Source organism: Alligator mississippiensis, chromosome 2, assembly GCF_030867095.1.
Source record: "Alligator mississippiensis isolate rAllMis1 chromosome 2, rAllMis1, whole genome shotgun sequence".
NCBI lineage: Eukaryota > Metazoa > Chordata > Crocodylia > Alligatoridae > Alligator > Alligator mississippiensis.
The window spans coordinates 217,135,152-217,196,677 of NC_081825.1; the positions used below are offsets into that span (position 1 = coordinate 217,135,152).

The 61,526-nt window shown below is 44.7% G+C and overlaps 1 long non-coding RNA gene across 2 annotated transcripts; it reads left to right on the forward strand.

Moving 5' to 3' along the window:
• Positions 1–330: 330 nt before the first annotated feature.
• LOC106738380 (uncharacterized) lies at positions 331–34,946 on the forward strand. 2 transcript variants are annotated; one of them, XR_002086781.2, is made up of 4 exons: positions 331–420; positions 20,847–20,956; positions 29,559–29,747; positions 30,535–34,946. It is a non-coding gene; the product is annotated as an uncharacterized LOC106738380 (long non-coding RNA). The 2 variants fall into 2 exon arrangements; XR_002086782.2 differs by lacking the exon at positions 331–420 and adding an exon at positions 18,929–19,691.
• Positions 34,947–61,526: the final 26,580 nt, after the last annotated feature.

Consider the following 61,526-nt stretch of genomic DNA (forward strand, 5'->3'; position numbering starts at 1 on the left):
CCTCACTTGGGAATGTCTGATGCATCCTTTAAGTTATTTTTTTTTGTACATAACAAGGTTGTGTCACAGGCATACCAGTCACCTAATTATTATCCTTGACCTTGGGAAAAAAAATCTGAGTGCATTTAATAACAGCCCCAGTGAGCTGAGGCAGCTTTGCAATTACATTGCATAATGTTGTCACGCAAAGGGGGTTACCAGGGAGATAATGGTAAACACCAGCTTCAGTTCTGTCTGAAAAATAATTGGAGTCATCTCCCTTTGTGGCTGGTATAGAGGAGCAAATTGGATGGGTAAATTTCCAGTTACTGTGGACATTAGTAACCACACTGCACTTCACCATTGACCGGATCACTTGCCACCTTTAAATGCAGTGGCTATGAATTGCCTGGCTTTCTCTCAGTACACACAGCTCTGCAGGTAGGCGTCATTTTAATGTGAAGTCTGAAAGCTGGCTGCAGTATAACCTTTATTTCTTCATGCTGTTATTACATCTTCTCGTTATTTACAATGGTCCTCTCTAACTGCTCCATCTGTCAGAGAATTCATCACTTCTGACAACTCTATAGAGAATACAATCCTGGCAGACTTGTGTATATAAAGGACTAAAATTCTCCTTTCCGTTACACCAGTGCAATGCCATTGACTTCACAGGGATTGCAGAGTGTAACCAAGAGGAGATTTAGCTCTTGGCAAGTCCCTGTTAATCTACTTCCTTGCTTTTTGCACTAATTGCCACTTAATAACAACTGTTTCATCTCAAGAGGGCCTCTACAGCTGTTGGTGTCATCTCTCTGCTCTGCCAGGAAATAGAAAAGTTAGTGTATGCCAAAAATGAGTAGAAGAGCTGGGGGGCCTTGAGACTTTCCTGTAGGGGTTACTAGATACTTTCTGATCCACTCATGTGTGCCAATGGATGTTTGCATCTGTCTTCAAGTTCTTATTCATGGAGGGTCTGAGTGGACTTTACACCACCAGAAAATCTGATTAGCATGATGCAGTTATGAAAGAAGCACTTTCAAGGCTGATGCAGGTTATGCAGCTATACCTAGAGGTATTAGACAAACTACAGGCAGCAAGTATTTCATTTCCTGCCCACGTTTAAATCAGACATAGCAACCATGGGGTCTGAACACTGCAGGCTACATTCTGTTCTCATCTTCACCCCCTTCACTCCTAGGGTAACTAAGCAGAATCTGCACCAAAGAGGTCTTGACTAACTTCAGTTTACCATGTACCTCAGGAACATGTGTTCCACCTCAGGTGGAAATAGGCATTGATTTAGCATCCCTTCAGTGCTTCCAGAATCTTTTTCTCATTTTCCCTATTTTAGCTGAGAAGCTTCTGTCTGCCTGCCACTGGTCCTCAGTCTGAGTCTGTGGACAAGTAACAGTCCATGCAAGCCTTTCAGTTGATCTATTGGATTTAATTACCCCAGTGGTGCAGCTGTGGTGTGTAGTGTGTGGAGAGACTTATACGACAGTCTTTCTCTGATGGATTGAAGGAGTCAGGAAAATAATGTGTCACACTATTAAGTACATAATCTCTGCCTTTCCAGCTTGTTCTTGTGACTCCTATCTTCTAGTCTTCTTGCAAGTCCCATGCTTTCTTTCCAAGATGCAGTGTCCCTTCTCTCACTGAGTAATCCAGCCATCATAGCACCAGTTTTGTGGTTGTTACTGATTCCAGTCAGGCACCATAGGCCTTAGCAAACTTTCTGCTGGCCCTGCAATACAGGCCACATGAAACTTCACCCAGCATTGCAGTGGTATTGCACTTTCCCTCTCCATTCCTCAATAGATCTGTTTTGATGACAGCCACATTTGTTGGCACAAATATGTCTTTTATAGCTACTCTGTCCTGGTCCTCTCTACCATCCAATTAGAAGGCTGTCAGTGACAAGGCCATCATTCCTCCTGCAGCTCCTCACAAGGCTGGACACTACTATACTGCTGCAGAAGATTAAAGGACCCTTTCCTTTGTATTACCTGGTAGCTGTGTGCTAGCCAGAATCTAATTCATCTACCCCAAAAATGTGTGAATGAAGCAATTAATAGGTTCCTTAAGAATTCTTTCGTTTCTTAAATTGAGCGTGCATGCCAAAAATACAGAGTTCTCCGATATACATTTCTCTTCTATTTTCCTTTTTTCCATGTCTCAAGACAATAGCTGTTCTTGAGAATTCTACGGTTTTGAGCATCAGGCATCCTACTTTCTTTATAGTGGTCCATTTAAAAATAATGGTGATCCTCTTCTCTGTTCAGTGATTGCTCTTTATACTTCAAGTGCTCTGCAACTGAGAAACAAATGGGTGTGTAATTCTTTCATCTCTAGGTCACTAGTTCAACTCTGCTATAAGCTGGTAGTAACTGAATGTCATTGTGCTGTGAAGGCTGTTCAGCAGCCTATGTGAAATGAGTTGGTGAATGACAATCCTGTACATTAACTTTACCGCCAAGCATAAAGATTACTGGGTAGTACAAAAGAAATGTTGCTTTAATCTTCCACTGCAGTATAGAGGTGCTCAGATTTGTCGGGAACTGCAGGAGGAATGATGGTCTATGTGCCTACATTTCAATGGCATTCTAGGGGTGTTACTAAGAATGGAGTTTGGTCCATTAACTTCCAAACTATGGGCTGCCATTTGACAGTAAACTTGACGGATGGATTATGTAGGGCTGAATTGTGATGTAAATTGTCAATGATTTCTAGATAACCTCCAATAAAGTGAAAGTAGCTATGGACAAACTAGTTGCAAAAATTAAAATTCACTTACTGTCAAATCTGGCACTTAGCTAAACTGGCATGCATCAGGAGTCACTCCACTGAAAATAACAAAAGTGTGAAGCTAGTGGATTTGATCTGGATTTACACCAATGCCACTGAAAATAGTATTTGAGCCATAAAGATCTGAAGATAAACACTCTCTGGAATTCGTGATCACACTGTGAGAATGAAATAGAAGACCTGGGCACTCTTTGAAACAGATAGAAATGTGTCAGTATTAGATCTCTCACTCTTTTTTAATCAAATCTTTGCACTGTAATCAACTCTGTGTCTAACTCTCTATCTGTATGGAACAGAGTGAACCTAAAAAATAAAATGATTTAACACATTGTTTCCTTCCTCATTTCTTCCCTGATTGAGTTCATTTCACAATTTCTCCTGCTTCTACAGCTGTGTTACTCTGCATCCAGGAAGTGTTATTAATGCTGCTTCAAAGCAACACCTTGCTTGGCAGAAAGATATTGAATGTTACTGTTTATTAGGGCATCGTTACTTTCAGTTTCTATTTTAGAGCCAGAGATTTCTTCAATGCCTTCCTGTTTTTTGGTTTCCTCTTTGCCTTATCTCTTACTTCTGCCAAGTTGAAACAGGAGTTCTTTACCAGTATACCTATGCTATATCAGAAAAATACCTAGCATGGACACAGCTTAAACCAGTAAAACTCTGCATTTGTTGGCATGGTATATCTCAACCCCACCCCGAGTGAAACACACTATGCTGACAAAAGTATGCTTGTGCTGTGATAAGTGTTGTCTGTGTTAGGATCAGCTATGTTAATCAGGGACAGCCCCTGGTCACACCCCAACCATGCCAGCAAAATTGTGCAGTGTAGATCAATACTTTACACTGGAGCCTTTGCCCAAAATATATGGACACAAGTGAGGCAGACAGTAGTTAAGCATCCACAGCAACAAAGAGCTTTGAGGCAGCAATCTTTTTTCCATTCTAAGTATAGCAGAAATTCAGTTTAAAGTTTATATTCCATAAGAAGAGTTGATTTCTTTTGATCACTTGAAGATAATCCAAAGAGAAGTGCTAGGAGTGGCAAAATAACATCATCTATATTGGTTTGATGAAATGATATAATGCATTTTCTGGGTGTATGTTCAATATGAGATAAATGTAAACAAGGAATTTCATTCCAGAAGAATATTTCTTTCTATTATTAACTCTGGTTCTGAGGATTTTCTAAACATATTCCAAAGCTTTTATACAACAAGAAATACAAGAATTAAATAGCAGGTATTCTGGACAGATGAAGGATATTTCCAAGTGGGTTATTTTCCCTGGTATTTTTTTTCTGACCTTGGTTATTAGCAATTTAACCATTTCCATGCTCATGATAGTTTTGTCATGTTTTCCTACCCACCATATGCAATAAGCAATTAATGGCAGCAATAGTCATTATTTCATCACAGCAAATACATTAACTCAATTCAGAAGCAGGTGATCAGAGGTAAATTTGTCTTCTTTGGAGACATTAAGCAGGACCATTGGGATCTTTTAGATATATTCTGTACTATTCATTTCCTCTGAATTGAGGAGGAAGAACTCTTAGCCAGACTTTACCTATTTTGCTTCACACATCTTCTCTTTGATGTCCTTTACACCCCAGAAAATACCTTTTATCTCTCTGTTCTAATTAACTGACCAATTTACTAAGTATATATTTCAGGGTGGACAGAAATTCCTATTGTCAGAAAAAGGGCATTGCTTTATTTTTCTAATTATTTCTACTTTAAATGGACTTCCTGTCTACCACACCCTCGAAGAAATAAACCCAAATCTGCTATATATAGGTCTCTGTAATAAAGTACTTTGCATTCCACAGCTAATAATAGGTGGTGATTTTCAACTGACAACTTACTTCCTCCCTAGTGTCATTTATGGACAATGTCAAGGAGAAAACTGTCAGGGACAGAAACATGCAGCTGGCCTAGCTTGATTTCCTGTATGGCTGACTTCCTGTAGACCCCCAACTGCAAGCGGCACATTGATAGGCTAGTTTTGTACAGATGGCTTCCTGTGATAGCTCTTCCTGGTCACCACAGTTGGCTGGGTACAGACAAATGTACATAGGCAGTGAACATTTCATATTTATATAACATCTGCACACTTTCCTTTTAAGCGTCAATACAATTATCCACGCTTGGAACTTTCTGTTAAAAAGTCATTAAGTACTACCCACTGAAATATATTCTGTGTAATTCTCTAACCCTATCAGCTGTCAGGTTCAAAGCAGCTTTCAGACAATGAGGCATTACTGTAAGCATTACTGGGGTGGCTAAAACAGGGATAGGTCAGGCCTGCACCCATTCCCTTCAGTGGGAGTTCATCTAGGAGACCAGCATCAGGCCCCACTGCAGGAAAAAACTGTGTGTTATCTCTGAAAAGCTTGACTGTTATATGCACTATTTTGACTTACAATTCTTACCCTAGTTATACACATTAGAGGGGTCCTGACTATGAGCAGTAGATGTGTGTGGAGGTTGCAAAGCAATAGCTCTGAATATTGTGGTTTCTGAGTATTCTGCAAGCTGAATAAATCACCTTTATTGACTCAAAGCCATTTTCCATGGAGCTCCCAGTGACTGCCTCCAACTCTCAGGGTTAGAACTGCAGCTGGATTGCTCCTTTACTTAACATCTAGATAAAGGACAAGCTCATTTTGATGCTGATTTCAATAGCATTGGTGGAGGCAGAAAGTGGGGACAGAGGCTCCCCTTTGTTTGAACTCTGCTTGGACTCAGTATAACTGAGTTGCAAGAAAGTACTTCTAGAGTGTGTCTGCACGTGCATTTGATGCAGCACCAGTTTACTTGTGAGTAAATGGTCCCAGGCACACATGTACACATTTAGGGAAGCAGGAGGAGCTACAGCTGCAGCTGCCAGCAGCCAGCAGCCCTCTTCAAAAGGCAGCCCCGCTCGCTGCTCCCTCTCCAGCCACTTTCCAGGCCAGGAGCAGCATGTACAACAGAGAGACAGTGCACTGCAGCACTTGCCTCACTCCCTGTGCCTCCCCATGCCATGGCTGTTCCAGCTCCTGCCCCTAGCAGCAATGCACAGTGCCCTGTACAGCTAGCCACTACGCTGGTCCTGCTGGCCCACTGTGCCAACTGCTGGCTGGCCTATGGCCATCTTGCCCCTCCCAGCTCCCCCATATGCTGCGACCACCTGCCCAACCTGTATGCGCTGCCCCAGGGCCACTGCTGTGTACCTGCCACCTTGACCCTATCTACCTGGCCAGACCCCAGCAGGGACACCAACTATGGGCTCCAGGATGCCACTGCTGCAGCTGCCGTCACCCTCCTGGGCCTCCAGGCCCACTGCCTCTGGGCCTGTTGGGCTAGCCAGGATTAGTGGTGGTACGTTGTCCAGCACACCTGGGATGATGAGCAGTGGCTGGAGGCATTCTGTATGACCCAGGCCACCTTCCAGGACCTCCTGAAGCAGCTCCAGCCACACCTGGAGCAGCAGGACACCAGCATGCAGCCACCACTCCCCACGAACACCCTGCTGGCCATTGCCCTGCTCAAGCTGGCCATGCCCACCAGCCTGCAGTGTCAGCCACTGCTGGGGATGCCATCCTGGAGGTGTGTGGAGCACTCCAGGACATGCTGCGGGACACCGTGCTCCCTGTACACAATCCCTGGCAGTGGTGGCGGGGACCTGTGCCCTGGAATTGCCACAGTGCATCAGGGCCTTGGATGAGACATCCCCATCACCTGCCCGCCCCATGGAGACCACCCCTATTACAGCCAGAGGGGCTTTCATTCCATGGTGCTCCAAGCGATTGTGGACCACCATGGCACCTGCACGCACATGAGTGCTGGCTGGGCAGGCAGTGCCCACAATGCCCGCATCTTCAGGAACTCTGCCCTGCCAGGCTTGGTGGAAAGTGGGCACTTCACACCAAGGGTGTCGGACCTGCAGCTGGGAGCAACGATGGTCCCACCCCTCCTCATCAGGGACTCCACCTACCTGCTTCTGCCCTGGCTCATGTGGCTCTACACCAGACACCTGGATCACTGCCAGGCCTATTTTAAGTGCTGCCTGGGCCAGAGTGCACCTGCGGCCATCTCAAGGGTTGCTGGCACACCCTCACTGCCCACCTCAAGTTCACTAAGAACAACCTCCCTTGAGTCATTGTCGCATCCTGCATGCTGCATAACATCTGTAAGGCCCTAAGGCCCTGGGGAAGCTCTTCTACAAGGCCTGGGCAGAGGAGGCATGGCAGGTGGAGGATGCCTGGCAGCAGAAGCACCACCTCTGGCAGCAGAAACAGTATAAGCCACCCCCCACCAATGCCCCAGGAGAGCCACGCACCTGCCAGTCAGGGCTAGGGTACCAGGTACAGGAGGTGCTGGCCAACCACCTCCTCCAGCACTTCCCACTCTAGTTCACCTGCACAACCGCCCACAGAGCCCCCTCCCCCCACCCACCCCCAGCACCACACTCACTGAAAACACACCTGAGAAGAATAAGTTTTTATTCCTCTCACATCAAACATACCCCCCTTCCCCCTCCCTCCTCAACAAACAGAGTTCCTCCACCACCCATCCTACCCACCAACAAAAAAATACCTTCTACCCTGTGAAAACTATGTAAAATGTCCTTTTGTGTGCTGTCGCATGGTGGGGGGGCCATGGAGTGAGGGCAGCTAGGGTGCAGAGCCTGGGGACAGGTGGTTAGCACCTTGGCCTTTGGCCATTCCCCTGCCAGTGCACATGCTGTGGTGAGTCAAGCAGGTGGGCGGCTCACCCAGGGGTGATGGCAGCCAGTGCTCCTCCTGTGCAGGTAGCTCCCCCTCCAACAGGTGGTGTCCAGGGGCAGCAGGGCCAGTGTGCAGTCCTGGCCCCACTGCAGGCATCTCCAGCTTTGCGCCTATGTGGAGCTGGGGTGGGCCCAGGTGGGGTGGCTGGGTGGTACTGGACCCAGGGCAGGGACCAGGCCAAGGGCTCCTGGCTGCTGGAAGCAGTGCAGGACCTCCTCCCAGGCCCAGGTGGGGGCCTGCTGCTTGGCAGCAGGTGGCTGCCAGGGGGCAGGCTGGGCTAGGGTCAGGAGCTGGGCAGTGGGCAGCACAAAGGCAACTGCCAGGGCCAGAACAGTGTCTAGCACCCAGTGGTCATTGTCTATGGCCTGCACTTCCCTGCTCAGGACTGTGCTCTGCTCCTGCAGGGTCTCCACCCACTCATACTCCAAGGCCAGAAGCTGGGCCCAGAACTCCCAGTCTGCCCAATTACATGCACCTTTGCAACCCATGTCCTTTGCCTACCACCTGTTCTGGCAGGCCACATCCTCCACTTGCCACCTGTCCTGTTGGGCCATGTTCTCCACCTGCCAGGCCCGAGCATCTGCCAGCTGGTCCTCCGACACTGTGACCAGGCAGTCCAGAAGGAAGGTCCTGTCCAGAGTCCTCCTCTGGCAGAGTCACCATATCCACAGGGCCTCAGCTGTGGGCAGCAACAACCCTGAGGCTGCATCCCAACTGCCAAGTGCAACCTCTCCCCTGCATGCAGCTGCAGGCGCTGTAGAGCCATGAGAAAGAAGCTGTTTATGTGCACTTGCAACTTTTCAAAGATAAAATGCTCTGTACCAGGGGATGTGTGGTGCCCAGCCTCAGATCAGGGGTCAGGCATGCACAGGTACCCAGGCACCATGGTAAGTTGGGCAGACAGGCCTGGGCCCAGGTAGCCCCTGGCTGAGCACCCCCATCCCTGCTTGCTCCCCTAGGGCTGGCAGGCTGCTGGGTCCTAGCCGCAGACAGCCTGCCTCCCCCACCCTGTTCCCAGAGCAGGACAGGCCAGGTTCCTGGCAGCACCTGCTGCCCCAAATCCAAACCCCACTGCCCCCCCACTCCACCTCCTTCTAGAGGCCAGCCACTCTGCTGCTCTGCCTCCCAGCCCATGGTGCCTGAGCTCAGGGGCACAGGGCTCCTGGAGAGCTGCAATGAGGAGCTGCTCATGCTCCTGCCTTCCCTGCAGAGATGTTCTCCAGGGAGTCACCCCAGGGCCAGACCCCCCCCCGCCCCCTACACTGCCGCTGCACCCCAAGCATGCCCCTGCTGTGCGTGCCCCAGGTGGCTCATAAGGAACTGTTTGCCTGGACTGAGGGGTTCTCAACCCACTATGCCCTGCTGCTGCTGATGTCCTGGGTGAACCTGCACACCTGGCATGGGACCCTGAGTTATGACAGTGTGGGGGAGAATGCCCAGACTGCCCTGCAACCTCTGCCCCCTCAACCTGGGTCCAGGGGAGCATGTGCAAGCTGGACAGGGAGGTTGGGCAGGGGCAGGGGCCGGGGCCATGGGCCAGGGTGGGGAGGGCCCTCCTCCCATTGTGGGCCTTATCACATGGCCAGGGCTGGAGTGGCTGGCAGCTCTAAATTGTCATAGCTGTTGGCGATGGTATGCAGTTCTGGGCAGTGTCCTTGGACAGCGGGGTGCAGTGGGCAGGTGTCAGGCCGGGGCTCCCCCCAGGGAGAAGCTGGCACTGCTGGCAGCCAGCAGTTCCATGGCCAGCTGCACCTCATGGCAGAGGCTGGCATAGCAGGCAGTGTCCCAGGCTCCTGGAGCTGCTGGTGGAGGGTACAGCTCAGCAGGATGGGCAGCTGCAGGCCTGAGGGGCCTTCCTCCAGTGACATGTCACCATGGGTGCCAGGCTGGGGTGGGGACTTGGGAAGGCTGCCCATGCTGCTGTACACAGTATGGCTGCAGCCTGGGTCCCAGGGCATGAGGATGTCCATCAGTTGCCACATAAAGGACATGGACTTATGGGCACTCCCTGACTGATGATTGTGGTCAGTGATGGCAACCTATTGTACCCACAAGGTCTTGACCTTTATGTGGCACTGCCAACCAGTTATGCTTGCACTCCCGCATCCAGCCTAACAGGCCCTCGTAGACACAAGTATGGGAGTGCCCATCCCACTAAAACTGGCGCTGCACCTCTGCTTCACCCCACAACACCACGAGGTCACCAGTCTCCTCCTGTAACCACTTGGGACCCTGCGTAGTGGGCACAGGCATGGGCACGGGCGTCAACAGGAAAATCACCATTGGGGATCCTGCACCAGCTCTCTGGACCTCTACCCTGCTGTCCCATGCTGCTGTAACTGGGCATCTACTTGTAGCACCCTGTGCTGAGGCCCAGAATGGGACTGGAAGTCATGCAGCTGAGACAATGCCTTGCAACACCTGAAGCCACAGGTCAGGCTACTGGAGCTATGTTGTGGGCAGCCAGAAGCTGCCTGCAGCTGGGCCTGGGTGCTGGAAGGCCTGTAGCAGCCTGCAGGCCTGGATGGCATGGGCCTGGCAGCCCTGTGGCAGTGTGATGCCAGGCAGCAGTGTTGGGATGCAGGCAGGCTGGGGCAGTTGGCCTGTAGCCTGCCCGGGGGACACAGGTCCTGGAGTGCCCTCAGGCTCCCTGCTTGTGTGCCCCAGGGCTCAAAATGCCTGCAGGCTTTTAAAGGCCTGAGGCAGAGGCTACCATAAAGGCAGGCCAGCCTAGGGCAGGAGAGACTCCCAACCTGGTGCCCTGGGGCTAGCCTCAGGCACCTAGTGACAGGGATGACCTGGGAGCAAATTTGCTCCCAGGTCATGTCTACACATGCATTACTGCACAGTTACTGATCATGAGTAAATTTGATACCTGAATTTGTAGGTATCAAATTTACTTATGATTAGTTTTAATGGCACAGTAAGTGTGCACACATGTAGATGTGCATGCTTACTTCACAGTAAACTACACTACTGCATAAAGCATCTCATATAGATGTGCCCATAAAGACCACTGCTGAAGAGCACTGCTAAACTTACACTAAGGTGCATGGCATTTTGGTCTGCTTTTCCTTGCTTTCTCCTCCTCCCCCATTTTTCTGCAGCACTGCCAACAGATTGTTCTTCCAGTATACCAGGTTGGTGAGGAGGCAATTGCCACAAGAGGTGGTAGAACCAGCTCCACCAACTTTTCACTAATGGAAAGTTTTTCTATGCAGGTAGAGTTTTCCACTGGCTGGCTCTGGCTGTTTTGTGGCCACTTAGAAATGTTCAAATGGCACTAAGTGATCTTAAGGGACCAGCAAAGCTTCCAGGCTGTGTATCAGTGCCTGTAAGAATGCAGATTAAACTATAATCAAATACTTCTCCACATCGACCTGTGGGAAATACATGCTTGGAAATCAAATGTAGGGCCTGACCCTCTGAGGTGAAAAGTATCTTCGGTAAGAGTTGACAATTCTCAGCTCCTCAAAGAATGACACTCTTGGAGCAGTATCCTGTCTTATTTGGCAAGGCAAAAGGCAGGTAAGACTGAGTCCATATTTTGCATGTACTTTCCATTTGAAAAGAATCGCTTGCCTCTCTCACGACTTAATACCACAACATTTGTAATTTTTGTCTGACAATTTCAAAGTTAGCAATAGCAGTAAGTTTGTCATGACTTGGATAAGGAGGAGGCCTTGCTATCATACACTAGCATACACCTAGCATTCATCCCACAACTGGGCGGTACATATTCAGGGCTATAGATTGTACAGAAAGGACAGGTCGGGAAAGAAAGGGGGGGGGTTGCACTCTATGTCAGTGAGCAATATACATCAACCCTCATCAAGACAGAATCCAAGATTGAGGAAGTAGAAGGATTGTGGGTTAGGCTACATGGGGGGCAAGGAGAAAGGGATTTGGTGGTAGGGGTCTGCTACAGACCCCCACACCAAGGGGAAGAAATAGATGCGGGGCTCCTGAGGCAACTCTCGGAGACCATAAAAGCTAAAGAGGCGGTAGTCATGGGGGACCTAAACTACCCGGACATCTGCTGGGAGACGCAGACAGCAAGGTCCCATCGCTCACGCAGGTTTCTAACCTGTGTACAGGACCTCCACCTGACACAGGAGGTGCATGGTCCCACTAGGGGGAATGCCATACTGGATCTGGTATTGGCAACAGGGGATGACATGATAGGGGACCTCCAGATCGGTAGCCATTTGGGAGACAGTGATCACCTAATAATAGAATTCAACATAAGACGGAGAGTGGGTAAGGTAACTAGTAGGGTGAAAGTGCTAGACTTTAGGAAAGCTGATCTCAATGAACTCAGGCGATTAATCAAGGACGCACTGCAGAGTAGGAGTTTTGAAGGGATGGGAGCCCAAGAAGGGTGGCTGTGCCTTAAGGAAACGATCCTTCGGGCACAAAGCAAGATGATCCCCGAGCGAGGCAAAAAAGGGAAAGGGGCCAGGAGGCTTCCATGGCTGAGCAGAGAAATCCAGGGCAGCCTAAGGGCCAAAAGGGGAGCACATAAAAAGTGGAAACAGGGTGAGATCGCTAAAGATGAATATACCTCCTCTGCTCGTGCTTGTAGGGAGGCAGTTAGAAGGGCCAAAGCTACCATGGAGCTGAGGAGGGCAACCCAAGTAAAAGACAACAAGAAATTGTTTTTTAGATATATTAGGAGTAAAAGGAAAGCCCAGGGAGGAATAGGACCCCTGCTAAATGGGCAGAAACAAATGGTGACAGACAGGGGGGACAAGGCTGAACTCCTCAACGAGTTCTTTGCCTCAGTGTTCCTAAGCGAGGGGCATGACAAGTCTCTCACTGGGGTTGTAGAGAGGCAGCAGCAAGGCGCCAGACTTCCATGCGTAGATCCTGAGGTGGTGCAGAGTCACTTGGAAGAACTGGATGCCTTTAAGTCGGCAGGCCCGGATGAGCTCCATCCGAGGGTGCTGAAGGCACTGGCCGACATCATTGCAGAGACACTGGCGGGAATATTCGAACGCTCGTGGCGCACGGGCCAAGTCCCGGAGGACTGGAAAAGGGCTAACGTGGTCCCCATTATCAAAAAGGGGAGGAAGGAGGACCCGGGCAACTATAGGCCAGTCAGTCTCACCTCCATCCTTGGTAAAGTCTTTGAAAAAATTATCAAGGCTCACATTTGTGAGAGCCCAGCAGGGCAAATTATGCTGAGGGGAAACCAGCACGGGTTTGTGGTGGGCAGATCGTGCCTGACCAATCTAGTCTCTTTCTATGACCAGGTTACGAAACGCCTGGACACAGGAGGAGGGGTGGATGTCGTATACTTAGACTTCAGGAAGGCCTTCGATACGGTATCCCACCCCATACTGGTGAACAAGTTAAGAGGCTGTGATGTGGATGACTTCACAGTCCGGTGGGTGGCGAATTGGCTAGAGGGTCGCACCCAAAGAGTCATGGTGGATGAGTTGGTCTCGACCTGGAAGGGTGTGGGCAGTGGGGTCCCGCAGGGCTCGGTCCTTGGTCCGATACTCTTTAATGTCTTCATCAGTGACTTGGACGAGGGAGTCAAATGTACTCTGTCCAACTTTGCAGATGACACGAAGCTATGGGGAGAAGTGGACACGCCGGAGAGCAGGGAACAGCTGCAGGCAGACCTGGACAGGTTGGACAAGTGGGCAGAAAACAACAGGATGCAGTTCAACAAGGAGAAATGCAAAGTGCTGCACCTAGGGAGGAAAAATATCCAGCACACCTACAGCCTAGGGAATGACCTGCTGGGTGGCACAGAGGTGGAAAGGGATCTTGGAGTCCTAGTGGACTCCAAGATGAACATGAGCCGGCAGTGTGACGAAGCCATCAAAAAAGCCAATGGCACTTTCTCGTGCATCAGCAGATGCATGACGAATAGGTCCAGGGAGGTGATACTTCCCCTCTATAGGGCGCTGGTCAGACTGCAGTTGGAGTACTGCGTGCAATTCTGGGCGCCACACTTCAAGAAGGGTGCGGATAACCTGGAGAGGGTCCAGAGAAGGGCAACTCGTATGGTCAAGGGCCTGCAGACCAAGCCCTACGAGGAGAGACTAGAGAAACTGGACCTTTTCAGCCTCCGCAAGAGAAGGTTGAGAGGCGACCTTGTGGCTGCCTTTAAGTTCATCACGGGGGCACAGAAGGGAGTTGGTGAGTATTTATTCACCAAGGCGCTCCCGGGGGTTACAAGAAACAATGGCCACAAGCTAGCGGAGAGCAGATTTAGATTGGACATTAGGAAGAACTTCTTCACAGTTCGAGTGGCCAAGGTCTGGAACGGGCTCCCAAGGGAGGTGGTGCTCTCCCCTACCCTGGGGGTCTTCAAGAGGAGGTTAGATGAGTATCTAGCTGGGGTCATCTAGACCCAGCACTCTTTCCTGCTTATGCTGGGGGTCGGACTCGATGATCTATTGAGGTCCCTTCCGACCCTAACATCTATGAATCTATGAAACCTCTCAGAACCAATTTCCACGAATAGAACCAGACATCTAAGTAATATACTTTTGGAAGCCATTTTCCCATCCTGGGAAAATTTTTGCAAATTGTTTTAAATCTAGACTGAGACAAAAAGTCCAAAGCCCCCAAACTTTTGTAACCCCCAAATTCAGAAAGTATTTTGGTTTGGTTCCATTCCATTTTAATTTCTGTAAACATTTAATTTATATTTCCACCTTTTAATTCTTTTTTTTACTATAAATTCACTTAAATTCCTAAACAAAAAGACTCTTTGAGCTGAAATATTTTCATTTGGAAAATGTCCAAGTGGGACATTCTGACCATTTTAAACCTTTGGGGGGGGCATGGAAAATTCCTCAAAACCTACCTATCTAGTTAAAAGTTTTAATTTCAATGAACCAGCATTTATTGATGAAAAAAACAAAACATTTTGTTTAAAAATATCCAGCCAACCTTATGTATAATTTTATTGGGTTCCTCAGAATTAATCATATCAAACCTATTGCATTGGCTGAAGCATTTGCTTCACTGTTACTAGGTCAGACCTATGACTCATTTTGGAATGAACACACAGGAACATGGAGATCTAGGTGTACATGTTCCAGGTCTATGGACCCTGGTTCTCATTTACTTTGTTCCTCTGCTCATTATAGGAATGGAGTAAGAAGAGGCCTTTCACCTACCTTTGTGCTTATATTAATTCTGACATAGCCAGGGGCCTGCCCAGGCCCCACTATCAGCTAGAGAACCTAATTCTAACTTCACAGTGAGCCATGAGATGCCTGACCCTGTCTTTAAAACCAGCAGTGAGGAAGGATGGCTAGGACAGAGTCCCTATTCGGGCTCTTAGCTTCTAGTCTAGATGAGCAGGCCCCTTGTACTGCTGCTATTGCCCAGGCAAAACTCCGGCAGCTTTCCACACATATACTACTATAATGGTATACAGAAAACAAATCACAAAAGAGACCTGGGTGTTTTATACCCATTTTAGGAATGCATGTAGTACAGAAGACAACATTTCATTCTAACTGTGTGCAGCTTAAAAATTATTATTGAGTTTCCAAAAGCTGTGGCTTATAAAGGATTTACTTGACACTCCTCTGGACTGCAGAGTGGTTGAAAGACTGTGAACTTGACAAAAAGGTGGGGCCCAAACATTATCTAAAATGCCAGGCTGACCCTTTCTGGCTATAATAATTTTTATATCATTGTTTTGTGTCTGTCCCTTCCTTCTACCTAATTTTAATTCTGGCATCTGTCATGCTGGCCCAAGCAAGGAAAACACAGATCTTTTCTGAATTAATGGCACATGTATTTGCAATGACTGGCACTGGACTTTGCAGAAGCTGACTTGCCCTCTTTGCTTGTTTCTAATTCCCCTCCCTCTAATACAGTGCTCAGGTCTGGAAACTTGAAGTTAAAATTCCCAAACACAGCTCCAGTTCCAAGAGTCACCGTTTGGGGCAGGGGCAGATTTAGATGCTGCGAGCCCTTTTCCAGAGACGTTGAGCGTCTACCCCTCCCATTGATTTGCAAGTAAAGTTTTGCATTCACAGCACCTCTGAAAATCAGTGCTGAAGTGACCCAAGATGGGGCATCCAGAAAACATGGCACCAAAATTAACATGATTTAAAATTTTGGCCTTAGTTTTGGTTGGGTTTTTTTTTCCCTTCAAAGACAGTGCAAGTTATAACACTGTGGTTCATCCTAGGCTTTTCCAAAGCCAACAGGTGCAGAGATACAGAGCTGTGGTTAGCCTCTGCTTCTTTTTTTTTGTATAGTGGTCAACATTCCTGCGCTGAGAACAAGTCGCACAGAGTTAATAACCATCAGCACAACCACCAGAGACAATTCTGTTCCATTCAGCCTACCTCAAAGACATTTTCTTGCTAAGTATCCTAAATTATGTTTCCATATGACCATTTTCTGTTTGTCACCAGGGCTAATTAATGTTACACTGAACTGAGCAAGCTACTAACCAGGCCATAATCTTAAACCTGTCTAAACAGGTTAAATATGTGTATGCTCTGCTTTGCTTGCCTGGCTTTTCTGGCTCCTACTCAATAATTCTGTTCCCTTAATAAATAATACTAGCTTTTAAGTTAGAGCCATTTTCAATCACTAGTCATTTCCCCTTGTTAAAAACTTTAAAGCACACAGGAAAGGCAGCCTTCACTTCAGCCAAGAGGCACAAAGCAAAGAAGACAGAGTGCAAGTTCAGCTGAGCAGCCAGGGCTTTTTCTGGGACCTGGCTCCAGAAAGTGTATCAGTGGATGGGGTGAGACTAGATCTAGGAGGCAACAAGGTTTCCAAAGGGAAGGTGAAGTTTCCACCCCCAACCGCCCTAGCCTTCTGAGTCCTGCTGGTTACTAATTCATAGCCTGTTTCCATTTTTTTAAATGCCATTCATTTTCTCCTCTGTAACCAGATTATTTTTTCCAATGTTAATAGTTCTTCTTGCTGCCACTCTATAGAACTCAGATACAATAATGATGGACCAGACGGACAGACAGGCAAACAGAAATTTTGCTGGTGAAAATGTTACCAGGCTAAATTCAAGGTGTTTGGATACAGTGTTGTGGGAGAGACCCACAGAATGTCATGAGCTGGCACAGATGGCACACAGTATTTTGTATTATACTCTTCTTATGCTGTTATATAGAATTTGATGTTCCTAAATCACGAGTGGGTTACAAACAATCCTTACATAGACTCTAGTGGGATTATCAGACTATATTCCAATACAGAAAATAAAGAAAGAGAAAGACACTACCATTTGGACTCCCTTTGAACGTTAATCAAAATGGAGACAATGTCCTGTCGTGTACATCTTCACAATCTGAGGAAGCGACACAGTTCCCAATTCTCTATGCTCCATTCCAGTCTTTCTGAGCTCGTCTCCCATTTTCTTATCATTTCATTAGTATTTATGTAACTGTATCAGCCTGGTTAGAGCTGGGCTGAGCACAGAGGAGTAAAGGTTCTTATTCTGAGGAGATTACACTCTAAAATGTTATTGTAAAGCAAGACACAAATCTTATACATGTGGCTGATATACTTCATCTAAAAAAGCTCAAGCTCTGAACTTTCAATGAAGCAAATTATAGATGCTGTAATCTGTCATAATTAAACAGGAGTTCACAACATGTATGAACAGTAGCTCCCATACTCATTAATGAAATTAGTGAAAAAGTCACAGAAGGGAAAAGCAGAACATAGAGTCCCTGTTTTGCAATGGGTCCCTCTTTCTTCTCCCTGACATGCCATTCAGTTCCTGGACCATGCAGGAGTAAGATGGGGTGAGCAAGGCATGGAGCATGGCATACTATATACTGCCTGGGACAGGGATGGTCATTTGTTATGTATTTGTACCTGTTTTAGTGTAGCCCAGCCCAGCTATCTTCTTTCTACTTTGCCACAATATAAATACTCAGCAGTAATAGTGGCACTATCCCCTGCCAGTGTACTTATGTCCCATGATTCTGCTAGCAGTTCCTTTTTAAACAACGGTTTTCTTAACACCGCCTTGGATGGTAAGCTTCAAAGAAATATTGGTGATGTTGGAAGACATTTCCAAGATATCATGCCTCTTCTAACCTCAAAATACACTATCATTAAGACCCAGAAGAGTCTAACTCTTTGTACTGCACCATTTTCCATTTTGGGTGGCTACTGCAGCTAACCTGACCAAGCACATAATAGGTCTATACCACATCATAAGGGTGAATGAGGATGCCCTTTAAATTACACATAAAGGCCTTTGATTCAAACTGCTGAGGTTGCCATAGGCAATTTGCTAAGTTTATTGATCATCTTCTGTTTAATTTAAAGTTTGATGCCCTGGAACAGGCTATTCAGCACAGAGAGCTAATAGGATAGGATGAGATACAGGGAGCAAGAGGGAGACACACACAGGGGAAATGGATAGTGGTCAAAGCAAAAAAAGAGGGTTATATGCTGAATAGGCTTCATGGGTCAGTTAGTAATAAATATTGTAGTAATAAAGAGAGTCTAGCATGGATACCAAAGGGATCTTTTGCTGTGTGATTAAAGAAAAACAGGGTGCTTATTAGGCACATAAAATCTCAGAGAAAGATGATGAAAAGAAAAGAGATGAAAATGACTGTATGTGTGTGCGTATAAGCTTAGTTCCCCAAGGCAGCTTTTGGAAATAACCTTATCTAAGAGTCAACTAATATATAAGCACACTCAGTAAGAGCAAAGGCGGGTTGAGACTAGGAAATGCCCTTTATCTCCCAGCATCCATCTCTCCCTCTCTCTCTGCTATATGACAAGCTGTAGCTGCAGAGCTCTTCAGTCTGAACATCATCCTTCTTTCCCTGGATCAAGAGAAATCCTATGATTGGGTCAATCACAACTTCTTATTCTAGACCAGGGTGGGCAAAGTCCAGCCCGTGGGCTGGATCAGACCCATAGTAGACTTCAATTCCCAGCAGCCCCTGCCTGCATTGCTGCAGCCTGTTTCCTTGGAGACCCCAGCAGCGGGGGGACTATCACAGCATGGGGCCAGGGTTTCCATGGAGACCAGCTCCAGCAGCACTGGCAAGGTGTGTGGCTAGACAGGGAGCTGCTCCAGGACCAGGATCTTGTGGCAGTGACAGCATGTTCTGGAGTTGGGGCAGACTGCGATCTGTGCCCATACACCCCAAGCAGGGTCATGCAGGCAGCAGATCATGGCTCTGTGTCAGCTCCAGACCATGCCATCACTGCTGCAAGATCCCAGCCCCAGCCCTGGAGCAGCTTGCCACTCAGCTGCACGCCAGCTGCACTGCTGGGGCCTGTCTCCATGGAAACCCTGGCCCCGCTGTCACAGCCCCACTGCTGCTGGGATCTCCATGGAAACCGGCCACAGCAACATGGTCAGAGGCTGCTGGGAAATGGAGTCCAGCCTGTGGCCAGATCTGCCATTTTACCCAGCCCTGTTCTAGACTCTGGAGGCCTTTGGCTTTGGGCCCCTCTTCACCTCTACCATCTGACTCCTGTACTGTGACCTCTCCAGCCTTCTGAAGATAAACGCAGTGCTATGTAGCCTATTCTCAGCATCCAGGGGCATCCAGCAGGGCTGCCCCACTTTCAGGAATGTTATATGCTCTAGCCTTTAAGCCATAGATATTAATTCATAGGGTCTCATGAGGTAAGGGTCTTTTTCAGAGCTGGAAATAGATTCACAATCAACTTCCTTGGAGAATACAAAGAGCTGGTTTGAATATATATTGTGAAGCAACTGATCTACTTGGACTATATTGTATATTGCAAAGTAAAGCTACTGTCCAGGACAAAGTGGTAGCTCACACCTGCGTACATTAACAGCAGATGAATAATTAAACTGGGAAAGTTTCATATGAGAAGTAAAATGACTCAATGTTCTATTTGGAGGAGCGGGAAGGAAGCTCCATAAAAATGAACATCAAATTGGGGAACTCCTGGCTATCAAAATGTATGATCTGTCAGCCAAGATTCAGAAGAGAGTTGAAGGGGTAGCCTAAAGGAACCAGTGAAAGGAAACAGAAGTTGATGGTTTCAGCAATCACACATCTTATCATGATGAAATTATTCTATTTGCTCTTGGGCAGATACACAACCTATATAAAGAACAGCATTCTTTTGAGGTACCATGGACCAGAAGTACCTATAGAAGAAGCAGTCTTGGGTATGTCAAATTTAATGTACTCTCAGACAACACAGAAACGATTAGCATCAGTCATATTAGCAATGCATTATTTTTCCCTGATAGCTCTCTGCTTGGAACAACTATCTGTGATTTCTACTCCAGAAAAGGAAGACAATTTATCAAGAGTCCACGTTGCTCCTCTTTCATAGATCAGTTCTCTCAGGCACAATCATGAATCAGTTCCATGCCTCTCATATCTCTCACCCCAGTTTTTACCTGGTACACTTGCCAATTTATATATATTGGATAGTAGGGAAATTTAGGGAAATATATAGGGTGCCTGAGACATGCACTAAAGGCAGCTGATATCAGCCAGCTGACCTCATCAGCTAAGCATTGGAAGAGGGAATCCATTAGGAACAGGAGCTAGCAGTCATGTCCATACTGCCATGTGAAGAGTTGTGGGTGTCCAGGTTGGAGGTGGATGATATATACTTCCAAGATGTCCCAGAGTAGACTTATTAATTGAAGGAGTCAGGAAAGAGATATAGACTGAGAGATATTTGTACTAAAAAGCATATTGTGGTGATCCACACTGCTGAGGAGAACTTGCTGGTAGGGTCCCAGAAAAAAACTTTTTCAATGCACATGTCCAAATTGTGAGCAGTCTGACTTATTGAGCAGCATAGAGTCCCAAGTAGGCCTTTGCAAGAAGGGATATATGTTTTTAAAAGCACTTAGTTTCTAACTGGCTATGGGTAGGAAATTACACAATGGATGTTGAAATATTGGCTTGTTGAAAAGTTGTCATTCGAGTAATGGATGCTTTATTTCCTGTTTTTGCTGAAAGCTAAAGCACAGCATAATTAGCTAGTGAGAAAGCAATCTTGGCAGCCAAACAAAAAAAGCACATTTTGGGCGCCTGAGCCAATTAAAATTGTTTACGCAGCTATTGAACAATATTTTTCTCCAAATAATTATAACTGGGAGAATTCATCATAACAAAGTCAGGCTTGTCCTTCACAGTCCTGTTTCATGCTGTGTGCCTTTAGCTTCCAGGGATATGCTTGTGAGTTGAGGGCATTTTGCAGCTCTCACACAGCTAGATTCTGGGGTGCAGGGGGTCAGGATAGAAAGGAAATGTATTAGGGAGAGGAAGATCCAAACTCACTCATATTCTTTTTGTCTGGGTAGGATCCCATGCTGGAAGAGAGACATCTATTTTTTGGAATCTGGTTCAACTGTTCTGGGGAAGAGCTATTCTGCTATCCACAGCTGATTTCATCTCAACATCGTAGAAATCAGTAAGCAACAAATAGTGAGAAAATATTTTTATATTCTGGCCTTTAATCTCACAAGATTATGGCTGTCTAATCATAACCCGAATCATAATCCAACCTCATGTCCAAAATGTGTTTTGCCATAATCCAGCTTCAGAGTCATATTTGAACATTGCATCTTCGGTCCTGATTTCCAATAAAGAGGCTATGATTCTCTCATTTTTCTATTAGAGCAATTCATACTTTAATTATACACCTCTTAATTACTTGAATCCACACCCTGCCTAAATCTCATTTATGCAAATGCTCATAAATGGAGACTCCAGTTATTTCTATAAGAGCTGCCTCTTCTTCTTAGACAATGACAAAATAATTTCTCAGAAACAGCCAGGAGGATAGAAAAATATCATTGCTTATGACTTCTGACTGCTTCTCTTATGACACAAAATCAATCTGTTATCCATTTGTCTCTGATATTGCTATTCCTTCCTGGGTGTGACATTCATTCACATGCCTAATTTGCTGTATATTTATATATGGCTCTACACATTGTTCTGTTTAAATATTGTTTTTGTTGTTTCTGAAGTAAAAATAAACTGAACTGTGAAAGCTATCTGATATACCATGGTGAGGGTGCTACACAGGGTTTATAATGAACAATAAGAATGAATAAATAGAGGATAAGCAATATTTTGACTGTACAGCACATTGCCAGGCAACAAACAGTCAACAGATTGCACACATATATACACATATGCAAACTATATATTGTCTGTGTCCAGACATGCTCATGGTTATACTTTTTTATGTCATTTCTGCCTGCTGCCTATTTCTGGCCTGCCCTAGCGTTGTGTGTATGTGTTCCTAATTATTAGGCGCACAGCCTGTTTTGTTTTGTGACTTTCAGAAAGAAAAATGGATTGGGTATGACTTGCCCAGGAAGACTTCTATAAACAAAAGCCATGGGTGGGTGCTCATCCTGTTCTGACTTGCCCTTGGTTTAGAATTGGGAGAACAATTGGGAAAAACATGCCCGTACATCATATTTGCTGGAAGCAGAAATCCTGGACCCAGGCTTTTATCAGTGATGAAGTTTAAAGTGCTGAGGAAAAGCTAGAGAAGAAAAAAAATAGAGCTATTTGAACATACTCCAGGGAATGTCAAAGTGGTTGAGGTTGTTGACCACAGACTACATTTTAAAGGATGTGATTTTCATTGTCTCAGAATCATTGCACCTCCATGGGAATTGCCTGTGTAAGACTCCCTTGTGGTTTTAGTAGCCACAGCATGGTGTGCAGAATGGGGAAGGAGGCAGAAAGGCACCGGGTGGCATTCTACCTTTAGACCTTTATGGAAGGCTGATAGAGAGTACCAGAGCAGGACATTCAAGCATGGCTTATATGCATCTTTTTTAGGGGGTCAATATGTGTTTATTGAGCCCTTCCAGATACTGCATAGGGACTTGTGCTGTGTAGTGCTGGGAATGCTGGCACTATGCAGCTTGTACTTAAAGGCTGCAAGCTCAAGATAGGGTCAAATTTCCTTGTGTGCTTTCCACAGCATTTTAGAGGACAGAGGGGCAAATGAGAGGGACAGATCAGAATATAGAAATACCACCCTAGTGCTTGACTCAATCTCAGCATAAACAGAATATGCAAAAAATGACTGCATAACTTCTGAACTAAGGAAGAAACAAACCACAATATCTCAGGAACAATGGCCTGAACACAAAATGACTAGAGATATAAGGAAAAGTTCTTCGTGGTAAGAGCAGCTGTGCACAAAATGGATGTCTGAAGGAAGGGGTCCAGATGATACTTCAGATTTCTAAGATTAAGATAACAGGAATGATTAATTCCTTTGGGCCTTTCAGAGTGGTGGGGGTCAACAGCAACCCCAGTTCACCTCACAGGAGGTGCATCTACACCAGATGCTTCCTACACAGTAGCATAATAACACTGAACAGTAGCATGCCAGTCAAAAACTATGCTGATAACCTACTGCTCAGTGTTAATAGGCTACTGCACAGTAAGTATCACCAAAAAAAACCCAGTGCGCCAGCACTACTGCGCAGTAAATGTAGTTACTGTGCATTCATTTAGTTTTTCATTAATGAAGTACTAAACTAAATGTGCAGTAACTATGGCGCAATAATGAATGTATGGACATACCTAGGGCTGTTCTTTTAAAGTTTATGATGACATTAGAGATTGACACAACAGTGGCACTAAGAAAGTACAAAGAACTGGTACTATTAGTATAACTAAGCTGTGATTGACATGAGTGGTACTGAATGAGATGTATAGTTCAAGGGCCCAAACCTGGAGGATGTAGTTCCCACTGTAGTAAATGGGACGGAGACTACTTGGTACCTCTGAAAATCAGGCCGTAACTGTTATTACCATATTTCAGTGACATGGCCTATGTTTAATATGGTCAAATATATTTCCAAAGTGTATGATCTCTTAGCTTGACTGTCTAGTTCTGGTCCTCTGTAAGCTTGTTTCCAGATCTTGTCAAGGGTATGTCTTTAGTTTGCAAGAACAAAATAGAAAAAGTACAGAAATTTAAATCATCGTTCCCTTCTCTATGGGTTAAGGTTGTATGCATACGGAAAGGCCTTTTCTAAGTAAGTAAGTGGGGTTATTTAGCCTAAGGATTGTTAAAGTTAAAGCAGTTTTGGAATGTGATGTTTAAAAATATATTTGATAAGAGAACTGCTTCAGCGATATATACTGAGCCAGATTTAATTCTACTGGCTTCATTGGAAATATGTAGGTCCCTAAAATATGCCACACTTTCTGGATAAATGCAGAATATCTCTGCTAAGAAAGTAGAAACCTCTTATGGTCACACTAGCCAAATAAATGTTTTAAGGAAACAAGTATTGGACTATTGATTTGGTCACATCAATTTTATTGGCTGTGAGGTCTTCTATTAACTGGCACTGTTGTGTTGATACACTGGGAAATGCAGAACTTTTATTGGCATCCATTAGGGAAAGGAAGGAAATTAGGACAAAAGCCTATTGTTTATTCAAGATTGTATTTTTATTTATCTTTTGGCTTTTAAAAGCTTCTTGGTTTACATACCCTCTGGGCACAAAGGCTTCAGTTTACAGACATCACTGATGAAACAAACAACCAAGCTGACAAAAAGTCAACTTGAGGAGAGCAACTGAGATCTGAAAACAGTTCTACCACTCAAAGTACCCCTTGAGGGAAAACTTGAATAAGTAGGCCTTGCACTGAGCCTTGGAGAACAAGGTTTTGTCAGACCACTGGGGAAGCTGTAACCCGGCCACAAAGAGTTCCCTGGCTTCACCCCTTCAGAGTTCAACTTTCCAGACTGCAAACAGTCTACCTCAAAGAGAGTGGGTTTTACTGTGTTAGCTGGCCCCAGGTAACTGCCCAAGTGCAGGGGAGAAACAGCAGTAGTGGCTGGCTCTTAATGCCTACCCACCTCTGACCTGAGCTGGGTCATTCCGGCCCCTCTGCCACAAAACGTTGCCAATCCCTAGCTTGGCCCTCTTTCATGAAGGTCTAAACAACCCACAAGTTGGATTTTACTTATTGCAAGGTAATGGCATGAACACAAGACCCAGTGCCATTTACCCTGAGGTAAATTATGTGCAAGTCCATACCCCAAGAATGGCTGCAGTCAATTCTACTGCTAGGATTGAGCATAATGAGAGAGGTAGTGTTGGTGGGCAGGAGTCTTGCATCCTGATTGCACTGTGGGCAGATCCTTGCATCTTGGGTTGCTGCCACAGTTTCATCAAGGAGCTTAATCCATGGAGCTTCACAGTTTGATCCCGGGGCACATTGCACAGTCAGAACTGAAGAGCAGCAGCCATGGGGAGCTTGAAGGTAGACTGAATTATGGTGCCAGGTCTATAAGAAAAGTATTGGCCATTTTCCCTTTACCTTGGCCACAGCTCCTGTGACAGCGATTATCTGCATATTCACATGCGTATGGGTGTATCTACCATTTTATACAGAGCTTTCAAAAAATTAGCCTACATAGAGGTTGGGAGTAGAACAGAGGAGCTGTGATGCCTCCACCACTTGCTGTGGGGTGGTAGCTTTGGACTGGTGGAATGAATGGGAAGAACAGGGCCCATAGATGTAAAACATCCAACACAATGAAAAGCCTTGCATCGATATAAACAAACCATTGTTTAATTCCATCGTTGCCCCAGTGACTTCTTCTGAGGAAATACCATTAAAGTTTGGAAAAGCCACAGCAAGAAGAAAAGAGGAATTTGGTGTCTTTTAAAATACTGTTATTTCAAACAAAAGTCCCTAAAGAATTTTTTCCTACACACTGTACTGTCCACACAAAGGGACCAGCAGCCAATTGGATTATAGCACTGTTGATTACTCATGATTCTCTTCCTGTGAGGACAGGCCCTGATGTGTTGTTTTTTGATAACACTGGCTCCTTTAGAGCAATAATACTGGTACAGCTTCCTGCCTAATCGTAAACCAATTACTGCACCTCAAAAGGGAAAACATTGTGAAGACTCCAGTTTTAGCTCAGAAGTGATAACAGAAACATTTTCTTGCTAATCCTTGTTAAGCCTTAAGTTTCGTTACTGTATCCCCTATGCCACATATGACAAATATTTGGGAGTTCAGAGGATTGGATTGTGGGTAGATTGGGTTTAGCTGTAACGCCTCAATCTGGATTTGATTTTCCGCAGCCTTTGGGAATGTGAGGAGCACAGAGTTTGTTTGGAGGCTCATATAGGATTTTTCAGCCTAGATCCTTCATCTCAATTTTCTCCTGACTGGTGGTGATCAGAAAATACCACCACATGATGGCTCACTGGTCTCTGTGAAATGAACTAACAGCCTCCTTCCAGTTCTCATTGACAGACAGTGGCCACGTCTGCACAAGTGGCGGATTGCGCAGTAATAACTGCCACTCACGCAGACGAATAAGCATAAGCTCATGTAGATGCATAAACAAGTATTCAATGACTGTGCCGCAACTGGCATTACTGCGCAGTACAGTCTCTGGAAGGGTTGGGGTTTTTTTTAGATATTACTGCACAGTAGCAATGGACTCATTACTACTGTGCAGTATGGTTGCCGAGCAGTTAGTGCCTGCCAACAAACTCATTGCTACTGCTCAGTCAGTGCTGGATTATGACATCCTGAGGCCCTAAGCTATGTCCAGTTTAAGAGGCCCCATATGGTAAAAATAATCCACAAAATCCACAGAAATGGATTTTCATGAAATTTTAAGATGAATTATTGTTATTTCCGCATATATTTATGAACTTAATATGAATAATAATTGTTAAACCATATATATATATATATATATATATATATATTTGTCATAATAGAATGAAAATGTCCTTTTTTTTCTTATTTAGAGGCCCCTCATATTGTGAGGCCCTAAACTGTAGCTTAAATAGCTTAAGCCTAAATCCGGCACTATGCACAGTAGCGTCTTGTGTAAACACGCCTAGTATCTACATCCCAGAACCGAGCACTGCAACTGGGTTAATTGATTGCTAATAACAAAGTTAAAGGCTTAATGGAGAAATTAACCAGGCTGTCATTTGTGGAAGTGGCCCAGTGAGGTCAGGGTTAAGGCACACTGGGGCAAAGTAGGCTGAGTTTCTACTTCTGCTATAGGTATCTTGTATAGCGGGTAGGAACTTCATTCTCCAGGGTTGGAATCTTTTTCCAACAATTCAGAACTTTTTTTCAGAAAAAAATAAGCCTGACTTCCTAATACAAAAGAGCTGCCTAGATTGTCTGGGCTACGAAGACTAATGTCTTAATGCAGCGGTGCTTAATCTTTGGCCCTGTGGGCCAGATGAGTAGAGTGGGGCCAGTCCATGGGCTAGATTGAGCCCCACATTCCAGGATCAGGCCCTGTGTTGCCTCCATGTTGCTTCTGAAGGCCAGAACTAGGCCCAGGTGGCCTGAAACACCCCTCCCCAGTCCTGCACACAAGGATTGGGCCCTGGCAACTTGTACCACTCCCACCCAGTCCCATTTGCTAGGATCAGGCCCCATACCACCCCCATCTGGCCCCAAATGCCAGGATTAAGCCGTGGTACCCCGCATGACTGATCTAGTGTAGGGCTTCAGGCTCTTCCATGGTCTGGAAATGTAGCAGGAGAGAAACAATGCCACCACTCCACTACTGCCACATTTTCAGACCTGTAGGAAGCCCCGCAGGCTGGCTGACATGGCACTGGAGATAGGATCTGGCCCACAGGCTGAGGCTTGAGCATCCCTTTCTTAATGGATTCGGTGACAGACTTCAAGTACTGTAGGAGGTGAGCCCAACCTCTGCATTCATGAGTTAAGGTGTTGCTGGCAGACTAATTCTGGAACTTAGTGCCAAAGTACATTGAAGAGTGGGCTGCTCCCCATACTTACCTCAATTTTATACTGGTTTTACTCCATTGACTGCAATGGAACTACTCCAGTTATGCACAAGTGTAGCAGAAAAGAACCTTGTCCAGAGAGTATATGAACCATGGGACTATCAGCAGTACTAGGAGGAGAAGAGCAGATTCTGACATCTGGTAAGTAACATATTTTTAACCATGACTCTTGTTTAAATACAATGGGTTCTTCTCAAGCCTGATTCTAGTCATTTGGTGCTGCTTCAGCTGCAAGGTAACCCTAAGGGGGTGCCTGAGGATTCCTAAATACTCAGTACACTTAGACAGCTCACCATGTTGTGGAGGAGATGGGGAGATGTAAAGAGAGGCCTGATCCTTGACCAAGGCAATGACATGCAGGACTCTGTTGCAGTTGTAACTAAGAGCAGCCCTTTGGATTCCCTGAGTTATACCAGGACCTAAAGTTGCCCTCACCCATGATCAAAAGCAGGAAAAGGTGTTTTTTGCTTAGGTGTGCCGAGTGTGAGTGAAGCTGACCTGGGGATCTGGCCAGCATTTTCCCAACCCTCTTTCTGAGGTAAGTAATTTTATATCTCAGGATGTTCTCAGGGAGTTATCCTTTGATATTATCTCTGTATAGTTTAACAAATGCATGTTATGAAAAGGTTCTTACTACTTCTACATTTATGCGAAATTTAACAAGCAAAAAGGGGTTGAAAATTCATATTAACTAGCTCATCAGTTTTGTTTTTAAAAGAAAGATTCTTTAAATCTTAGCTTTCTAATAAAAAGTATGCTACATGGAGCTTAAACAACTTCGTGGGAGAGAAGATTTCTTTTCTTATATGGTGACATATACAAAATTAAAAAGCTGAGTTATGCAGTGGTTAGATCAGAGACTGGCCATTGGGACATATGGGGCAAAGATCTGGTTTCATTGAATGCACTAGAAAACCTTGTATTGATTTCAGCACAGTCAGGATTTCATCCCTGGTTCCACTGCAAACTCTGCCATTGACCCACAATATAACTTTGGGCAAATCATTTAAACTACAACAAGAGTGTTACTTAAATGTCCCACAGTTATATTTTGAGGCTTAATTGCTTGAGAAAAGTGTATTGAAATTCTTCAGTGAAATGTGACAGCAGAACACCTAAGTGTGACATATTTCTACAGGTCATTACTCTTTTGCATTCTGTAGACCCCTTAACTCAAGCACTTACATCTAAAGCCAGGGCGTGCGCTTTTGAACTCCCTGATGAAGAACTCTGTGGATACAAAGGGTGTGTGTCTGTGGTGAGAGAAGCACTATCTTACTGAAGTTGAGCAGAGAAAGGAAATGACTCAATCATCAAAGGCCCTCCTTCCTCAGGGAACTGTCCTTAATCAGTATTATCCCATTACAATAATACTATTTCAGAGGGACTGTGAACCAGAGCACTGCGTAGCCATGTAAACTGCTTCCTGTATTTGCCAAACAAAACAGCATTCAGCAATTAATAGAATTTCGCTATTAGCCTTATGATAAAACAACACAAATGTTGCTGCTAATCATATGCTCATTCATGGTGCCATGCATCCCATCTGGAAAAATCCTTTTTGTTTTGGAGCTGCCCTTTACCTACTGTGCACTTTTGCCTGGAAAAAATGTTGCTTACATTTTGCTTGGCTTAAAATGTCACAGCTATGAAAATTGTCCTCATTACCCTTACAAGAGCTATTGCAAAGCTTCCTCATGGGATATTCTGATTAGTCATTGCTTTAGCACTAAGCTGGGCTACTTTGTGTTGCTTGTCAGGGATCCTGTAAAATCTCTACCTATTGGTCCTTGATAATGGAAAGAGGCAACTACAAAAGTTGGCAATGAAAGCTATAGAATAACATGATGGGCCTTCCAGAGCTCTGGGACCTGGACTATTACAGAAGCTCAGCTCTTTATAATTAACTGTGATTAGACACAGACACAGATGGGCAGCATCTCAGCAACAAATGAACCATTTTTCTTCCTTAATTTCATAAGAGGGAATATCATGAGGATGACAAGAAAATGCACCTTTTAATTTTTTGTCTTTTACCATTGTCACTCCATTTCACTCTTTTCTAACCATTAACAATTATTTACCACTGCTGCTGTCATGGAAGCATGGAGATGGTGGGAGTTGGGAGACTTGCTTTGTTATAAAGCCTTGTCTCAAGTGTATAGCAGTAAAGTTGTGTTACATGAGATATAAATTTCTCCTGTTATGCAGTGAATCCATTGTTGCTGGAATCAATCAGGAACTGGGACCCCATTGTACCAGATACTATATACACATAAAATGAAAAAGTCCCTGTCATATCAGACAAGAGGCAACAGGTGGATACAACAACTGGGTTAGCAACCAGTAACAGTGGGACCATTCTGATTAATGTAATGAAAAGTGCAGTGCTGGTTACAGGTAAGATTGAGGGTGCTTCATAAGCAGATCACTACTAACATTGAAGCTTATATATCTGAAAAGTAAACTAAAATAATTTATGGGCCAATACTGAAAACCAAACCCAGTAAAATCTGCAGAAACATCAGTTTGCACCTACAACAGGTATTTGCATGAGTGAATCAGGTAACTACATGTTCAAGCATGCAGAGTATCTCCCTGTATCCAACAACACAGGTGTTTGTTCATAGGGATAATATCATTATTGGACAATGCCATATACATTTAGCATAAGCACTGTCTCATGCCTCATGGAAGATTGTGTCAAAGCCTTCTTACATAGGTTCAGTTACAGAAGTCAGGCTTTTGCAAGAGGAACCTTGGAGTTTGGGAGATTTCTAAATGGAGGTAGAAAGTCAAAATGTAGTTATATTTCTGGGTCTTTTTGCTAATAGGACCTTTGGAATGTTTCAGTCAGGCAAAGAGTAAAATACTGCACAGGAAATAGAGCAGTAGGCTATAAAATGAACCTTTCCTTATCTTGGAAACATATGCTAGAAATCTGAGTTAACTGTTCTTGTTTGTTGCATCAATGGAAAGATCAGAATAGGAAGCTATTATAGATCATTGCTGCACTATAAATGGTGGCTTCTCATTCAAGAGGATAAAACTCATGGTACAAGTCCATGCATGCTATAATGAAGTCATGAAGTTGGTGGGGATGATTTTTGTCCCAACATGTTTTGTTATGTGTGTTACAGATGAGAGATATTGATGATACAGTGACAAATGTAATACTTTGTTTCAGCTTCTGCGGCTTCAGGAATGCACAAAGCCTGCCCTGTGAGACTAACTGAAAACAGACGGCTACATAATGAATCCAGAGGGGTTTATGGAGCAAAGGGGTTTATGGAGTAATGAGGAAATCTCATACTAGATGGAAGCCTGGTCAAAAATAGTATCAAGGACCTTGTGAAGCAGCACTTTTACTTATGCATTTTGTATACCTATAGCAGGTGGGTCTGACCAAGGAACATCCAGGTTGGGATTTCAGCTTTGAGGTTCAAAAAGGGAGGGTGGTGGTTCCAGCTCAATATGAACAAGACATAGAATCATAGAATCATAGAAGTAGGGTCGGAAGGGACCTTGTAGATCTTCAAGTCTGACCCCCTGCCTGGGCAGGAGGAAAACTGGGCTCAATTGACCCCAGTCAGGTAGGCATCAAGCCGCCTCTTAAAGACCCCCAGGGTAGGAGCCAGCACCACTTCCCTTGGAAGTTGGTTCCAGATCCTAGCCGCCCTTACTGTGAAGTAGTTTTTACAGATGTCTAATCTAAACCTACTCTCCAACAACTTGTGGCCGTTATTCCTTGTTATCCCGGGGGGCGCTAGGGGAAACAAGGTCTCCCCCAAACCCTTCTGGTCCCCCCTAGTGAGTTTATAGACAGTCACCAGGTCCCCCCTCAGCCTTCTCTTGTGAAGGCTGAACAGGTTCAGGTCCCATAGCCTCTCATTGTAGGGTCTGCCCTGCTGTCCCCGGATCATGCGGGTGGCCCTCCTCTGGACCCTCTCAATGTTGTCCACATCCCTCTTGAAGTGGGGTGCCCAGAACTGGACACAGTACTCCAGCTGTGGCCTGACCAGTGTCACGTAGAGGGGGAGGATCACCTCCTTGGACCTACTTGAGATGCACCTATGGATGCACGATAGGGTCCGGTTAGCCCTGCTGACCGTGACCTCGCATTGTTGGCCCATGATCATCTTGGAGTCAATGATGACTCCAAGATCCCTTTCTGCCTCTGTGCTCTCAAGAAGGGAGTTTCCCATCTGATAAGTGTGCTGCTGGTTGCTACTGCCCAAGTGCAGCACCCTGCACTCGTCCGTATTGAAACGCATCCTGGTTTTGTTAGCCCACCCCTGCAACCTATCTAGGTCTTTCTGCAGTCTTTCCCTCCCTACTAGCGTGCCCACTTCACCCCAAATTTTGGTATCATCAGCAAATTTGAACAGGTTGCTTTTCACCCTGTCGTCCAAATCGCTGATAAAGAAACTGAACGGTGCGGGCCCAAGGACCGAGCCCTGGGGGACTCCGCTGCCCACTTCCCCCCAGGTCGAATATGACCCGTCCACCACCACCCTCTGAGTATGACCCTTCAGACAATTTGCAATCCATCTGACTGTGTAGGCATCGATGTCACAGTCGCCTAGTTTTTTAATGAGGATGGGGTGGTCGACAGTGTCAAAGGCCTTGCTGAAGTCCAGAAAGACTACATCCACCGCGACACCTGCATCCAATGCTTTTGTGACCTGATCGTAAAAGGCAATCAGGTTGGTCTGACATACCCTGCCCCTAATGAAACCATATTGGTTGCCTTTGAGCATAATCCCCAATGCCGGCCCATCACAGATGTGCTCCTTGATGATCTTCTCAAATAGGTAGCAACAAGTAGTGACAAAAAAATTAAATGCTTTCCTCAAGAGAAGCCTATTCATCTCTCTGTGGTTCAGTTCTCCTTATCTATCTATCTATCTATCTATCTATCTATCTATCTATCTATCTATCTATCTATCTATCTATCTATCTATCTATCTATCGTTTTCCTGTAACACCAGTTTTTTCTGTCATCCTGAGCATGTCCACATGTTCATTAAAGCGCCTTAGGTACTGCACATTTAGTTTAGTACTAGCTTAATAAAGTACTAACTAAATGTGCAGTAACTAGAGTTACTGTGCACTAGCACCAGTGCACAATTTTTTTTGTGACACTTACTGCGCATTAGCCTAATAACACTGCACTGCACAGTAGGCTATTAACTGCCATGCTATTGTGCAGTGTTATTAGGCTAATGTGCAGTAAGTGTCTTATGTAGACACACCCCCATCTCTTGTCACAATGGTATAGCACCTAGCACAATGAAATTCTATTAGATGTTATTGTAATACAGTTATAAAGGAGAAGAGGTGGCTTGAAAGGTACAAAAAGTTTGAGGCAGGGTAGTAACTGTGACACAACAGTAATATATAAACAGTTCAATTAGAAAGTTCATGATTGATTTTAATATTGTTACAAAACTGTCTCCTAAAAACTGAAGAATGATTTGACCTGTCATTAGATGTTGTGGGGAAAAAACACAATAAATAAATTAAAGTTTCTGTACCGAAATCTTTATTTTTATCTCAGTAAACTCACAATGTTCTCCAACATGGGGACAATTCTGGACTATTGAAATATCCCTTGACACAGAAATGGTTTTTAACATTCCTCATCATAACTGTAATCTGCCACTGGTGCTAAAAGTCTTGGAGAATAAAATTAGGGCTGTGGTTCACGTCTTGATGTGAACATGAAACATTCAGAGCTTCTCCCAGCTCCTGAAGAAGACATGGAGCCTACTTTTCCCTCCTTGTAAAGTCAATGAAATTATAGTAGTGGAAATAAGAGGAGTCTTGGACATAGGCTCAACAGGGTCTGACCAACTAAAGAGAAAGTTCATACAAGGGTCAGTGAAAGAAAAATGAAACCTCTGGGCTCCCAGGTTTATTTTGAACACGAATCATGAGAAAACCAAACAACATATAAAATCCCAGGGGTGTTGTGGCCTCTGGTCACAGTCCTGTCACACAGCTTAAATCCAGAAATGTAGAAAACAGCTGAAATCAGAAATCCAGCAGTTCTGCCCCTTAAGTGCTCTCTTGTCCTGGACTCAGACAGCAGCTCTTGAAACTAGCTCAAGTTTCTTCTAAGACTAACAAAGCTTAGCTGCCTCATAGTCTTTCCCAACTGAAAGTGCCTCCTTGAATTATCTCAGCCCCATACATGCTACTTCTTCAGTCAAATCTTTATCAGGTCACCCTGGAGTGGTGCCAAAGAATGCAATGCTCTATCACAAAAGCTGAGTCTTGTCTAGGATAAGGAAAAGACAGCCCGTGGGTTATCCCTTGAAATTTGAAAAGGGTGGCTATCCAACCCATCCCCTCTATCTGTCTTATACATCTAAGCAAGAGATAGCCAACAAGCTTTCCTCTGCCTCAGCACATGCAATATGTCTAATATCTTCAGGTTTTGATTCATAGGTGGGCAAGGAATAGTCCTCATTTTTACCACTAACATATATTCCGATGTCTCCAGACTAATAGGGACAGCAAACCATTTAGTGCAGATTTTATTTAATCAATTGGGAGTCTAAATGGACTTAGGCACCTAACAGCAATTCTATTCCACCCCGCTTGACCGCCTGAAAATCCTTTAATGCAGGGCTGTGCAACTTCTAAGTGGCTAGTGGCCAAAGCTACAGTCCCCTCTGAACCACATGCCATGTGGGTGTCCCCCCTCAGCACTGTGTGGGAACCCTCCCACACCTGCACTGTGCACCCTCCCCCCAGATACACTGCATGTCTTCACTGCCCAGGCTCACCCTCAGCTCCCCATGCTGCACTACCCTGCTCCCTAGGGTAGGGGCAGGAAGTGGAAGCCAGTGGAGGGAGGAGGAGCCCAGAGACTCTGGCTGCTGTTGCCAGCTGGATAACCATACTTTAATACATCTACTTTGTAACACACAATCATCTTGTCCTTAAGAATGAGTAAGAAAAATTGAAGTGAGGAAGAAAAAGACTCACCCACCTTTTCTATTAACCACTTTGCAAGTACTCAGATTGAGTGGAACAGAATTGCATTTAGCTACCTAAATCTACTTATGTGCCTAATAGGTGGAATAGACTATAGTCCTCATTGTCTCTCATCCAGTTCCTTGAAAGAGGACAGTAATTAGTAATGGTAATATTAATAACAGGAAACTCATAAGATTCTTTTTAATGAGCAAACACATCTTAAAGGAGCACTTAAAATATAGAGTCATAGGAGACTCCATCCTGAGAGGTACGGAAGGACCCATCTGTCGCCAGGACCCCTCGGCACGAGAGGTATGCTGCCTCCCTGGAGCAAAGATTCGGGATGTGACGGAGGTAATCCAGGCCAGGATCAAGCCCACCGATTATTACCCCATGGTCCTAGTCCATGTGGGTACTAATGATGCGGCCAGGAGAACCCCCGATCACTTGATGGCAGACTACTGTGCTCTGGGCGGCGTGCTGAAGGAGTTCGGTGCCCAGGTGGTTTTCTCTTCCATCCTACCAGTGACCGGACGAGGAAGATGGCAGGAGAACTGCATCAGAGAGACCAACTGGCGGCTTCGGCAGTGGTGTCTCGAGGCAGGCTTCGGCTTCCTGGACCATGACCCGCACATAACGACGAGGGACATGCTCAGCTGGGATGGGCTTCACCTGTCCCCCAAAGGTAAGCGTGTGTTTTCTTCTAGATTGGCGGATCTCCTCCGGCGGGCTTTAAACTAGGCTCGTTGGGGGGAGGGGAGTACGAGGGCAGGGGAAGCTGTGGACCACCAAACCATGTGGCACCCACAAGGACAGCCCAGCCTGAAGAAGGAGAACATTGGGAACCTGAAAGCCATGGGGAGGCCAGCACAACAGAACAGGTAAGGAACAAGAAGATAAGAAACAATGGGCCCCATGGGACTGGGAGCAGGGGGGCAGCAAAGGCGCCAGTCGCAGGGCTCAAGTGCCTATATACTAATGCTAGGAGCATGGGGAACAAGCAGGATGAACTAGCGCTCCTGCTTGCACTAAACACCTATGACTTAGTGGGGCTAACAGAGACCTGGTGGGATTCATCCCATGACTAGGCAGTACATATTGAGGGCTATAGATTGTATAGAAAGGACAGGTCGGGGAAGAAAGGGGGGGGGGTTGCACTTTATGTCAGTGAGCAATATACATCAACCCTCATCAAGACAGAATCCGAGGCTGAGGAAGTAGAAGGATTGTGGGTTAGGCTACATGGGGGGCAAGGAGAAAGGGATTTGGTGGTAGGGGTCTGTTACAGACCCCCACACCAAGGGGAAGAAATAGATGCGGGGCTCCTGAGGCAACTCTCGGAGACCATAAAAGCTAAAGAGGCGGTAGTCATGGGGGACCTAAACTACCCGGACATCTGCTGGGAGACGCAGACAGCAAGGTCCCATCGCTCACGCAGGTTTCTAACTTGTGTACAGGACCTCCACCTGACACAGGAGGTGTATGGTCCCACTAGGGGGAATGCCATACTGGATCTGGTATTGGCAACGGGAGATGACATGATAGGGGACCTCCAAATCGGTAGCTATCTGGGAGACAGTGATCACCTTATGATAGAATTCAACATAAGACGGCGAGTGGGTAAGGTAACTAGTAGGGTGAAAGTGCTAGACTTTAGGAAAGCTGATCTCATTGCACTCAGGCGATTAGTCAAGGAAGCACTGCAGAGTAGGAGTTTTGATGGGATGGGTGCCCAAGAAGGGTGGCTGTGCCTAAAGGAAACGATCCTTTGGGCACAAAGCAAGACGATCCCCGAGTGAGGCAAAAGAGGGAAAGGGGCCAGGAGGCTTCCATGGCTGAGCAGAGAAATCCAGGGCAGCCTAAGGGCCAAAAGGGGAGCACATAAAAAGTGGAAACAGGGTGAGATCACTAAAGATGAATATACCTCCTCTGCTCGTGCTTGTAGGGAGGCAGTTAGGCGGGCCAAAGCTACCATGGAGCTGAGGATGGCAACCCAAGTAAAGGACAACAAGAAATTGTTTTTTAGATACATAGGGAGTAAAAGGAAGGCCCAGGGAGGAATAGGACCCCTGCTAAATGGGCAGAAGCAATTGGTGACAGATAGAGGGGACAAGGCTGAACTCCTCAACGAGTTCTTTGCCTCAGTGTTCCTAAGCGAGGGGCACGACAAGTCTCTCACTGGGGTTGTAGAGAGGCAGCAGCAAGGCGCCAGACTTCCATGCGTAGATCCTGAGGTGGTGCAGAGTCACTTGGAAGAACTGGATGCCTTTAAGTCGGCAGGCCCGGATGGGCTCCATCCGAGGGTGCTGAAGGCACTGGCCGACGTCATTGCAGAGCCACTGGCGGGAATATTCGAATGCTCATGGCACACAGGCCAAGTCCCGGAGGAATGGAAAAGGGCTAACGTGGTCCCCATTTTCAAAAAGGGGAGGAAGGAGGACCCGGGCAACTATAGGCCGGTCAGTCTCACCTCCATCCTTGGTAAAGTATTTGAAAAAATTATCAAGGCTCACATTTGTGAGAGCCTGGCAGGACAAATTATGCTGAGGGGAAACCAGCATGGGTTTGTGGCGGGCAGATCGTGCCTGACCAACCTAGTCTCTTTCTATGACCAGGTTACGAAACGCCTGGACACAGGAGGAGGGGTGGATGTCGTATACCTGGACTTCAGGAAGGCCTTCGATACGGTATCCCACCCCATACTGGTGAACAAATTAAGAGGCTGTGATGTGGATGACTGCACAGTCCGGTGGGTGGCGAATTGGCTAGAGGGTCGCACCCAAAGAGTCGTGGTAGATGGGTCGGTCTCGACCTGGAAGGGTGTGGGCAGTGGGGTCCCGCAGGGTTCGGTCCTTGGACTGATACTCTTTAATGTCTTCATCAGCGACTTGGACGTGGGAGTGAAATGTACTCTGTCCAAGTTTGCAGATGACACAAAGCTATGGGGAGAAGTGGACACGCCGGAGGGCAGGGAACAGCTGCAGGCAGACCTGGATAGGCTGGACAAGTGGGCAGAAAACAACAGGATGCAGTTCAACAAGGAGAAATGCAAAGTGCTGCACCTAGAGAGGAAAAATGTCCAGCACACCTACAGCCTAGGGAATGACCTGCTGGGTGGCACAGAGGTGGAAAGGGATCTTGGAGTCCTAGTGGACTCCAAGTTGAACATGAGCCGGCAGTGTGACGAAGCCATCAGAAAAGCCAATGGCACTTTATCGTGCATCAGCAGATGCATGACAAATAGGTCCAGGGAGGTGATACTTCCCCTCTATAGGGCGTTGGTCAGACCGCAGTTGGAGTACTGCGTGCAATTCTGGGCGCCACACTTCAAGAAGGATGCGGATAACCTGGAGAGGGTACAGCGAAGGGCAACTCGTATGGTCAAGGGCCTGCAGACCAAGCCCTACGAGGAGAGACTAGAGAAACTGGACCTTTTCAGCCTCCGCAAGAGAAGGTTGAGAGGCGACCTTGTGGCTGCCTATAAGTTCATCACGGGGGCACAGAAGGGAATTGGTGAGGATTTATTCACCAAGGCGCCCCCGGGGGTTACAAGAAACAATGGCCACAAGCTAGCAGAGAGCAGATTTAGACTGGACATTAGGAAGAACTTCTTCACAGTTCGAGTGGCCAAGGTCTGGAACGGGCTCCCAAGGGAGGTGGTGCTCTCCCCTACCCTGGGGGTCTTCAAGAGGAGGTTAGACGAGTATCTAGCTGGGGTCATTTAGACCCAGCACTCTTTCCTGCTTATGCAGGGGGTCGGACTTGATGATCTATTGAGGTCCCTTCCGACCCTAACATCTATGAATCTATGAATCTATGAATATTGTGAAGCCATTTCAATTTTTTTATTCCTTCAAAACTATACCATCCTCAAAGCCAGAAATGAAATTCTCATTTCTCTAAACATCTCCACTCCTCTTTTGCCTAGTTTTACCAAAATAATTTGAAACAGAACTCAATTCTCCTTCAAATTTGCTAGCTTTACATCCCATACATATGTAAGGCTAGCTAGTATATAGATACCCATATTATATATATGGGTATATATGCTAGCTAGCCTTAAATATGTATGGGATATAAGGCTAGTGTGTGTGTGTGTGTGTGTATATATACATAAAAACCCAAGACAGATTACAAATGAATCCTTTGTTTATTATGGCTATTTATGAGGAAAATCTTTAAGATAACAAAATTAATTCACAACAGTGGTGGCCTGTTAAATTAAAAACCTTGGACAGCATAAGAAGAAAAAATAGCTGGCTATGTTTGACAAAGGTTTAAAAAAATGTGTCTGGGATGATAAATGTCCAGGATAAAATTATTGTACAGGGTCAAAAATTACTGGGAACAACAATACAATTAAGAAAGATAACAGAGTCTAGAATTTAAATCTTTCCTGCTTGAATGGAAAGGGCTAAATCCTGACTTCCTTTGCTAAACCAGACTCTTACTGACTTCACTTTCATTTTGATTTAAATAAGGGTCACAGATCACAGAATCATAGAGCAGTAGGGAAGGGACCACCAGAAGTCATCTAGTCTAACCCCCTGCCTGAGGCAAGATCATCTCTATCCAAACCACCCTATTCAAATCCATTTTCTAACCCATTACCAAACTACACAATCAGCCCTAAAAAACCACAAGACAAAACACTGTAATCTGCCACAGGTAAAGCAGGAAGACCACAGCAGTCATTGTTCTGCTGCTACAAAGGTTGTTAAAATATGCTTGAGAGATCCCAAGAATAGTGGCATGCCTCCTCCTAGAGTAAGACAAAATCCCCCACAGTCCATACCAATTTGACCATAGGGTAAAATTCCTTTGTGACCCCAAATATGGCAATCTGTCTGACCCTGAGTCGGGAACCTCTGGGTTTAAGTCACAGCAGAAGCATTGGCATACCCCAGTCAATATCCCCAGCCTGGCCGCAGCCAACATCCAATGCTTCTGAGGAAGGCTTAAAAAAACCCTGATTCACATAGCAGCAGGAAGGGAAAAAATTCCTTCCCAGCCCCATGTGGAAACAAGCAAAGCCCAGAAACATGGTTTCTACCCACAGGAGAACATAGACACAGCTATATCTCAATCATCCCTGACTGATGCCTGTCCAACCTCTTCTTAAATATCTCCAATGATGGAAAGTCCATATCTTCCCCGGGCAGTCTATTCCACTGCCTCACTGTTCTAACAGTGAAGAAGTTTTTCTTAATATCCAATCCCAACCTACTTTGCTGCAACTTCAAGCCATTGGTACTTGTCCTCCTCTCTGAAGCAAGACAAAAAAGATGTTTTCCCTCTTCTTTATGGCAGCCCTTCAGGTATTTGAAGACTGTTATCATGTCCCCTCTTAAGCACCTTTTCTGCAAGATGAACATACCTATTTCCTTCAACCTCTCCTCATATGACCTGCCTTCCAAAGCCTTTTGTCATCCACCTCTGGGTCCTCTCTAACTTCTCCATGTCCTTTTTAAAATGTGGAGCCAAAAATTACACACAATACTCGTGATAAGGCCCAACCAGCATTGAGTAGAGAGGCACCATTACCTCCCATATCTTGCACCTAATAAATCTATGAATGCATCACAAAACTGCATTCATCCTTTCTGCAGCTGCATCACAGTGCAGACTTATATTGAGTCTCTGACCTATCAAGACTTCCTGATCCTTCTCTGCAGTGCTGCCATCTAGCCAGAAGGCATCCATTTGTAATTGTGGTTTTGATTATTCTTCCTGAGGTGTAGCACCTTGCATTTGTCAGCAATGAACTTCTTAGCTCCAGACAAGCTTTCCAATCTGTCAAGATCTTTCTGAGTCACACTCTTGTCTTCCAATTGGTGACGGACAGGGGGGACAAGGCTGAACTCCTCAACGAATTCTTTGCCTCAGTGTTCCTAAGAGAGGGGCAAGACAAGGCTCTCACTGGGATTGTAGAGAGGCAGCAGCAAGACGCCAGACTACCATGCGTAGACCCTGAGATGGTGCAGAGTCACTTGGAGGAACTGGATGCCTTTAAGTCAGCAGGCCCAGATGAGCTCCATCCGAGGGTACTGAAGGCACTGGCCGACGTCACTGCACAGCCACTGGCGGGAATATTTGAACGCTCATGACGCACGGGCCAAGTCCCGGAGGACTGGAAAAGGGCCAATGTGGTCCCCATTTTCAAGAAGGGGAGGAAGGAGGACCCGGGCAACTATAGGCCAGTCAGTCTCACCTCCATCCTTGGTAAAGTCTTTGAAAAAATTATCAAGGCTCACATTTGCAAGAGCCCGGCAGGACAAATTATGCTGAGGGGAAACCAGCATGGGTTCGTAGCAGGCAGATCGTGCCTGACTAATCTAGTCTCTTTTTATGATCAGGTTACAAAACGCCTGGACACAGGAGTAGGGGTGGATGTCGTATACTTAGACTTCAGGAAGGCCTTCGATACGGTATCCCACCCCATACTGGTGAACAAGTTAAAAGGCTGTGACTTGGATGACTACACAGTCCGGTGGGTGGCGAATTGGCTAGAGGGTCGCACCCAGAGAGTCGTGGTGGATGGGTCGGTCTCGACCTGGAAGGGTGTGGGCAGTGGGGTCCCGCAGGGTTCGGTCCTTTGACCGATACTCTTTAATGTCTTCAGCAGCGACTGTCCAAGTTTGCAGATGACACAAAACTGTGGGGAGAAGTGGACATGCCAGAGGGCAGGGAACAGCTGCAAGCAGACCTGAATAGGTTGGACAAGTGGGCAGAAAACAACAGAATGCAATTCAACAAGGAGAAATGCAAAGTGCTGCACCTAGGGAGGAAAAATGTCCAGCATACCTACTGCCTAGGAAATGACCTGCTGGGTGGCACGGAAGTGGAAAGGGATCTTGGAGTCCTAGTGGACTCCAAGATGAACATGAGTCGGCAGTGTGACGAAGCCATCAGAAAAGCTAATAGCACTTTATCATGCATCAGCAGATGCATGACGAATAGATCCAAAGAAGTGATACTTCCCCTCTATTCGGCGCTGGTCAGACCGCAGTTGGAGTACCGCGTGCAATTCTGGGCACCGCACTTCAACAGGGATGTGGATAACCTGGAGAGGGTCCAGAGAAGGGCCATTCATATGGTTAAGGGCCTGCAGACCAAACCCTACGAGGAGAGACTAAAGAACCTGGACCTTTTCAGCCTCCACAAGAGAAGGTTGAGAGGCGACCTTGTGGCTGCCTATAAGTTCAGCACAGGGGCACAGAAGGGAATTGGTGAGGTTTTATTCACCAAGGCGCCCCTGGGGGTTACAAGAAATAATGGCCACAAGCTAGCAGAGAGCAGATTTAGATTGGACATTAGGAAGAACTTCTTCACAGTTAGAATGGCCAAGGTCTGGAATGGGCTCCCAAGGGAGGTGGTGCTCTCCCCTATCCTGGGGTCTTCAAGAGGAGGTTAGATAAGCATCTAGCTGGGGTCATCTGAACCCAGCACTCTTTCCTGCCTATGCAGGGGGTCGGACTTGATGATCTATTGAGGTCCCTTCCGACCCTAACATCTATGAATCTATGAATGTGTTTACAATTGTTCCCGGTTTCCTGGTAGTAGATCCTAATCTGTAACCTAAATAAGAGTTTGGAAAAGCTGTTCCCTGAACACATACCACACTTTTGCCTGTTTTTCTACTTCAGACTTTAGAAGTGGGTGAATAGGTAACCAGCACTAATCAACAACATGACTGGGAACAAAATAAACAGGGTTTTAATGGAGGTTAATATGTGTTCAGGTGCAGGGTACAATATAGCCCTTTCTAATAGTTAGGCAAGATAGCAAGATATATGGTAAACTTATGTAGGGTAGTTTGTTGCCAAATTGCACAGGTAATGTTAAATTTAAGAAAGCTATCTTAAAGTAACAACGGTGTTCATTTTAAACACAAAACAAGAGCTGTTTCTGCATTAAAAAGCATTAGGGAATGCTTCTAATGTCACAATGGTTTATTTAATTACAATACTCTCTAGAGACCCACTGTTATCAGAAAGGCTAAAAAGACTGAGCTAGATGTCATTGGCAACCAGTTAACCTGTCAGCCTAAGGAACAACAGCAGGATCCTTAAAAGAGGCCAATCAGGAGAAGCTCTAGGAGAAGGAGGTCTCTTGTGACTCTCCTGGTTTTATACACATTCCAGTTATGAGAAGAGAAAAAAGGAATCATAGAATCATAGAAAATAAGGGTTGGAAGGGACCTCCAAAGATCATCTAGTCCCAACCCCCTGCTCAAAGGAGGACCAGCCCCAACTAGGTCATCCCAGCCAAAGCTTTGTCTAGCTCAGTTTTGAAGGATGGAGTTTCCACCACCTCTCTGGGTAACCTGTTCCAGTGTTTTACTACTCTCCTAGTGTGAAAATTCTTCCTAATATCTAACCCAAACTTTCCTTACTGCAACTTGAGATGGTTGCTCCTTGTTCTGTCATCTGCGACCACTGAGAATAGCATAGCTCCATCCTCTTTCAATCCGTAGTTGAAGACTGCTATTAAGTCTCCTCTCAGTCTCCTCTTCTCTAAACTAAATAAGCCCAGTTCCCTCAGCCTTTCCTCATAAGTTGTGTACCCCAGCCCCCTCACCATTTTTGTTGCCCTCTGCTGGACTCTTTCCAATTTGTCGACATCCTTTTTGTAGTGGGGGCCCAAAACTGAACACAGCACTCCAGATGTTGCCTCACCAGTGCTGAATAGAGGGGAATAATCACTTCCCTTGACCTACTGGCAACACACCTATCAATGCAGCCCAGTAAGCCATTAGCCTTCTTGGCAACTAGGGCACACTGTTGGCTCATATACAGGTGATTGTCCACTGTAATCCCCAGGTCCTTTTCTGCAAAGCTGCTGCCCAGCCAGTCAGGCCCCAGCCTGTACTGGTGCATGGGACTGTTCCGTCCTAAGTGCAGGACTTTGCACTTGTCCTTGTTGAACCTCATGAGATTTCTTTTGGCCCAATGCTCCAATTTGTCTAGGTCACTCTGAATCCTAGCCCTACCCTCCAGCATATCTACTTCTCCCCACAGCTTGGTGTCATCTGCAGACTTGCTGAGAGTGCACTCTATGCCAACTTCCTTCTAACTTCTTCCTTACGTTTCTACAAGTGTAAGGTGTAAACACAGCTATGTCCACTGTTAAAAATTGATATCAGCTCTTAGCATGCTAGTCCTTGGACTGAGATTAAGAGCAAAGGCTTCAGCAGTGGGATAGTGAGAAGAATTACAAGATACAAACTTTGAGGCACATCCTTGGACCCCCCCGCCCCAGCTTTTCTTAAGCAGGCATCATAGTTTGATGCCCTGCATGTACGCTGCTGATTTAATACATCAAACAGATATTCTCTGTTATGTTGAAGTACTTCTGAAGAAGCTGATAGCAATTTTTAACAGGAGGGAGGCTGTGTTTACACCTCACACTTCTAGGAAAGTGAGGAAGAAGTTAGAAGAAAGGTGGCTAGAGTATAAAGGGATGTGTCTCTGTATGTGTTTTCTGCAGTGCAATGATAATGAGGAGACCGCTATCCCTCCTCCCATATGTCCTGCCATCTAGAAAAAAAGAAAGAGGATAACACAAAGCAAAGGAGGAAGGGGAAAAGGTTGTGTGGTTAAAGTGGGTGGGGTAAGACCCATTATGTCTTATCATCCCCCACAGAAGCACAAACACTCCTTCAGAGAGGGTCATGCAAAATGGTCTTCAAAGTGATAGCAAAGGAAGCAAGTGAAAAACATCTTGTAAAAAGGAATTTTTTAAAACATTGTCCTTTAATTTTTGTTTCCTGACTCATCTAAAATAGACTTTTTGCATTCTGCAGCCCTACATAGTGAATATGGGTAGACCAAGTTAGGCAAGTTGCCTCTGAAAAGCAAATTTTGTCTCTTAGCTGCAGGAAATGCCCCCTCCCCTCCCTCATGTAAAGTGCAGAATGACTCAGTATGTGCTGGGCTGTAATAAAAAAAAAAGGAAGTGTGTAGAATGTACTAAGCACTGGCAAACTCATGTGGCTGGGTGGGAGAGCTGTGAATAACTTGTGAGTGGAAGGGTGCCTAACCATGCATATAGCTGGGGTTTCATTTTATTTTCTCACCTTAAACACATTTTTTTTTTACAGAGAGCTGTAAGAGCACAGTCCACCATAATCCAAAACAGCCCAAGGACCAAAATCGTACCGGTCTAACTCCATTGACTTTGATAAATTTGCATCAAACTTCCAGCCCATGCGAGCTAACTAGCTGAAGTCTCAGTCCTGTGAGCTGCTGAACACTCTCTACTACAGAGTGCTGAATTCAGTGGGAACTGAATGGACACAGCAGCTTGTAGGAGACTCTCAAACACACACAACAAATTGGACAATGGGTTAGGCCCAGGAAAATGTAGAGATAAAAGAGTAAGTTTTAAGGCAGTGATTCTCAACCATGGTGCTGGGGCAGCTTGGGATGCTACCAGATCCTTTGAAGGGTGCCCCCCCCAAAGTGTGAAGAGATAGGCAAATAAACCAGGCTGAGGCTTGTCCCTGTCTGGACTATTTCTCACTAACCCTAACCCTATCTCTCACTTCTATGGCCCAGCTCCTGTGTAAGGAAGTAAGCACTGTAATATATAACCTAGTTTTTGAAATTGAATGTCACACAATTCACAAAAGTTATGGAGGGGTGCCTTGAAACCAAAAAAGAGCTTCCTTTCCTTAAAACAATGGTTCTTGGTACACCAGAAGAGAGAGTGTTTTAGCCTGAGCAGGCAACATGAAAAAAAGTGAGAACCAAGAAATTATTTATTTATATCCTGCTCTGTCCAAAAGAATAAGAGAAGAAAGGGAGCTGTTAAACAACAAGAGATAGGGGACTATTAAAGAGCAAGATGCTGTTTAGGGCAATATGAGGGCAAAAAATGTAGGAGGGGTGAAGTGAAATAAACCACATGGTTTACTGGAATAGAACTGCTTGACTGCATCTATTTGTATAATGAATCATGATTATAGAAACAACACATGGAAGGAATTTACAACTCAAATAACAGAGATATTTAGTGCTAAATTTCTCTCTCCAAAAAAGGGATGTACATAATTATGAATGACAGGAGAGGGCACAGAAAACAGCAAGCTTTTATTTGGCCTCTCATAATAGAACAACAAGGAAACATTTGCGGACATTGAAAATTAACACATTTAAAATGATAAAAGCACTTTTTATCTAATTCACAATTAAACTATTGCCCTCATTACCATTACATGTTCCTGAGTCTTAGCATTAACAAATTTCAAAACTGGATCAGGCACTTCTGCAGGTAATGAAAACATCCACAGGCAGATTTGTTAGGGGAAAACTGGTTGTACAATTGGCTTTTGCTGCTGTTGGAGGCATGATCTAGACCAGATGAACCACTGAACCTATCCGGTATGACAATTCCTATACTGTCCACAGTACTATCAAAATACTAAGACATACTCTTTGCATGCAGGCCATTGATCTCCAAAGGGGTTTGGAAATGTCAGTGTGAATAAACAGAAGAGTCCTGAGGACTGATTAGGAACATTTTCTATTCTAAGGATGATATATTCTGTACCTGAACATTATATAAAAGGCATGACTGTTAAAAGCCAGGTGTGCTGTTTGTCATATGAAGCATCTGGCTTGCTCATGAAAAGGTGCATCTGAACACACAGGAAAAGCTACCAATCTAGATTTTTCCACAACTCTTTCAAAACAAAATGTATCAGTTTTGGACATGGACCCATTACATGTGTAATTAGTTTTACATTTGTGTGAACAAGGAGAAAATACATAATTCACAAGGCTACACCAGCATAGCTTACTTGAAGGTGGTATAGTTACTCTGGGAAAAATCAAGAGTAAAATGATACTAGTAGCTACAATGCTATAAGCTTTATGTTTGCTATGATCTGTTCTCCTGCCACCTAGTGTCAAGTATCCAGGTTGTAGCCATATTGGTCTAGAGGAAAAAGTAATCAGGGCTTGTGGTAGAGGTGCTCTCTTTTATTAGACCAACAAGATTTTTGCAAAAAAAAAATTATTTAATTGCAAGCTTTCAGGCACAAACACCCTTTATCAGGCATTTGAAAAAAGATTGCAAAAGTTCTCCTGGGAAGAAATGAAAGTTCGTATTTCATAGGATTTCCCAGAGGAGTCAATAGATGGAAAACTCCTCTGGGCAGGCAGTTCTTAGCTGGTAAAGAGTCTCTCAGCTCTCCTGTGAGGCTGTGATGATGCAAATTACCTTAGACAAAGGCAAAAGCAGTATCTCAGGTTTCAGATGGTGAAAGTTGTTTTCTGCTTGGGAAATTATGAAGATTTCAATTTTTAAAAATCAGCTAAAATTCAATATCTTCCATGTGTCAGATATCCAGGTTGTAGCCGTATTGGCCGTGTCAAGGCACTATAATACTACCCACTGTGAGCAACTACTCCTGGACATCTTTCTGTCTATCCACTCCAGGTCCTGGTGTAATTTACATCAGAGCAGGTGTCATGTGTCCAGGCTCTAGCTATTAAAAACTGGTAGGACAAGTGTCATCAAAGCATCAGAAAAAATTATACAAGAAGATGTGGGAATAAATATCAACTAACAGATTAAAGACAAGAGTTGCACTCATCTTGAAGAAAGGAAATCCTGCTAATCCAAATATGCATAAGTCTGTCATGCCAAAAACAATCATGCTGTAAGTAAATGTGAAAAAGTGAAAACGTCAATTTACGGCATAAGGTCATATAATGCAGTCTGGAGTGAAACAAAATGATATGACAATTCCAAATAAGATTACTGCAACAATAAAAGCTATGTATACAAATGTCTGTGGTTTTGCAAGAATAAATAGAAAATTAAGCAAGTGCTTCAAGTAAAAGTTTGATGAAAGAGAAAGAGACATGGAGTATCATAGTTTGTCATCCTGTGCTTCAACTGGACATTACAAGGAAGTTGGAGAACATGACATTGTATCATCAAAATGTATGGTTATGCGCATATTTCAGCACCGGCCAGCATGTTTGAATTAATGATGATACCCTTTACTACCTTGTAATATCAGTGTGCTTGATGTGGCCTGACATGAAATGTCAAGAAACAAAGCAGTTATAGCTGGAAAAGAGGCAGCAGACAAAGTGTTGACATGCAGCATCTTTGAAGCCATAGAACAATTAGATTTTTGTGTACCTTGGCAGACCAATCAGTGTCAACAGTTCCATCAAAAACAAGTTAAAATGGAGATGTGTATTGGCTGTAGGACCTGCACAGAAAATGATGAAATTATGCACCAATAAAAACATTCTGTTTGGTAACAAAGTGCATATTTATCAAAACAATGATAACAGTATTACTCTATGGACTGGAAATAGCAGCTTTAAATAAAATGAACATCAAAAGCCTGGAGGCAGTAGAGATGAGAGCTCTTAGAAAGATGGCAGGTCTGAAATGGAGTGATTCTGAGACAAATAAAGGATCTGGAAAGAGAGCAGGATATGAAATCAAGGTATTAGACTGGCTATAATTGAAAAAATTATGGTGGAGGGGACACAGTGGGAGACAAACAGGTGACAGAATGGCAAAAAAATCATGCAAACACAACCTGAAGACTGACCATTGACTTGATGGCTGGATACTACCATGACTGAATTATGCTGAATGGAGGAACAAGCCCTGAAAGGAATTGATGGCAGGGTTATAGTATCGTTGCCCATATCCATGAAGCTGCTCTGAAATGGAAAGAAGAAGATACAGCACATTAAAGCTTCTGTCCTGGCCAAATCCAATTCAATTAATTACTTTTTTGCCTTCTTAAATTCTCCCTGAAGTTTCAGCTGGACAATAAGTTCTTAAACTGCCCGCCCTGTGATGTTGAGTAACACAGCAGCATGTTGCAAATCTCCTCCATTTGTGGATGATGTGATCCTTGTCTGTGACTTGAATACTAGCTGCTAAGAAGCTTTGAGATCCTTCAGGTTGAAAGCTATTTTGTAAAGTCATAATGTGGGAGGGAAACGAAGAACAAAAACAAAAAAACTCATACAAACAAAAAACAAGTAGTAGCCTTGCTTTAAAGCATCCCATTCAGTGAAGTATTCTTGATAAAGGTGCTGATAAAACCCCACATCTGCCTTTTAGCAGATAGAAGATAGGGAAAAAAATCACTGCAAAAACAGAGGGGAGAAGAACAGTTAGAAAAAACACACAAGCACTGGATTATGCAACACAGATTATCAACATGATGCATGGCTTGAAGATAAGAGGAAAGCAAAAAATCAAATGTCTGTACTCTCAGCAAAGAAAAGTTTCATTCAGCTCTCCCATTCACTCCATTTGTGTCCAAGCTTGCTTTTGCTTAATCCAATGACAATTCTCCCTGTCCCAGGGGTACAATCACGGGGGAGCAAAAAAACCCCTCCATAGGGGGACCCGGGACTCAGGCTACACACCCACAGAAGAAAGACCCTGAAATCAAGAGTTACTCACCCACTTTAGGTATCCAGACACAGGACAAACAACGCCAAAGAGAGAAGCCTGTACAGTTCATCAGCTGCACTTATCTACAGCTGGGATTGGCAGGCGACATCACGAGCGATCGCCGGCTGGCTAGAATAAAAGTGGACACCAGCCAGCAGGAGCAGAGAGCAGGAGAAGCAACGGAGGCTGTAGCGGCTCTCCATGCTGGCGGCAGGCAGCGCCGGCGTGTGAAGGAAGACCCCTCCTGGGGAAAAACATCTCAGGCAGCAGTGACTATAACACACCTCCACACTGGTCACGGGCAGCACCGGTGTGCAGGAGAAGATTCCACTCTGGGAAGAGTGGCAGAAGTACAGGGGATGACGGAGGCTCTCCCCACCAGACACCCACAGCCCCAGAGCACCAGAAAGGAGCTGATCAGGGAAGGGACAGAGGAAGCCCTCAGGGAAAGCTGAGAGCGGAGCAGCATTGGGAGACACAGGCAGACACAAACTCTAAGGTAGGACAGGAGCAAAGGCAGTTTAGCCTGATCTTCCCTTTTTCTTTACCCGCCATCTTTTCTTCGTGTATTCCTGTTTCATATCTTTCTTGCCTGTGCGTATTCCTTTGCGGTTTTCCTATTTTGTCCTTATTTTCTCTTTTATTGGTATGCCTATAGTGAGGGGATCAGGGTGCCACCCTGATACATGGGCTGCTCGTGAGAATCAACAAGCAGCTGACATGCAGCGGGAGAGGCACCCTCAAAGGGGTGAACCCACAGCAGACCTGTAACCCGCAGGAAAGAAGAAAAGACTAGGATCTGATACCAAAGGGGCATGAGAAGTAAAGATCATCAGGACCAGAGGACCGACCGCATTGAGATCAGGTGGCCTGTCAGAGGTTGGCACATGGAAGGGGTATAGGGGAGATGGAGCCCCAAGAATATCCATCAGGAGGAGCATTTGATCCCGAGGGACCTCCAGTGGGGAACCCCACCACTGAAGGTACATTCAAAGTCATGGCAGGCGAGTTCTGGGGTCTTCCCTGGGGTGATCGAGGCCCCTTTCAGAAGTTGAACAAAGCCTCACCGTGCCTACCACCAGGTGCCTGTGCCAAGGTAGCACAGGAACAGATATTCGAAGCGAGAGAGTCACACTCCCAATGATTACTATGATGTAGTATCAAATTTTTAGCTTTTAATAATAGTTGAGGGACCTGAATCTCTTCAGCCTCTGCAAGAGAAGGCTAAGAGGTGATCTTCTAGCCATCTACAAACTTATTGGAGGGACAGCAGGAAATAGGGGATACAATGTTTACCAGGGCACCTATCAAGGTAACTAGAAACAATGGCCACAGACTGAAAGAGAGCAAATTTAGACTGGACATAAGGAAAACATTATTTACACTGAGGGTTGCCAAAATATGGAATATGCTTCCAAGGGAGGTGGTGCTGTTCCCTTCCTTGGAGGTATTTAAGAGGAAATGGGACAAAAACCTGGCTGGGGTAATCTGACCCCAGCACTCTTTCCTGCCCAGAGCAGGGGGTCAGACTCGATGATCTAATAGGTCCCTTCTGACCCTAAAATCTATGAAATCTATGAAATATGGACCTGAACAATCTCTTCACCAGGCACTGACATCAGCAGGAGCTGCAGCGCTCATCACCAGGATGTTTTTAATCAAATATTTGCAAAATACAGCAACAACATAGAAGACAGAATTCTGAACTAATACTAGTTGGCTGTTGTTCTGCTCAGAGGCCCATGAGAAATTATTTTGATGCTACTAGAGAAGAGAATGTTAAATACTGAGGCCACAGCCAGTCAAACATTTTGCTGACAAATGTGCAGCTCCCCAGTCCAACTCATGGCAGTTCAGAAGACTGACAGACTTTCGCTATTGGGTTGGAAGGGTGGGGGAAATTGAGCTCTGCTTTGGAGCTGCATCTGAGAAGCAGTGTGTCTGCAGCTTCTCTCACACTTTGGAGCACCTTCTTCTGAACCCTCATATCATGATGGTTAATTTGTCATGGGATCAGGGACTTTTAAAGTATCCTGCAGCCATGCACTTCTGTAAGGACATGGCTGTAGAGCACTTTCAAGGGGCTGATCACACAACAAATGTAACTTCTGTCTTAGCCTTTAAAGTGCTACAAATCCCTGAGTGCTTAAAATCCACTGCTATACAGATACATGGTCCTTCCACCCCAACCTACCAAAGCATTACAAAATGTCCATGAAGACAAACAGCAGTACTGATCTTCATGATAGGAATCTATGCGTGCCTCTTGGCCTATGGTTCCAAGAGGTCCCCAAAACAGCTGAGGCACACAGGAGAGTGCTCATGGGCCGGCAGGATCATCCCTATCATCCCCCTGAAGCATACAAACATTTTAGGAAGTGCTTCAAAAAGAAGCAATTCAAAGATTCCTCATTTTTAGGGGGTATTTTTGAAGTGCTTTGGCTACTTTTGAAGTGCTACTTTGGCCATGCACATGTGTTCCCCTGCTATTTGGCACTCTTAATAGGCATGCTTGTCCAGGGCCTAAATCTGGCCTGCCACACTGGTTTCTCTTTTTTAAATAATACTAATTTGACTTGATCCTCAGAAGTATGATGTACCCACAACTCCTGCTTCAAGGCAAGATGAGGGGTCGATGCTACATAAATATGAAAATCAGGCCAATTTTACATATTTTTAACGGCCAGATATGAAACCCAGCATAGCCAATGGAAGACTCTCTTGACTTTAGTTGGCTTTGAATCTGAACCATAACACAAACATTCCCATATTTTAGCAAGCAGGCTACATTAATTGAGACGTTTCTGCATAAAGGAAGCAGAAAGGTAGCAAACACTTCAAATATTTCCAGTTTATTTTCAAACACAAAGCATTTTAATACATAGTATACTATAGCAATATGCCTATTTATGGTGAAGAATTGAGATAGTCAGTGGGACTACTTGTCCAGTTAGGTGGTACTTAATTTAGAGTAAGGAGTGCAAAATCTTGGCTTCAGGTTGCTAACACAATTTCCCCATGCACATGAAATGCATCTATAACTGATTATGACCTATTCGTGTAAGAAGTTACTGAGCCTTCATCACAAGTAGCAAGGAAGGAGCTGTTGTCCATTGGATGACATGTGGGGCTGGGATTCAAAAGGTCTGGAGAGAAATCCTGTCTGTCTCTAAAAGTCAATGGAAGCATCACCATTGATTTAAGTGAGGACAGAATTTAACTCTGGTTCCAGTCTGTCTCTGCCACTGAGTTGCTGTTTGAATTGGGCAAGACAAACTCTCTGTAAAAGCACTCTATGCTGTGTAAGGATAAAGTACAACTTTATTCAAACAATGGGCCTTTTTGTATAGTCAAAGGTTTTCAGAATCTAGCCACATTCTCTTTTACAAAATGGCTGATGCAGTAGGTTTCACATGGATCACTTTGAACAGGAGAAGTCAGCCTGAAAGCCAAAATTTAAAAATGTCTCAATAGCAAAGAAATCATAGACAAATAGGGTTGAAATGAACCTCCAGAGGTCATCCAGTACAAACCACTACCTGAAGCAGGATCATCCCTATCCAAACCATCCTATACAATCCATAATTTAAACTCTTTGTAAAACGGCTGTCAATCCTGACATAACACAAGACATAATACCTTAACCTGCCACAGCAGCCAACATCCTGCTTTTATAAAAGGTTGTGAATATATGCTCAAGAGATCACATAGGTAGAGGGCATTGGCGACGCATAGGGGGTGCACACAGATGCATGTGCACCCCCTGAGCTTGGTGGTGTACCCCCTGCAAAAAGTGCTGCCAATGCTGCCGGTGGTGCCTGCTGGCAGTCACCTCTCACCATCCCTCCTTCCCCTCACTGCTGACATTGCCAGTGGCATCTGCGGGCAGTCCCTGCTCACCGCTGGCTGCTGCTGATGCTCCCAGCGGCATCTGAGGGTGGTCGCCGACCGCTGGTTGGTGCTCGCCATCCCCTCCCCTCCTCCCCTGCCGCTGCCATCACACCCCCGCTGCTGCCACCTGCGGGCGGTTGCCATGCACCCCCAGCCTCCAGGGGCACACAGCATTCATAGTAGAGGGGCTTCTTTTCTCTATTTCTACTTAAAATATTGGGAAAGTAAGGTATTATCCTTCCAACAGGCATTCCCCCCTCTTCTCTGACATGCTGCTTTTATTTTCTGGAACATCCTTTGGGATGTGGGTCTATTAATTTCACTATATCTCATTTTCTCACATCAAGGAACCAAGTGGCATACATTTCATTACACCAGAAATGCAAAAGGATAACATATTACATTTTCTAAATGGTCCAGCTAGGGGTTTTTTGTGTTAACAAGGCACAGACACCACCTGCAGGCCACTGTACAAATTCATATAAGGGAGCAGAAAACAGATGGGGAATGTGCAGCTGCTATTTTGCCCTAAGTTCACTGCTTTTTTATTAATGAAGTATCATCAGCTACCACAACAGGCCTAGTTTTTGAAACTGTATTCAAAGAGACATACATTGTGCTACTGCACCTAACATTACTAATTAAAACAATTTAATTAGCTTTCTTTCTCATTTTGCTCATTTCCTGACAAAACATCTAGCTGCAACCCAGGGTCATCTGCAGTCAAACTTTAGGAGGCAGAATTAATATAACGACAGAAATAACAAAAGAAGAAAATGTGTTAAGCTTCTAGAACTGAGTTTAAAAGAGAGCATTAATATTATCCAGAGAATACCAAGCATATGATTAGAGTGGTCATTACAGTTTTCCTAACAATAGTATAATAGCAACATCTTACAAGGCACTCACAAAGCACATCTTACAAGGCACTTTAAAGGTACCTTTCTTATAAAATCATGCTATTTTAGTAGCTATTTACAGCTATTGATATCTGCATTCTAAAGCCACATTGGCCTGTTGAAAATAAAGTTTAAAAAAATCAAAAGCAATTTAAACTGAGAGAACGTTTCTGACTAAAAACATTGTCCTTCCTTCCTTCAGTCCTTCTAGGATGTATTCAAAAACGAATGATTCCAATGTTTTGATAAGGCACTGAAATCTTTCACAAGACTGTAAAATGTAAGCATCTGTCTTCTGACTCCAGCTGACCTGCTTGACCATGTTGCAGTATCTTTATCAGTCATCAGCTGCCCCCTTTAAAGAAATACATGGGTTAGAAATTAAACTAGATCCCAGTTCTCCCCTTACTAGAGGTTCAAACTGGCTGGTACCAAAAGCTCCTTTTATAAGGCTGAAGTATTAATTTTGTAAATAATCTAACCCCACAATTGAATAATGCATTCATTGCATAATATCTCCTAAACACAGATGCACAAGATCTATTCAGGTTGCTTACAATGGAACTATGACCTCTACAACTCAAATATGACTTACAAGGCACTTCTCTGACATTCTTATACTCATGCCTATGTGTAGTGACCACTGCTATGGGCAAGAACGGTCAGCCAAATACAGGTTTAGAGCAACAGAGTAAGGAATACAGAATGAAACACCTTAATAAACTTAAGCATATAGAAAAAAAGACCTGCTCCATGGAAAAAACCCCATAAACCCCAGGTTAGAAATATGTACTTTGTAGCATATGTATTTATACAGCATGTACACAAAGTTACATGAAGTTTGTATGCAGAACTCAACCCCTATCTGAGACTTCCCTTTATCCTTAAATGTAATTTTAATGTGATCTAGCTTTCCCTGTAATGCTTTTGTTTCATCTTACAGCCTTCAAGGCTTCAACTTTTGCCCTCTTCAGTAGGAGCAAACGAAGCTACCTGATATTTGCTGCCAGATGAATCAGAGGAGTAGCTCTGTATCTTTATTCAGGGTCATAGAACCTGACATCTGGCTACAGTGGCCTTCATGGAAGATTAAAGCAGAAGACAGTGATGTTTGGCAAAACTGAATTGTTTTCTTTTCCTAGCCTGAGATCCATTTATGTAGTGCAGGAAAAAGTGTGCTTTCTTAGTAGGAACTGTGAGGTGAAGTATCATTTTCTCTGTCATTAGCTGCCTCTAAATGCTATCTAAATATTCTTAACCCTTTTGGTCATTTGGCTTGAAAAAATAACATGTTCATTAGTTCTTTGCTTCTGGGCCAGATTTAAATGAGCTTTGCAGGTCCTTCACCTTAAATATCTTGCCCCAGGAAGATGATCCTACACTTCTTATACATTGAATGGGCAGACTGAGCCACCTGTTAAGGGTGACCCAAACTACTCATGGACTGAGAAGGGAGATGCCTGCAGCTACCCAGTAAAAAATGTCAGGCACAGGGGTGTGTCTGAACCCCTGCTCCCACTGGAGTTTAGGTATCTGATTCAGAGCTGCATATTAGGTGCCTCAGCGTGTCAAGATGCAGAGTGATACCTTCCCCAATGTGATAATGATTAGGGTGGCCATTACACAATGCTGGTTACAAAGCTCTAGCTGAGATGCTTTACTATCTCATTAAGAGAAGCCATATAAAACTAACACATTTCAGAATGAATAGTTCCCACTCAAACAATGAAAAAGCAGAGTATTTGTTGACTTTCACATTAGTGCCAGTTTTTGTGTACCTCTCCTGACTCATCCTGCAGACGTTTGGATTTCTGACTCTAGTGCTTGCATCCTTTGAATGCTAGATCTGATTTTCTTCATCTTATTATAGGAATATTTTGAATATTTCCTATACTCCATTTCTTAGTACCATATTTATATGCATACAACACATCCTGAATAAGACACACACCTTTTTTTAGGAAGGCAAATTGGGGGGGGGAAAGGACACAACACCACACATTTCCAGTGTTACCTGTCAGCACAAACTCGTCATTGCTGAATGCTGGCTGCATGGAGTTGAGGCAGTATCCACCCACTACCTTCACTCCTTATTCCTTGCTGCTCAGCCAAAGTCCGCTGCCATTTCAGCAGCAGCTGTGAGAGGGTTAAACCTCTAGCTTTACAGCTGCAGGGAGAAGACAATGTTGAGGAGTAGACTCTGCCCCTGCTCAATGTAGCTGGGAGCCAAGCACAGACCTCAGCAGCCATTCTAACATTGTCATGCCTCCATTCTGGCACAGAAATCAGTTTTTTCACTTAAGGCATGTACTCCAATTTTGGATGATTATTTTTTGTTAAGAGGTTGTGTATGGTATGCACATAAATATGCTATAAAATGCCACAAAGAGCATAGGCTATTCTTATGTGATTAAAAGTTTGTCTTTAACTTATTTTATAGCAGGTTTCAAATCTCCTATGCTATTTCACTAGCTATATTGTCTCCTGTGCACCCTCAGTGGAAGGAAACTGTCTCTTCGTTAATATCAGAGAAAGTGCTGAGTAGACAGTAGGAATTACATATTTCCCTTGTCTGATCAAAAATAGGAACATCCTTGTGCTGTAGTAACTTGGCCAGCAAATCTGAAAGTTCACACTCAAGTATCTTGTCACGCCAGAGCAAATTGCATATTTCTACTGCTAGTGCCCTTTGTTGACTGTCTAAACCCCAAACATCTATCCAACAGTATCAGAATAATGTAGAAGAGAAGATGAAAAACATTCAGCCAGTATAAACTATACTAATCCTTCAACTGACAGTAACATCCAACTGGATTTTTGGTTTTCTGAATGGCTTTTTAGAACAGCTCATGAATGCCCTCTTGTGGATGAGGTACACAACATTTTAGGGTTGTCGTTTCACTAGATTCCTGTTAAATAGTCAAGCACAAGTAACACATACTGTGTTTTTTGTTTAAAAGGTTTTTTTGTATTTGTATGCATTTATTGAAAACCAACAAAGTGCCTGGCACTGAACAAAAGAGAGATACAATCCAGCAGCTTTAAATGTATCTAAGAATATATATTCTTGCAATACTGTCTGTTTATTTAGGCCAACAAACAAATTGCAATTTTAATCTTAGATTCATATTTGCCAGGTTTAATTGTTATTGAACATTCATATGTGTGTGTGTGTGTGTGTGTGTGTGTGTGTATGTGTGAGTATACACATAGTTAAGTATATGTATGACTGTATGCTCTCCCATAAATTACAAGCATTTTACATTTCCATTCTATTATTAAGAATACAAACAATAAGGAGAAAAATCTCAAAGAAAAAGGAATTAAAATTGCTATCCATGATCATTATAAAAGCCCCAAATGTATGTCACAGAAAATGCTAATTTTCACTGTGCTGCAGAAAGCAGAGTTCAGAAAGAACTAGGTGACCCACTTATTAGAATCTGGCAGCTCCAAGACCAAAGGACAGATTAAAGCAGAGCATGAAACAGAAATTAATAAAATGCTCTTATTGTTTGGAAAAATTGCAAGACTGGGTCCAAGTGAATATTTTCAGGAGGGATTATTGGTGAACTTCTCTCAATGTTAACTGCAATCTTGTTTTATTTGCTTATCTTTTACCCATTTTTACACTGAAGCTACGCTACTGTATTACATTAAGAAATAACAACACCCCTGAGTACCAAACTATTCTTAAAGTAATCTGGAGTAACCTGGAAAGCTTCCCAGTAACCCTAATGAAGACTTCACACAAGGTAATTTCCAAGGAATATTCCTAATGTTTTCCTCAAAATACATACTTTGCAAGTTTCTTGTATACTGCAATGCACAACTGCTAATATGAGGCACTGTACTTTTCCCTTAAGATCAGGACTGGAAGATGTGTTGCATCTTTTGCACTCACTGAATTTGGGGCATGCCCAGCCCCCTTGGACAACACAGATCAGTTCCAATATTGCACACAGTAGTCTTGTGTGACTGACTGAGAGCTGCTGTGCAGCCCTGAGTTGCTGGAGTGCAGTACCACCCAAACCATACTTATCTATTTCCTCTAAACCACCTTCAGGCATACCCAGGGGCTTCTCTATCAGCTGTTTGCAAGTATGGAAACCTCTTCACAGAATGGCAATTCTTCTGGGAGCCTTTCTGCTTCATTTAAACAGGTCCCATACTTGGGGATTATACTCTGATCCACTAGGCTGCAGTGGGATGTCTTTCTAAAAGTTCTGGTACTCAGAACATTTGCAGAAGATGACTATAGGTTAGGGTTAATGGCTTTATAATTTAAATGTTTTATAATGTAAATGAATTGTGCATAGCTCTCCTTAAGACAGTGGCTTTCTCCCCTTCACATGACTTCTACCAGTAACAATCTCTGCTCCTGTTAACCATGTAGGTCCAAGGTTTGAACTCCACAATGACCCCAGGTGGGGATGTGACATGAAACTTGAGAAGCCCCAAGGAGTCTGGTACAGGTATCCCATCCAGCCTCACTCCTGTTAGATGTATGTTTTTTTTAATTGGTAAATTATCCCCGCATAGCAATTTTTAGAAACAACTGCAGCCCTGTATGATCTATTATCAAGCAATAAAAATATGATATAGCAGTTTTCTTTTAATTAGATAACTGTATACAGTTTAGCACTATATTCCTTTGCGTGCAATATTTGTTTTTGCAAACTCTTACCAATCAATTACATACTTAATTTGAATTTTTTTTTATAAGAACTCGGATCCCATGTTAGTCAGGAGGCTGGTTAAACTACAAGGAAGATCCTCACTTTTGCTTCTAACAAAGCTGAACAGATTGTACAAAGAAGAAGTGGAGGACTGTTTCATACCAATTCAGGGTGTTAGAGGATTATGCCTTCCAAAGCCTACATACCCCCAGATGCTACAGGCATGTGCTGGGAAGTGCCTCTTGGCACACCTCTTCAACAAATATAACCACTAGCATTCCTCCCAGAGCAGCCTTGGTGCTTTATCAAGTGGGTAAAAGCCTTACTCAAACACAACCCTTTGGCGCTATTAGGAGTGACAGCATAATAAGGCTGACCATCCAGGTCCAGTCCTCTCCTGGACTAGAAACCAGACTATTACTGTTTGGGGAGGACCTCAACCCTTCTAGAATTTATACAAAGAGACCTACAGTTAAGTCCATTGCACAGGAATATTAACTCCCCTGTCAATTTATCTCCAACTGTGGAGAGAGAGAGGGACTTTTTAAAAATATGAATGCAGCTTATTTCCAGTGGTACAGGAACCTGCTATAGGAGCAGTTATTATGCAGAACCTTTGAAATTCAGGCCATTAGTGCTTAGCTGCTATGTAATGGACAGCATAATACAACCCTAAGGGAGACATTTTTCTTTTCTTGTAGTTCTTACAATTTATGATTTAATGATTGCCGAACAGGAGTGTACTATAGTCTGTCTATCATCTATTAATTCATTGCTACAACAGCTTGCAGCTGTTTTGGCTATGTACTTTATGATATGTTTCATTTGAGATGTTTTTGTGTACGAGGCATCAGGTGTGTGATCCTGTTCCATTCAAATTGTGCGTCATTTAGAGAAAGTGCCAGCAGCTTTGCAAGTGTAAATATACGATAATGCCTAAGAGAAGCAGGTCACAATAAAGCAAAAAAATTAGAGTTAGACTTTTGAGGGTATAGCCTCATCTCAGCATATACGAATTTGCACACATCAGCACTAATTATTTTCTGATGTTACAATGGGAGAGAGTGCCATTTTAAAACTGGAAATAGGAGGTACCTATAATGTTTTCAGCTACGATTTGATATCAAGGCAATAGATCAATGTAGCCTTTGCACATTAAAACCGCTTGTATGTGGTACTTTCTAAACAGAACCAGGTCCCTTGGTCTGCTCTATTTGAACTGAAAAATCCCAAGTGACTATGAAATCATAGTATTGTATTAGCAAAATTACTGAACAATTGTCAGTTATAAAGCACTTGGGAATGCTCATCCATCCTAAGTCATAGATAAGCTGAACATTCCTCTAGTTCAATACCAAGCATCTCATGCTTGAATAAGAAACAAAATAAGCTATGAATCTTGCTTAATAGTCTCTGTCATGAAGTGGCAGGCCTGTTCTATTCTTCAGGTGCAAGGTAGGCGAGTCACTAATTTAAATTCATAGTAAGTATGAAAAGATTAGCAATGAATAATGGGTTGATAGGTGTCCCTGTCATTGATCCCTTTTAGAAGGGTGTCTCAGGCAGAGTCCTGAATTTGGGTTTAAACTACTTGAGTTCATCAATAATTCTAGGTCTCAGAAACAGGTGATGCATGTGTTATAAGTGTCTTTAAAGAGAGAAAGAAGTATTCATTGGTACATAAGGGTACTTTCATAACCATACAGGAGTGTGGAATGTAAATGTGCTGTTTGAAATCCTGCATTCATAGTTTTAAACAGCTCCAGGACAGAAGCAACCCAGAGGTCATCTAGAATGGCCACCTGTGTATCACAGGCCACTGGTCATCTTTTACTCCCATGCTAGGCAAAATAACCTAAGTTTCAGAGAGAGACATAAAAAAATGGAGATTACAGGAGACCCTTCCCATTCACAAGGGATACGTTCCGGAGATCCCCGAGAATGGCGAAATCCGTGAATACTGATGGGGCTCCCCATTTGACCCCACAGCCACCCCCAGCTCCCCTCGCATTGTTTGCGGGGCTCCCCCACAGTGCCTGGGGACCAACCCCTTGCCCCCGCGTGCTGCCACGGCTGCATCCGGGGGAGAAGATGCTGCTGCCCCTACCTCCCTCCATGTCCCTGGCACTCGCTCTCTGCCCACCTCCCAGCTCTGCCCTCCCCCATGAATATTTGAATCCATGAACCCAGAGTTCACAAATAGCAAGGGTTTCCTGTACACCACTTCCTTTGGCAGCCCATTGCACTGGTTAATCATTAACACTGTTAAAAATGTGTGCCTAGTATTTAATTGGAATCACCTAGTTTCAGCTGACTAAAACACACATGCAAATTTCTCCACTAGCATTTTACTGCCCAACGTTTTCTGCCTATGGAGGTACTTACATACTGTAATCAAGTCATGTTCCATTCTTCTTTTTGTTGAATTAATCTCCAACCTTTTTTAGTGGGAGATCACTTTTTAAATTAAAAAGCAACCAAAGATCTACCTTGCGCTCACCCCCACACCCTGCAGGTCAGTCTGTGGGGAGGGAAGTGGGGGCAGATCTTGGCAGAGGGTGAAAAAAATATTGGGGGGCACCCCCCCCAGCAGGTAAGTCTGTGGGGGATGGGGCAAGTGGAGGGGAAAGGACCATGGGGGGGTTGGGGCGAATTGAAGCCCCAGCCATGATAAGGCACAGGCAGAAACAGAGGCTACAGTGAGTGGGGCCCTGGCTAGGCTGGGTGGTGGGACAAAAGGAGGCCTGGGGGACATGTGCCCCCCAGGCCTCTGCTTGTCCCCCACTCCCACTAGCCCCTGCTCCTACCTGTGACTCACTCCCTCCCTCACTGCTGGGGCCTTAATCTGTCCCTACCTCCCCATGGCAGTGAGAGAGGGAGCAGGGCTGGAGCAGGGGCAGGTAGGGCGTGGGACAGGCAGGGCATGGGACAGAGCCACAAGCAGCTTGTCTGGGGAGCGTGGGGCACGCAGCCCAGAAAGGCATGAGGGGCATGTTCTCCCAGATCTGCATGCTGGCCAGGCTGGCTGGTTTGGGGGCTTGGGGGATTGGGGCCGGGATGGCACCAGGCTGTTCCCGGGGGGCTCGCCCGAGCTGCACCACAAGCCAGGGCCTGTTTATGCCACAGACCCTGGATGCACTGTGCACCAGACATAAGACACCACTGCCGGGCACCACTGCTGTCCTACTGCTGCTTTTTGCTCTGAGCTGCTGGTCCCAAGCAGGGGGTAGTCTGTGTCAGCCGCACAATGCCAAGAATGGAGGCGGGACTGGAGCAGG